Source organism: Rhinatrema bivittatum, chromosome 1 (assembly GCF_901001135.1).
Source record: "Rhinatrema bivittatum chromosome 1, aRhiBiv1.1, whole genome shotgun sequence".
Taxonomy (NCBI): Eukaryota; Metazoa; Chordata; class Amphibia; order Gymnophiona; family Rhinatrematidae; genus Rhinatrema; species Rhinatrema bivittatum.
The window spans coordinates 103,506,888-103,578,976 of NC_042615.1; positions in this window are offsets into that span (position 1 = coordinate 103,506,888).

Genomic DNA, 72,089 nt, shown 5'->3' on the forward strand with positions numbered 1-72,089 from the left:
TTCAGAGAAACTAAGGGTTTTCAGTGGTTCTGTACCCAACATGGCTCATATAATATGACAACACAAACAACAAAGAACACTCCTGTGATCCTGTGTTTCAGCTATGAGCAACAAAAAAGGAACCGCTGCTAAAGATTTTAAAGACAAATGGTATCCCATCAAAAGTATGAAATATATTTGATCATTGGTATATGCCGCATCAGAAAGCCAGGCGACTTGTTCTTTGCACTGAAGAACCATCTGGTCTACTAATCATTTGTGGCATATACAGCTGTAACGCTTGATGATAGTTTTTTTAAACAAAGTAGATTTTTAGCAATGTCCCGACTTAGAGTAGTTAAACCTATCGGTTAAATACATTACACCCTGCTGGACTCAATACATCGTTAGATTTTCATGTTTTTCAGTAATTCTGCTGCTTTTGTTTACTGCTACCTAGGCAGATGCGGGCTATTTAAATTCATGAACTGGTTTGATGCGGTCTCTGTCCTGCCCTCGGATATCTTCTGTGAGACTCAGTATCCACACATAAGAGGTCGTCTTCCCATCAAAAAAGCTAAGTTGCAATTACTTTATAAATATATTTGATGTCTGATTATATGTTTTGATTACTGTTACAGATATTTTAGAAACAAGTGAAATATCTTTACCTACCCCTGAGGAAGCTACATCCCGTAGCGAAACACCGGACGCTTTCGGGTTTTGAATGTTGATCTTCTTTGGGTTTAACTACTCTAAGTTGGGACATTGCTAAAAATCTACTTTGTTTAAAAAAAATATCATCAAGCGTTACAGTTGTATATGCCGCAAATGATTAGTAGACCAGACGGTTCTTCAGTGCAAAGAACACGTCACCTAGCTTTCTGATGCGGCATATACCAATATTTAAATGATCAAATATATTTCATACTTTTGATGGGATACCATTTGTCTTTAAATTCTTTAGCAGCAGTTCGTTTTTTGTTGCTCATAGTCATAATTTCATGACATATCTGCCTAACTGGAAAGCAAATCAAATGCTCAATTCTAAAAATAAACATGTCAAACACCGAGAATTGATTCTAGCCTTACATAAGTTAATGCAAGAAAAAGACATGACAGTCTACTGGAAAAAGGCAAAAGATCATTCTAAAGTCACAGGTACCGACAAGGCAGGCAGTGACCTTGCAGACCAATTTGAAAAGGAGGGTCAGATAGGCTCTGGCAAATGAAGGAATCTCCCATTGTAGAAGTGAAAACAGTTACCAGGAATCAAGCTAAACAGGCTGCTATTCCCACCCCCCAATGGTGTAGCAAAATGTCCACCTTTGACCTAGTGAATGCCCAGAAAGAAGATCCTACCCTGGAAGCGTTCTATGCCTTCATTCTGGCTCCTGATGCAAATCCCCTCACTGAAGCAGACTGTTAGACAGAGGAGAAGTTATGACTCCTCTATGCTTCCATAAATCAGTTTCATATAGTAAAAGATGACAAAAAGAGAAATGACCTTATCTAGGCATTTGATTTACAAGACGCAGGATGCTAATTTAGCTCGTGTGACATCTGCACATGACTAGGTTACCCATCTGTGGAAACATTTGCAAATCACTTTTGCCCTTGCCCAAAAGAATTTGGAGACAAATGTCAGACGTAGAAAAGCCTATTATGCTTTAGAAGCTACCTCTAAATTGTATAAAATTGGAGTCAAGGTCTTTTACTATAATTAAAGTAAAGACAAAGCCAAAGAGAGCCAATTTTTGCCTTGCTGAAAAGGACCTTTTGTCATTGTAGATAAAGTCTCAGCTGTCATGTATTTTGTTCGATTTAAGACACATCCTGATGGTGAAGCTGTCTTTAAATGGGTCCACATTAACCAGCTCAGACTTTGTCACCTTCGTAAATTTGTGGATCAAAGTACTGCATCCAGTGACACTGACATTAACAAGAAAGCAGGGGATCCAAGATGGCACCGTAGAGCAGTCTGTGGGAGTCTCGGCATTTTTTGTTTCTTGACTAACCTGTTTTGAATGCCGCATATAGCCTGAAAGCATCTGGCGAAGGAGAGGGCTGACCCCACAGTCCCTTTGGGAACCCCTATTTCGGGCCCTATGGACACCCAAATTCAGCGAGTGAGATCGGAGGCGTTGTCCTTGGGGGAAGCGGCAGGAGGAGAGGTACCGGTCTCTCCCCCAGACCTATCAACATCACTATCCCTGATCTTTAGGGCTACACAGGCAAATCTGGCAGCCTTCAGAGCCCGGGGTGAGCCGACGGTGGGGGCGATAGCTGAAGATGCAGATGCCCCTCGATTCCATGTGAGGCTGGAACACCATGTAATGCCTGGAGGAAAGGCTGGAGATGGCCCTTTGTGGGTAGTGCTGGCTCATCGATGGAAGGAGGAAATCAGAAACATCCTAAACAAGTAAATCTATGGATTTGAACCCACTAAGTAAGAATGTCATGCTACTGCCTACTCTGTTAAGACCAAGTTTAATTACTTTGGACATGATCTGGGAAGCTACTGTGAATTTGGGAACCTCCATGGCATTGCCATTGCAGTTTAATCAATAGTGGATAAAATTAATAATATTGAAGATAGAGTTGTCATGTTGGAGAACTCAAAAATTTCCCTCTTAAAAGAAACTGGGGATTTAAAACAAGATATAACACAATTGAAACCTATCCAGGATATCCTTATAAAGGAGAATCAACAGCTTTATGCTAAAATTGAAAATCTGAAGAATATAATACAAGGGAAGAATCTTCGTTTTATCAATTTTCCTAAACTCCCACACATACCGACAAAGGATATTTATTTATTTATTTATTTATTTATTTATTTATTTCTTCTTAAAGTTCCAGAGGCGGCTATAACACCATTATCTAAGTCATATTACTTGCCTCCATTCAAGAAGCAAGAAACTCAAGAGAAGCAAGATGGAGTTCAGGAGATGGATTACTTAATTCCTAATCTGGATATATCCCAGTTACTGGAAACATCTGACAATGAACTGGTGCAGGCAGCCACTATGGTGGTTACCTTTGCACTAGAAACTGATCATGACTGGGTTTTGAGGCTATTTTTTAAACATTGTACTGAAGTATTTTTCCACTTAAATGTTAGAGTTTACCCAGCTGTTACTAAACAAATGCAAAAGAGGAGACAACAATTAATTCTACTGAGACCTAGAGTTTTGCAGATAGGGGCCTCATTCGTTTTGAAATATCCTTGCAAATGTAATGTAAAATATAAAGGACTTTCATATGTCTTTTTCTCATCTCCTCAACAAACTTTTTTCCTAAGTGACAAATTAATTGTGCAAAGTAGTGGGAATTGATACTAGGGGTGTGCATTTGCTCCCTAGTCCTCCTATTATCTGAAAGGGTAAATAACTGATTAGAGGTGTGCATCCGTTTTCCACGTATTTTTCAATCCGCAACGTATTTTGTCCTATCTGTTAAATACATGGGGAGGCGAAACGCATCGCGACTCCCCACGTATTTAACAGATTTCTGTTTTATTCGGCCTCCTAAATAAAAATTTAAACCCCCCACCCTCCTGACCCCCTCAAGACTTACCAAAACTCCCTGGTGGTCCAGCGGGGAATCCAGAAGCCATTCCTGCATTCTCACATCCTCGTTTGCCAGTTTCATCACGATGCCGATAGCCTGTGTCACAGAGGCTACCGGTGCCATTGGTCAGCCCCTGTCTCATGGTCACCGGCGCCATCTTGTGCTCCTACCATGTGACCAATGGTACCGGTAGCCCCTGTGACATAGTATGGGCAAAGGCTATCGGCGTCATTTTGAGTCCTGGCATCGGACGGCCGGCGTGCAGGAGGTCACTCCGGGACCCCCGTTGGATCCACAGGGATTTTGGCCAGCTTGGGGGGGCCTCCTGACCCCCACAAAACTTGCCAAAAGTCCAGCGTGGGTCCAGGAGCGACCTCCTGCACGCCGGCCGTCCGATGCCAATACTCAAAATGGCGCCGATCGCCTTTGCCCTCACTATGTGTGACATAGTGAGGGCAAAGGCGATCGGCGCCATTTTGAGACGCGATCACTTTGCGTCTCAAGACGCGATCAGTTTTCGTCTCAAAATGGCGCCGATCGCCTTTGCTTCTCAAAATGGTGCCGATCGCCTTTGCCCTCACTATGTGTGACATAGTGAGGGCAAAGGTGATCGGTGCCATTTTGAATATTGGCAATATGGCCCGCATGCAGGAGTTCGCTCCCGGACCCCCGCTGGACTTTTGCCAAGTCTTGTGGGGGTCAGGAGGCCCCCCCCAAGCTGGCCAAAAGTCCCTGGGGGTCCAGCGGGGGTCTGGGAGCGATCTCCTGCACTCGTGATGTCGGGTGACAGGAACCAAAATGGCGCCGGCGTTATCTTTGCCCTGTCATATGGTAAGGGCAAAGGGCCACCGGCGCCATTTCTATTAATGCAGCCATGGCCCAAGAGCGGGAGATCGCGCCGGGACCCCCCCCCCCCACTGGACCCCAGGTAATTTAAAACATTTTGGGGTGCTTCGGGAGGGTGGGGGAGGGTTTAAGGGTTGTTTTGGTGTGCCGGTTTTCCCGCCTTCCCCCGATTTACAATTTTTTATGATTTTTTACCAAAAAAAAAATGACGATCAGATTTCCCTCCCCCCCCAGCCAAAATCGATCGTTAAGATGATCGATCACATGATTCACATCCCTAGTGTGTATGTAGGTGCTCTTTTCAGCCTTTCTGCCTAACTTTGCAGGCAACCAACACAGTAAATTAACACAGAGGGTCACAATTATCAATACTCCCTGATTTACTTATAGTTATATTACACAACAGAGTGATCACACATTCACAGTGTATATAAATATTTATTGAACATCATAACACACTCACCTATGTAGACACTTTAAAAACTAAACTAGCACACTCATACAATCATTCATAACCATTACTTATTTAAAAACATCTTGCACATGAATTTAAACAGTATACATAGATTACAAATCATTTATTACCAAAAACTAAGATTGCACATTCCAAAAGATCAATCCAGAACATAAATTTCTTGACATAAATCTAAATATTCAATTCAATTCAACAAATGAATCCAAAATCCGGGTGTTTAACTACTTCTCAACAGAAGCCCATTAGACTACCTCTCAACATGGGTCCTCTCAACATCAGGACCCATGTTGAGAAGTAGTTTAATGGGATTCTGTTGAGAAGTAGTTAAACACCCGGATTTTGGATTCATTTGTTGAATTGAATTGAATATTTAGATTTATGTCAAGAAATTTATGATCTGGATTGATCTTTTGGGAATGTGCAATCTTAGTTTTTGGTAGGGATGTGAATTGTTTTTTGACGATTTAAAATATCGTCCGATATATTTTAAATCGTCAAAAATCGTTAGGGCCACGATACAATACCAATTCCCCCGATTTATCGTTAAAAAAATCGTAAATCGGGGGAAGGGAGAGGGCAGGAAAACCGGCACACTAAAACCCCCTAAAACCCACCCCCGACCCTTTAAATTAAATCCCCCCCCCTCCCGAACCCCCCCCCCCCAAATGCTTTAAATAACCTGGGGATCCAGCGGTGGTCCAGAACGGCGGGGGTCCGGAACGGCCCCCTCAATTGAATCCTGTTGTCTTCAGCCGGCGCCATTTTGCAAAATGGCCGCCGCAAAATGGCGGCGGCCATACACAAAAACGATTCGACGCAGGAGGTCGTTCCGGACCCCCGCTGGACTTTTGGCAAGCTTGTGGGGGTCAGGAGGCCCCCCCAAGCTGGCCAAAAGTTCCTGGGAGTCCAGCGGGGTTCAGGAAGTGATTTCTTGCCGCAAATCGTTTTCCGTACGGAAAATGGCGCCGGCAGGAGATCGACTGCAGGAGGTCGTTCAGCGGGGGTTCCGGACCGCCGCTGAACGACTTCCTGCAGTCGATCTCCTGACCCCCACAAGCTTGCCAAAAGTCCAGCGGGGGTTCCGGACCGCCGCTGAACGACCTCCTGCAGTCGATCTCCTGCCGGCGCCATTTACCGTACGGAAAACGATTTGCGGCAAGAAATCGCTTCCTGAACCCCGCTGGACTCCCAGGAACTTTTGGCCAGCTTGGGGGGGCCTCCTGACCCCCACAAGACTTGCCAAAAGTCCAGCGGGGGTCCGGAACAACCTCCTGCGTCGAATCGTTTTTGTCTATGGCCGCCGCCATTTTGCGGCGGCCATTTTGCAAAATGGCGCCGGCTGAAGACAACAGGATTCAATTGAGGGGGCCGTTCCGGACCCCCGCCGTTCTGGACCACTGCTGGATCTCCAGGTTATTTAAAGCATTTGGGGGGGGGGTTTGGGAGGGTGGGGGATTTAATTTAAAGGGTTGGGGTGGGTTTTAGGGGGTTTTAGTGTGTCGGCTCACGATTTTAACGATTTTCACGATAGTTTACACACCCAAACGGCAACAATACGATTCCCTCCCCCTCCCAGCCGAAATCGATCGTTAAGACGATCGAGGACACGATTCACATCTCTAGTTTTTGGTAATAAATGATTTGTAATCTATGTATACTGTTTAAATTCATGTGCAAGATGTTTTTAAATAAGTAATGGGTATGAATGATTGTATGAGTGTGCTAGTTTAATTTTTAAAGTGTCTACATAGGTGAGTGTGGTATGATGTTCAATAAATATTTATATACACTGTGAATGTGTGATCTCTCTGTTGTGTGATATAACTTTGCAGGCAGGCAGGTAATTTGTACCCATGGGTCTGTAAGCTGCTTTTAAAAAGGGAAATTCTCCAGCGAGTTTTTTTTTTTAACTCTTTTCCCGATGGGGCCCATAGATATGTAAGTAGCTTTAGATTTTGTAGGAGAAAACTATCCACTGAGAATTATGCATGGGCAGTTAAAAATAAAATCCTTTGTTGTACTTTGTTGGGTTGGCCCTGGCCCTGTCTCAGCCATGCTCTCAGGGCCTCCCCTTTTTTTCCATGGGGAAAAGTACATATGTTCTGGATAGCGTGCATAATTATCCCCACATCCCCACACTTGAGGTGGGGGAGGGGAGGCAGCTTCTATTTTCAAAGAGCTTTTATTTTCCAGGGGTAAACACACATTTGCACATGGAAAATTGCTCCTTAAGGATAGATGAGGTGGAGGCCAAGAAGTTAATTCCTTTATGTATGGTCAATAATGTTGCATTCCTGGATTCCTCTGAGACTTCACTATGTACTTAGTATTTTTCTCACCAAGTCTAATGGGCTAGACCGGCTATAAATATAAGTAAATCTATGGTAGTTTTTTTAAATTGCAGAACAACTTAAGAACAATTGATTTCTTAACAAGAAAAAAAATTGTAGATGCTTAAAGGTTAAGTATATCAAGGATTACAGTACTTTTACATTTCATTGCAGCAAAGTATATCAGTTTAATGAGGAACTCTCTGTCAGAATTAAATAGTACACTAAGATATACAAACTTCACAGATACCTTTTTTTAACACCCTCCCCCCATTCTCTCCTTGGGATGTGTATTTGTTTTCTTTACTTTATACACATAAATTTTGTATCCATGTAAAATGATATTTATAGGCATAAAATTGATTATATTCACATATGTGAACTCATGCTCAAATGCATTGCATGTAAAAAAGCAAAACAAAAAGAAATTTCAAAACTGCAAAAAAAAAAAAAAAGAAAACTGAAACAAAATGAATACAATTTTTCCTGTCCACACACCTATCCTTGTTGTGCATGCTTCTCTTTCCATGCCTTTCTTTTCTAATACTTTGATGTTAAATTTAAATTTCTTTCTTGTGCACTGTATGACATTAAAGTTAAAATTAAACTCCCTGTAGAGATTAATATTAGGGATGTGTAATCATTTTTCCTGAATTAGGCAATGTCAACAAAATTGTCTAATTCGGAATGGTTTCGGGGGAACCGAAAAATGATAGATTTTTTCCAAAATGTCAGAAAAAAATAATTTTTGAGTTAGTGCGCGCTAACTCCCGTTAGTGTGTGCTAACTCTGCCAGGTTAGTGCACACTATCGGGAGTTAATGCGCACTAACCCGAAAATCGGGGTCCCCGAAAAAAAAACCCCAAACCATGGGAAAAACGAAATTCCTGCGGGGGGCCACGAAACGAAGCCTGATGCAAATTTTTTACCCAAAGCTCATCTCTAATTAATACCTGCTTTTTCACTAGCAGAACACCCCTTCTCCCTTGTAACTATTTGCTTATGCTTAGTAGGTCTGCATAACATCTTGATTTTTTTTAAGCTTTATGGGCTAATTTTGAATAGATCAAAACACAAAAGAATCCAAAGGGAAACCCACTGAACATAAAGAACCAAAAACTAGAAGGGACCCAATGAAATTTTTGAAATAAGTCTTTGGTCAGCAGAAATAAAGTGTATATCTCTATAAACAGGTGTCAGCAAGCATGATGGTGTGACCTGCTGTAATAAGCTAGGACCACCCAGACAGTTCAATCATCCACCTGTAGTTCAGAACATTTTTTAAGCACTTTTTAAAGCATATAAAGCTACTAACCACAACAGTCCCAGTTAGTCAGTGATAAATAATAAGCCCAACATGGTTAGTTTTGGTGAAGACAAATTTCTCAGTGGTAAAATAACATTTATAATCCTACGAAAAGACTGTTGTCATTCGAAGCATGACACAGTCTCAGTGAAATGTCTCTAGCTGAGACTGCATTGTACAAATCAACTCCAATTGTACCTTTCATCAATTTAAATAATAGAAATTCCTCAATGTTATAAAATTTGCAATTTATTCCTCTGAATGTGTATGCAACATCCCCCCAAACCTTCCCTTTGCTGAATGTGCCCATCTACAGGGCGACTTATATGTAGAGTCCTAGTCAAGCTGATAAAGTGTTTTTTCTCTCTCTCTCTCTGGTACCGCTATAATTTGCCGAACCATCCATTTTTATCACTGTTGCTATTTCTGCTATATTTATAGCATTTTGATGAATCTAGTTCTGCAACAGAGTAGACACACCTGAATGAGTATAGAAAATGAGAAACAATCTAAGGGGGTCATTTATCAAAGTGCTTTATGGTGTTTTTGCATGCGAAAAATGCTTTTAATGCATGTGAAAATGCCATAATGCATGCTATGATGCAAATTTGGAAAAAGGGAGGAATTTGGGGCAGGATTTCTGGCCAAGTGGGGTCTCTACCTGGGTAACATCAAGCTAGGTTGCTAGAACATTGTACAAATCTTATCTTTGGGTGAGTTTCCTCACTCCAAAGGACATCAAATCTTCACAAGATTGTACTGTTCCATTCATACATCTCACTCTGAATGTCAAAATGGCCCTAACCCCAACACTACTACCTAAACCTCACCTCGAGTAACTAGGTGGGCCTCATATAGAGGTATAAATACCTAAATACTATAAGGGCCTTAGAGCTAGTAAGTCTCTCTCTCTCTCTCTCTCCCCTCAGTGGTTGTAGGTAGGAATTGCAGCAATTGTGGTACTTAGTCTAAAAAAGTGTTGCAACTGTCGCTGCCCGATGTCTCCACCCTACTTACCTCTTTGGCAACTCCCTCCTGGGTTGATGGACATTTGGCTGCCGCAGCGTCATCTTGCCAACCTCCTCCTGCGTTCCCGGACCGGCTAGACGCTGCCTTCCACCATGATCTCCTGAGGCCTAAGGACACGCGTGCGGCGCGGCCCCGACTCAAGTACCAGCAGTGCTGCGGATGGGATTCACTCTCCGCATACCTTGCTACTCTGCCTCCTCGGACTTTACCATGGATACCCGCTCCTCGGGGGCCTCACTCTCTCTTTTACTTTTCAGGTCACAGTCTGGAACTGGTACTCGCTCCTCGAGGGCCCACGTTCCCGGACCTGCTACTGAATATAACTTCTGCCAGGAAGTCACCGCTGCCTACACACCAGTGAGTTACCATCTCTCTCTCAGAGCTTTCCCTGGAACCAGGTACTCGCTCCTCGAGGGCCTACTTCATTCCAGCTCCTGGGCTATTCTAAGAGACTACAGTGTGAGTGTTATCATCAAGGTTCCTGAACTCTGCATACTCTGCCTACTCACTATCTTAGTTTCTCTACAGCTCAGCCTTCCTGGGATCGCTGCTCCAATGCCTGAGGGACTACAGCCCAGCCGGGCTATTCCAGCTCACTATTGCCACCTCTGGCGGTTCTCAAAATTTGTTTAATAAAAGAACTTGTGTGTGTCTGTCTCCCAACTCTGAGCCTGACCGGTGGTCCCTCTCGGGATCTTCCCCCGAGGGTGTGGTCAGCTGCCACCGGCCCAAGGATCCACCCACAACCATCACAAATAATAACAAAAAGTTATCACATTCTATAGTAATATCTATGCAAAGCACACTTTGCAATAAATAGGCTATTACCATAAAACACACATCATTTCCTATTGCATGTGATATTTAGTGCATTTTGATAAAAGGCCTAAGAAAGCTTGAGGAGTAGTCAAAAGTTTGGCATCTTTGTCTACATCTAATGAAAGTAAGATCCTAAATTTACAGATTTAGCCCTTGTAAAGTTTCAGAAGGGCCAATTTAGTAGCCTAATTCCAAAAGTTAGGAGCCAAAACTCTTTGAAAAATTGTCCCAATGTTTTTAAATTATATAGTCTTGTAGGGCTGCCATTACCAACTGGATAGGGTGAATCCAGTCTGGGTTTTCTCCACTACATGCAGGGTCTTGTAGTCTTGTATTTGTACTTTATTTAAATTTATAAATTGCCCATACTAAATTCCTGGCAGTATACAATAAAACATATACAATTAAAATATCTCACAAAAAAAGAAAAAAGACAGTTGCAAACAAGCATAATACTACTACAACAAAGTTTACACATTTCATCGGACTACTTCAGCCAAATCATGATGGAAACTCCGTCCAAAAAAATGGATTTTCAGTAGTAGCCTGAAAGTTTTTGTACAGTCATACAAATTTCATAAGGCAAGGAGTTTATTTATTTATTTATTTATAGCTTTTATATACCGGCATTCGTAAAACACATCATGTCGGTTTACAGGTAACTGAGAAAGGAAATTACAATGAACAATGATAGAAGGAGTTCTACAAGACAAGGGTAGCAACTGTTCAGGCATGCTCTCTCATCTCAGTGAAATGAGCCTGACACACTGCCGGTACTTCCATTTAGTATCTTTGGGAAGAACATAATGCAAAAGTTGGATTATAATGCTGGAATAGGGCATTAACTCAGGGTCATGATACACATATTAAGAGTTTATGTACAGTGATTACCATCAAACTATGAACTAGACTGGAAACTATCTGAACTCTCAAAGTATTGGTGAGATGTGTTTGTGCATTGATTTTCCTGATATCAGCCTTGCTGCTGCATTGTGCAAAAGTTGTAAATAATTCACAAATCTAATTTGGAAGCTATCTAAGGAGTGATTTTTCAGCCAGATGATCTTGTCCAGAGTTGCAGAGATTGATAGTGTCACAAAGACAGCTAAATATTTATTGTACAGTAACTGTCCCATTTCTTAGCGTCCAGTCAGATGAATCCAGAACAAGTGGGTTATGCACCTCTACCGGCAGATGGAGTCAGAGAAAACTAATATACAGTATATATTTATCCATGCAGTGACATCAGTCTGCCAGTACTCTCCATCTCCAGCAGATGGTGGACTTGCATCTCCCTACTGGGGATTGCTTCATTTTGTAAAAACAGAATCAATGATATAATTTATTTATTTATTTATAGATCTTATATACCGCAAAATCCAAAAATATATTTTTCAATGCGGTCTATTACATTGCCTTGCTATCCTGCGGTGATACCAAAATGTCCCTCCCTCAGGAGAAAATTCCTCAGGTGATTTCTATGGTCTCTAATATGATGCCTTGGTCTAGTAGCTGTTTTTTTTTCAGCTGGCATGGACTTAGCTGTTTAAGCGGCTGAAAGGCAGCAGGTGCAGGAAGCTGAGCATGGTGGTAATGGCATATGCCCTCTCCCTCCGCAGCTATAGGCCATTTCTGTACTCAGCCAGGTAAAGCTGAGCACAGGTAAGTTTAAAAAAAAATAAATAATAAAATATATTTACAGAGATGTAAAAGGAGGCTTTGTAGTATAGGGCTTCCTCTTTTCTTCCCGATCTCTGTCCTCTACGTGCTGTTCCGACATTCTCCATTCTCTGTGGGAGGTCAAGGGATGTGGACAGCCTGGCAGGTTGAGCAGACTCTATAGGCTATGCCCCACTGTGAGGCTTTTTTGCTGCATGCCACATGGTAGGCCACAATGGAATTTCATGCGCTTTTCTTAGGATACTCATGATTGAAAGATTGAGACAATCTTTAAGCAAGCATTTGATGCAGTGGCAATGTCCTTGCAGATCGCTTCTTGTTGTTCCCTGGTGGCTTGATCTTGTTTACTTCTCTCCCAGGAGGTCGATGACTCTGGGGTGAACTCCAGAGCAGTTATGGGGCCAGATGCTGCCTTTTTGGCAGATGCAGGCTTTGATTTGATCTGCTCTTCAGCCAGAGGAGTAGCTTCTATTGTAATGGCCAAGCATTGGTTATGGCTGAGAAACTGGTCAGCTGATGCGAGTTCCAATGCTAACCTTACCAAATTGCCATTTAAAGGCTCGCTTTTATTTGGGAGTGAGTTGGAAAAATTGGCCAGTAAGAGGGGTGAATCCCTGGTTTCTCATTTCTCAGAGGATAAGAAGCAGATGCCATGATCTTTTAACATAAGAGATCATACAAGAGGATCCAGGCATTTTTGTCCCTATAGAGGAATGACCCTTCAGAGGATTTGACCTTTTGGTAGGTCTCAGTCCTTTCATCCCCGACAGCCAAGAATGGGTGCAGGTTTGGGTAGTGGAACCTCTCAACCCTCCCAATGAAAGTTTGCTGACCCACCCCAGGGAACAGGAAATAGGAGACACCTCTCTCTCTTTAATCAGAGGTGGGTCAAGATCACATTGGATCAATGAGTCCTGGAGGTGATACAAGAAGGATATGCACTGCAGTTTCTCAGTGTTCCTTGGGATGTGTTCATGGTGTCTCCCTGCCACTCTCCACAGAAGAAGCAAGCAGTAAAAGCTACATTGGCAAAACACCTCAGTCTGTGGGCTGTGGTTTCGGTGCCCGAGTCTCAAGAAAATTTCGGTCATTATTCCATGTATTTCATTGTGCCCAAGAAGGAGAGCTCCTTTCATCCCATCCTAGATCTCAAAGGTGTCAACTGTCATCTGTGGGTGATACATTTTTGCATGGAAACATTGCACTCAGTAATAATGGTTATGCAGTCAGGGGAGTTTCTGACCTCCTTTAATCTGTCTGAGGTATACCTTCATATTCCCATCTGACTAAAGCATCAACATTTTCTATGGTTTGCTGTTCTGGGAAGCCATTATCAATTTTGGGCCCTGCCCTTTGGTCTGTCCACTGCCCCAAGGACCTTTTCCAAAGTAATGGTGGTAGTGGTGGCAGAATTGAGAAAACATGGGATCCTTGTACACCCATATTTGGACGACTGGCTGATTCGAGCCAACTCACTGGAAGAGAGCTGCAGAGTGACCCATAAGTTGATCTCCCTTTTTCAAGAGCTTGGCTGACCAAGAGCAATCTTCAGCCTGCTCAGTCATTGGACTACCTCATGGTTCAATTTGACAAGTGTTGGCAAAGTTTTACTGCCAGAAGCACACATTCAGAAGTTGATGACACAGCTCCATCTGTTATTGAGCAGTTTGCTCCCAACCATATGGCCCTACCTGCAAGTATTTGACTTAATGGCAGCAACTCTGGAAGTGGTCGCATAGGAGACGCAAATGCGTCCTTTTCAGTGCTCCTTCCTGTCTCAGTGGAACCCTCAGTCTCAGGACTATTTGGTTTGGCTCCTCCTACTGATGAAAGTCTACTACCAACTGCAGTGGTGGCTACAGGCCTATCATTTAAAGAAGGGACTTTCTCTAGTACTTCTGTATTGGCTAGTCCTGACAACAGATGTGAGCCTCCTTGGTTGGGGAGCTTACTGTCAGGAGTTGATGGCACAAGAGTGCTGGAATATAGAGGAGTCTCTCTGGAGCATCAATCATCTAGAAAACAGGAATGTCTGGTTGGCATGTTTGCAGTTCAGTGACAGGCTGCAGGGTCGATCAATCTGCATAATGTTGGACAATGGAACCCCGGTGGCTAACATCCATTGGCAGGGAGGAACCAAGAGCCAGCGAGTGTCGCAGGAAATAGATCAGCTTAAGGAATGGGTAGAAGTGCATCTGCAGATGATTTCAGCCTCACAAAAGGCAGGAAAAGACAATGTAATAACAGACTTTCTCAGCAGGGAGAGCCTGGACCCAGGAGAGTGGGCCTTTTCAGATGAGGCATTTTAGCTGAGTCTAAATTGCTGGGATCCCCCATTCCTAGAACTTCTGGTGACTTCTCACAATGTAAAAGTTCAGTGATTCTTCAGTCACAGGAGAGATCCAAAGTTATTGGGGATCTATGCCCTAGTGCAGGATTGGCCAAAATACAAGTTGTTGTTTGCCTTTCCTCCATGGCCTATGTTGTACAGATTGATCTGAAAGATCAAGTGCCACAGAGGGATTATGCTCTTGTTGCTCCAGATTGGCCCAAGAGGCTGTGGTATGTGGATTTGTGGTGGCTCCTAAGGGAGCTCCTTTTTTACTTCCAGCTGACAGGAACCTGCTAAGTTAGGGTATGATTTTTCATGAACATAAGAACATGCCATACTGGGTCAGACCAAGGGTCCATCAAGCCCAGCTTCCTGTTTCCAACAGTGGCCAATCCAGGCCATAAGTACCTGGCAAGTACCCAAAAACTAAGCCTATCCCATGCTACTGATGCTAGCAATAGCAGTGGCTATTTTCTAAGGCTTTGTCTTATGGTATGGCCTTTGAAAGGACTCGATTGTGGAAGTATGGATGCTAGGTAGCAGTGATTTTCACTTTGCTTAAGGCTAGAAAGTTTTCTACTTCCTTGGCCTATGTGTGAGTTTGGCGAGTGTTTGTGGCCTGGTGTGAGGATTGAGATTCTCTTCTTCATTCAGCCACATTCCCACTCATTTTGGAATTTTTGCAGAATAGCTTGAATAAAGGTTTGGCCCTTAATTCCTTAAAGGTACAAGTAGCAGCTCTCACCTATTTCAGGGGTCAGGTGAATGGTGGTTCCTTGTCAGCTCATCATAATGTAGCCCATTTCCTGAATGGAGTGAAACATCTTCATCTGTGGTTTCCAGTACCCTTATGGAGTCTAAATTTGGTCTTCTTAGCGGGTCCTATGTTTATTCCGATGCATAGTCTGTCCATTCACTTACTGAACTTGAAAACAATGCTTTTTTGGCAATTTTTTCTGTGCAGAGTTTCCAAGCTGCAGGCCTTGTCTTGCCAGGAGCCTTTCCTCCAGGGGACTCTAGGAGCGATACAGTTGTGTACTGTTCTTTCCTTTTTATCGAAGGTGGGCACTGAATTTCACTTGAATCAGGCCATCTCCCTGCCATCTCTGGACAGAGAGAGAGATGTACAGGAGTATCATCTGTTGCGACCCTTGGATATCAATAGATATATCATCCTGTATCTGGAGGTTACTGAGTCTTTATGGAAAACGGATCGTTGGTTTGTTCTTCATGGCGGTACTAAACAAGGAGAACTGGCCTCACGGGCTACAATAGCCTGCTGGATTAAGGAGGTAGTCATGGCAGTATACATTGATGATAGTCAGGTTAAGGCTCATTCCACTAGGGCTCAGGCAGTGTCATGGGTAGTAGGTTGCTATCTTCCATTCACATATGTTGGGCGGTGATATGGTCCTCCATATATACCTTTTCCAGGATTTATCATCTGAATGTGCAGGCCCAGGATGATGCAGCCTTTGCACTTGCAGTTTTGACTGGTGTGTGGGCAGCCTCCCACCCTATTCAGGAGTAGCTTGGGTATATCCCACTTGTTCTGCATTCATCTGGCTGGACACTAAGAAATGAGAATTTACTACTTAACTGATAATTTTCTTTTCTTTCGAACAGTCAGATGAATCCGGCTTCCCTCCCTTGCCTGCCGAATGTTTATAGTATGGTCCTCCTCTGTGAGTACATATTACAGGGATTACTGGTAAGTGTTAGTCCAGTTCCTAGACTAACGTTATTACATTCTTATCTGAGCTCAGTGTTGCCTGTTGGCCGAATATTAAATTGGTTATCTATTTTTAATCAAGTTTTTTCCAGTCAGTTCACAGTTGCTTTTGAAGAGAATACTGGCAGGCTGATGTCACTGCAGGGGTATATATACTGTGATGTCAGTTTGTTCCATCTCCATCTGCTGGTAGAGGTGCATAACCCACTTGTTCCGGACTCATCTGACTGTCCTAAAGAAAATGAAATTATCAGGCAAGTAGTAATTTCTCATTACCTGACCATCTCGGGATCTGGCTTATGTTGGCTAATGGGTAAAGTCATATCTGGGCTTAGACTAATATCTATATAATAAATGATAGCTACCAGAGGTTGCATCCATGAGAGGTAATGGCAGCTCAACGTGCTGATTAGTACATGACCGATGAATAAGTAAGAGGATGCAGGTGAGAGAGAGACTCTGAGGATGGTGGTCACAAAGCAGCTCATGTTGGTGAGCTCCAGAACATCATCTCACCAAAATGGTTAACTGGGCCAATCAGATAATAGATTAGTTATTGTAATTATTACTGTTTATTTTGGAAGAAAAACCTAATAATTAGTAAAATGTGCTTACCTCTGCTCCTGTAAAGATTTTCTGAAACTTGTATTTCCAGAAGGACATATGAATAATTGGGCAGCTTGATCAGTAAGAGAGCATGTATACCACTAAGAAACACTGGGGCCAATGCAAAACAATGCACTGAAAGAGTGTGCTGAGTGTTCAGTACCCGCTTTCCTAATGTGCCCTCAGTCACATCTCCTGGGGGCACCATGCAATATTTTAATTAGGGGTCATGCTGTCAAGGAGGCACTAGGATCAATTGCACATCCCTATCACCTCCTTGACAGCCGGTGCCTGGGAGTGGTCAGCTGTCAGCGGCTGTCCACTGGTTAAGAAAATGGACACTGAATTTATGCACAGCCACGGGTTCGGAAAATGGACGCTGGTTACTAAGCGTCCATTTCCCAAAACCTAACCACTGGCACTTTAAAAAAAATTGTTTGGTCCTCTGAATTAATATTTCCATGAAATAAAGTTGGAGGATGTTCAGGAAAGCAGTATTTTCTGCTTTGCTGAACATGTTTTCCTGTACAATGTTTTGGGGTGCTCAGAAATGAACACCTCCTCCAGGCAGGCATAATTTCTGAGCATAAAAATGTGCGTATTGGACGCACATTTTTTTTTTTTTGCACATGGAGTGAATAACTAATAGCCTCAACGACATGCATTTGCATGTGATGAATGCTATTAATTTCCAGGAGCATTGGATTCATATCTTGGAGGTGCTAATCCGCTTATAGCACAAGGAGCTGTGGATGTGCTTACACAACCCGTGTCCAACTGCAAGTTAAACAGTGAGCTTGGCTGAGCACACTGTATTGCATCGGCTCCACTGTGTGGAAACATCAAAGTTCTTTCTGCTTAACAGCTAAAATATTTTATTTGTTTTTCACTGTTGTATACCTTTCAACTGAACAAATGTTGTTAAATATTCATTTTCTTTCCAGTGGTTCCTTAGCTTCTTGTAAGTTGTTAATTCTAAAGAAAGCAAAAATGATTAACCAGGAAAAGCATTTAACATCAGTTTGGGGAAAGGCAGCTAAAGTTGGCACAGGAGAAGTACCTTCATTACACACATGAAATGTTTATAATGCACCTCTCTCTTCTGTGCTGTAAAATGGGTTGAGCCTGTAGCTCTCTGAGCTCTCTAGCTGAAAGCTTCACAGTGTGTAAGGTGCACATACTGTATATCCAGTTGGACAGTGGGCAAGCACCAACAGCTCCCCCTTTCCTGGTTCAGACGTTGTCGGCAGTTAATTCTGTATGTCCATTAAAGACCTGCAGAGAATGATGTCCCTTGTACTCTGCCTATATACTGTGAAGGATTAAAATCAGTGTCTTGATAGGATCCAGCAAGTCCAGCCATCTGATTTTCAATATGTTTTCTGTGTTAAAGACGTTAGAGGAAAGGCAAGAAGGAGGGGATATGATACAGGGATTCAAATACTTTAAGGGAATAAATAATGCACAAGAAGCAAAATCTTTTTCAGTGGAAGGTAATTTCTAGAATGTAATGTTTTGGGTACTTGCCAGGTACTTGTAGCCTGGATTGGCCATTGATAGAAACAGGATGCTGGGCTTGATGGACCTTCGGAAAATTCTTATGTTCTTATCTAAAGGTAGTGGCCGGCTACCCCAAAAATAGCACACAACAGTAATCCAATGTGGGTAACACAAATACCTGTACAACTGCACAGAAATCTGCCATGCTCAATAAGGGTCTTAAACCAAGCAAGACTCACAATTTCTAAACAGGACTAAATGACAGAATCAATAAATACCAGGGAGATATTCCATGTATATGTATAAATGTGTGTGCATTTCTGTTTCTATTTCTACACTGTTGCATTTTATACATCATCTGTATCTTTGGGGTTTCCAGTTTAGTTTTTGTCTGCATCTTTCTATGCTTCTTCTGTCAGACCCTAAATTCTACTCAACCAACTTTCTCTACAGCACTGCTACCATATGTCTTTCCTTCTCCGTACCTATTTCCAAACCCTTGCCTATGCCCACTTCATTATTCTCACTGAATTTTCCTTTTTACAGGCATGCCACTTTCTATAAAATTATCCCAATTAATAAGAAGTACATGTGAGTATAACAAGTGCCACTTACTGCTACAAAAAGCAGCTTAGTATATGACCGTACTTACTTCTCCTCAGCATTTCTCTATTAAAAAATGAATTCTATCTCATCAAACTCATTCTATAATCCCAAAACTGCACTCTATACTCAGATTCTAATTCTGATTTTTCTTTACTGTTTTTTTAAGGTGAGTAGGGAAAGAATTTAGATGGAATAGGATTCAAAAAAATAAAGATCTAAGGAAGTTTGAACAAATGAAAACAAAGAAGTCCCAAGTGCTTCTATACTTACCAGGGGCACACTTTAAATAGGCATTACGATGTTTGCTTTTAACTCCATTTTAATTTCTATTTTCTAATGTTGTTTGTCCCCAAATCACAAAACTCATATCCTATTTATCTACCACTGTGTTTCTTGCAGAACACCATGTGCATCACATGGGCAACATAACATTGCAAAACAATTTGATCATTTCAGTACAAAATAGCAGAGGAAAAAATTGTTAGAAATAAAAACAGGGGAAATACTATTTAAAAGTCTTGCAAACTATTATGTGGTTTATGTTGAGACCTTTAAAATAGTCTCATCAACGCATTTATTGACCTTAAAATTAATATCCTAAAGTCATATAAACACTCAAGCTGAGTAGATTTCAAAAAGCTCAAATTAATTACAATTAGTCTAAAGCTGTAATGTTAAATTGCAAGGGAAGGCATGATAAAAAGTGCAAAGTATGAAGTTACTTTGCTCTGTTTTAATGGTTGAATATTAGCATTTACTTTGTATTCTTAGAATTCTTTCATGTTACCCTGGACTCAATTTTTCAGAATTAATCATCAGTACTCTACTATGTGGACTGAAGATTATTTAGCAGGTATTTTAAAATGGTTGATTATTGAAACTGCTACTTTTGACTGAAGGTCACAGAATATCGTTGATGATGGAAACGGGATTTCTGCTCCCTACTTTATTAATACACAAAGCCTTGCTAGAAAGGTCATAACGACATTGAGTTTTTTTCATTGCACTCACCATCATTTGAGAAAAATATTTTAAACATGGAAAATTGGACCAAATCTAGATTACTTTTGTGAAATGTATAATGCAGCAATTTTCAGTAGCTTACATTTTGCAATGTATATGGGTCATTTGAACCCACATACTATATAGGAAAAATGTTTTCATACTTTGCATCTGCTTTTTGTGTAGGTGGCATAAATGAAGCAATATACTACACGTACATTTGGAAATTCAGTTTTGCATATATTGCTTACCTCTTTCCCTTCCCTACCCCGATAAGCTAAATGCATCTTTAGGAATTATCACTTTTTAATCTGAAAGGAATATATGTTACAAAATTGTGCATGTACTTTTAGCAGCTTAGCGGGTACAATTTTCAATCAGTGTAGTCTAGACAGGTAATTTGGTAGTTACCATACTGAGGGGGTCATTTTCAAAACCCTTTTCGCGTGCGATCACTAAATGGGGGTAGAGTCGGGGTGGAGTCGGCCCCGGAAGAGGAGGAATCAGGGTGGCACCGGGGCCAACGCTGTGCAGCCATCAATGGCGGCGAAAGGTAAGGACCTTTATCGCCTCCAGTTTTACACCGAATAACTACACCTTTTATGGTATAGTTATTTGCAGGCCTGCCTCCGGCTTCGCGCCCCCCCCCCCCCACCCCCCAATACAGCCGGATTTTCTAAGGTCTGCGACCTTAGAAAATCCAGCTCTAAATATCTTTGAAAATTATTTTCTATATGGTACTTGGAGTGTGTGAAACAGTTTAATTGGAACTCAAACCATATATATATTTCCTACTTGTTTGAATTTGATGAAGTCCACAGATTTCCAGGCATCCATGTAAAATATCCACTAAATATTTTACTGTGCAGCCCTAGTAATCCTTGGTGGTCAAAATGGGATCCTTGGAGAATAGCAACTGTTTTTTAGCGGGTCTACTGACAGATTTCCATGGATCTATGGCAAATCTTTCCCAAACCTGTCCCATTTATAAAACAAAGGTTTGAATTTCAATAGGTTAGACAATTTTTTTAGCTTTGTATATTACTATATAGATTTCTATTTCAATAGGCCCTGTTAACTACTTTTGTAGAGTATAATTATATCTATTTTCCATCTTTAAATGTTAATCATGAAATTATAATTTAAAGTAATTTAAGAATATTTCTAAGCGACAAGATAATGTATTTTGTGTTGCATTTCATGGTTTCGTCTATTTTTGTTTTTCTGCAACAAGCCAGAGGTCGTCTAAAACAAAGTCAGTGAAAAATAATAGTAAGATATTGGAGGATTTGTTTTTCATTGTTCTTTAGGACAATTTGCCAGGAGGTTCTAAAGGGGAGAGTTCAATATCTAACATGAAACTGGATATCTCAAAGGACTGTAGCTATAATGACTTTAAAAGCCTCAAAGTAATGATTGTAGTTACAGAATGCATTCTTATATGACCACATTCTATAATATTATATTTTTTGACCTGACAGCTTTTTCCTGCTTTATTGACTTCCAGCTCAATCAGAATAGACATTTACAGGAGCTACAGCACCATGGACTGTCAGATGCAACTACACTAGATTTTCCCCCTGTTCCCCCCACCAAATCTAGCCAGGCTTTCAAAGTCCTTTGCCTGGAACCACAGAATACATCTCCTTTCAGAACTCAGCTTACATGTACCCTGATATGTAGTGGTTGAGACTACTTCCCTCTAGGGTCTGTGAACATAATATCTGAAGCATTCATAGCCTCAATTAGCCCAAGGAGTAGCAGCCAGGTTCTTTAACTGAACTCAGATATTTAGCATAGTAGCACTTAGAATCAACACTGAATCAACAGAGCAGCTTCCAAAATAATTATTTAGCATTGTATCTCAATTATGTCTAGAAATGACATCATCACATAGAAGCATATAGACCAGTGATGAAATCATCATGTTTTATTTGGTTTACCAGTGGTATCAACATTCTGAAGATCTATCTAATGCATGTAAGAGGAGGACTTATCTCTATCCAGATTTGGAAATTCAGCCTTCTGAAATTACATGTTTGGGATATGCAATCTTTTGAAATGAAGTAGACAATTGCAACAAAATTGCCTATTTCATCTCTTTTTTTTTTTTGGGGGGGGGCCCTGCAAAATCAAACTAAAATTGCCAAAATTTTGTCAATATTGTTATTACATGTACCATGCAGTTCCTGAAATTATCGCACAGTAACTAGAGATATTGCACAGTTATGAGAGTTACCGCACAGAAACAGAAAATATTAAAAAGTGTCATTTTAGGGAACATTCCCATTGGCTGTCTCTTAGTTACATGTTTGCATTGCCAAGGTTGCAAGGTATTGTGTGTGTGTGTGTGTGTGGGGGGGGGGGGGGGGGGATGGTGTGCTATTTGCCACCATGCCTGGTAAGAAGGGTAAACAATTAAGTATATTTATATTGCAGTATTAAGATCAAGAAGTCAGCAGCAGCGAAAATAAAAACAAGAAATGTTTTTCAAGTACATATTTTGAATTTGCCAATCCCTGAGTATTTTAGAAAAGGGACAGTGCATTTTAAGATATGTATACTTTGGATTCCATAATCTTGCTTCAATTTTAAGAGGTACATGGTGATTGGTACCTTAGCCAATTAAGGGGGTCATTTATCAAAATGCGCTAAGGCATTTTCACAAGCGTTATGGGCTTATTGCATGTGAAAAGCCCCATTAACGCATGCGATAGCACCATATCGTATGGTGCAATGCAAATCTGAAAAAGAGGAGGAGTTAGGGGTGGGCTGGGTTTACCAGTTTGTAAAGTCCTATTGCATGGACTTAATACTGATTTTAACTACACCTTTTTCAGTAGTGTTAAGCTGTGTGATAGCTAGTGGTTAAGGTGTTACTGCATTTTATGATGTCTCCTGAAGGGCCTGTTTTAGTAGGTTTGAAGCACCAGAGGGGGGAGGGGGGAGAGGGATACAAATATCTATCTAGGGAGAGAACATTATGGCTGGATGCTCTCTCTCTCTCTATCTCTCACTCTCACTCCCTCTACCTCTACCTCTCTCCCCCAGTGGTTGTATGCAGGAAATACAACAGGTCTGGTAGTTATCACAAAGTCTGAAAATGTTATCACAATTTCACTAACTTAGCTCTTTGCATAGGTAATTAGTACAAATTGCAATAAACTGTCTATTAGCATAAACCACATCCCTTTTGCTATCACATGAGATACTTATCACATTTTGATAAATCCAGGCCTAAGTGTTTTCTTTCCCCCACCTAAATTGACTCAGTAGCAATGTAATAGCTTTTATAATAAGGGGTGATTTCTTTTTTTTTTTTTGCTTCCTTCCTTTGTGGAATTTGAGGCGACAACATTTCTTTGATCATTTAAGTGTTTTTCTTGAGGTAACAAATTGCTCTTCAGTAATTGTTACCTACAGCAGGTGAACTGTTTGATGTTGATGGACTTAGTGTTAGTCTTGAGAGGAAGATAAAGCTAGTGCTACTACAGTCACAGCCAGTAGTATCCCAGTAGTCAGCCAGCACCTGTAAGGTAGGGGCCACTCTGTGCCACTGCCTAACTGTTTATAGGCTGAGGGTTTGTGCTAATGCTAATGCTTAACTTATGCTACATAGTAGAGACACTACTGCTTTATAATCTGTCTAAAGTTTCACTGGCTGCTTTGGCCTTAGTGTGAGATTGTTTGTCAATCACTGTGTGTCTCTGTTGTCTGGCTTCTTTCCACTAGTCCACTGACCTCAGTATCAATACATTTTTAAAATCATTAAACATCTATTTAATAATTGCATTCCTTGTACATCCTACAATACACACACAATGACTGCAGCGCTAGCAATCAGTGTGTGCCAATGTAGAAGCAAGCAACACTGTCCTTAGTGTCTCTGTGCAGTGCAGAGCAGTGTGGCCTACTGGCCTCAGTGAGTTAATGGTAATGCTGACTGAGTTACACTAATATCTTAGTCAGTTCATTTTGTGCTGCATTGCTGGAAGTAGATTGGATTCACAAAGCTAGTCATTCACTACAGCCAGTTGATTTCTATAAATACATGTAAGAGCACTAGAGTAGCAGATCTCCTTGTGCAATGTGCATAGGTAGATAGATATCAAAGCAAACAACAGTAGCAATGCTGCACTTAGTTGTTACAGACAGGCACACAGCCTTATCTATTAGCCACTGCCAGTTAGGGCAATACACTAAGGGGCCGATGCAATACAGTGCGCTCGGAATTGGATTAAATAGTTGCTAATCCACCCCCTAATGCAAAAGGGGGATTAGCACCTATTTAACATTCGTCCGACGCAGAGTTAATGCGATAGAGCTCATCACATGCAAATGCATGTGAATGAGACTATTGCTCATTCACTCCACATTCAAAAAATAAAGTGTGTGTCTTAGACGCACATTTAGTTCTCAGATATTAACGTCTGCCTGGAGCTGGCAGACCGCCAAGTTATGAAGACTGACGCTGGTAAACTCGGCATCAGTTTTCATAACTGGCCATCTGCCAAAAATGAAAATGGATGCCGAGTTTACCGGCGTCAGTTTTCATAACCAGCACCCGCGGTGGGGTCGCGTTAGCAAGGAAGCACTAAGTGACCCTAGTGCCTCCTTGCTAGTGCGAGCCCCTAATATGTTTATAGCATGGCACCCCCCTTGCAGGCGCCATGCGTGGGTTAAGAAAGTGGGCGCTGAAAAGACAGCACCCGCTTTCCACGTTCAATATAGCATCGGCCCCTCTGTGTGTCTGTATTGTATGTGTATTGCCCTTACTGTCAGTGTCACTCTGTGTGCTCTTTGTTGACCAGTGTGCTAGTGCTTGCCCAGTGCAAACTAAATTGCTATTTTCTTGCTATCATTCATTGATGTACTGGAGGAATTTCATGACACTATGGGGGTCATTTTCTAAAGCTTATCGCGTGCGATAAGCCGCTATTGCATGGAAAAAGTCCCTTTTCGCGTGCGATAGCTTACTGGGGCGGAGTTGTGATGGTGAGGGGAGGAGTCGGGGTGGCATCAGGACGGACTCCACGATGTCTTCACTGGCAGCGATAAGGTAAGCCATTTTATCGTCACCAGTAGCGTGCCCAATAGCACCAACTTTCACGGTTGCACTATTAGCTGTGAAAGCCGGCAGCGATAAAACCACTGTGATGCAATGGCTGCCGGATTTTGCAGTCCCGCCCCCCCCCCACCCCCTGTTTTCGCTGCATTCACCATTCTGTGTCAGAGGATTGCGTGCTGGCTGGCTGCCGGCACATGCAATCTGTGCCTGCCTCCAGGCAGGCGCAAAAGGTTTGGTAAATTTTTAGGGGAGGTTAGAGTAGGGCTGGGGGGGAAAGGTTAGGGGAAGGGGTGGGAAGGTTAGGTTAGGGGGAAGGGAACGAGGGAAGCCCGTGGGTGTCAGTGCGTGCAAGGTGCACTCGTGTGCCCCCTTGCATGCGCCGACCCCCGATTTTATAACTTGCGCACGCAAGTTATAAACTTGGGCGTACATATGTGCGCGCTGAGTAGCGTGCGTACCTGTACACCCGCGCACAGGTCTTAAAATCTACTCCTATGTGTTGTAGCATTGGTGGTGGATTGATGATTATTTTAATAGTTATTAAACATAGCTTAGCACTGATTGCAGCAGTAGCATATAGGATAGCACAAAGGAGAGCCATTGAGTTAAGAATTCTGTTATTCTGTTGGTAATGAAAGAGTCATTTTATTTTCATTCAGTCAGACCTTTTGGCTCTGAGGCTGCTGCTGAGCTGAGTGTAGACTCAGCAAGAGTTTCTTTGTATGAGACATTCTTTGGGTTTCTTTATGCTTTTAGGTTTTTATTTGTGTACATTTTCCCCCACTTTTCTGTGTTTTTCCTCCCAGTCATGAAGCATATAGACTTACTACTCTCAGTGAACTTGCTGTATTGCTCATTGAACGCTCAGATTCTTTATTAGTGTAAAATATGATTTCCTAATATTTTGTCTGTATTTTCCGACTCCTGCAACATTTGCCTTTAAAAATACTAAGTAATGAGCATAAGAAACTAACTGTAATAGTAATATTAAAATTATAATCAATCAATCATGCCATTGCCATTCAGAAGAAAACATAGTGCTGTCTGGCAGGTGTTAAAATATGGTAGCAACAAGAGTACTGGTACTGGTATGAACGGGGGATGCCCATGGGCTTCGGCACATGCAAGGTGCACTAGTGTGCATCCCCTAAGGCGCGCGCAAGTTATAAAACTGGGCATACATCTGGGCGTGTCGGGTAGTGCGCAAATGTACGCCCGCAAGCTGGTTTGAAAATCTACCCCTAAGTCTATTAGAAAGGGTTACAGAAAAGAAAACCTGTTTCCAGTCTAAGTGGAAAGGCCCTTACCAAGTTCTATTGGTCAGTTACTCAACCTTAAAATTACAGGGACTTGATCATTGGGTGCATGCTGTAAAAATACTTATAAACCAGAGCCACAAATCTTAGTATACCAACCAGAGACTGTTTCTATTCAGCCCATTGGATTTGCTCTTATGTAGTCCAGTGGAGCCACTGAGAACATTATTGATGACAGTGAGGCATGCTCAGCCCTGCAGATATCTGAATAGGTCAGTGCATTGTCTAGTCCTCACTTGTACCCTGACACAGCCAGATATCCCCTGGAGTCAGGTGTTGCCTCATTTGAGCCTCAGGAAGCTGAGTCATCTTCTAGATTTGATTCATCATTTGATTACCACTTTGAAGTGTCTCCCAACTCATCCCCTGACCACATGGATCTTCCAGATAGTGACTAGATCTTCCCATCTGGTCCATAAGTTAATCCTTTGGACAGCTCTGCTGTGTCATCTTGCTATAAGATCAAGGTCCATGTTCAAGATGCTATCTATACTCCTGTTCTTGTTTGTTTTGCTTGCTGAGACCTCTTATCTTCATCTTTACTAACGTCATAATTAATCCATCCATTCCATTAGCTCTGTTCTAAATCTAATTCAAAGCTAGCTTTGGGCCAACATACCAGTGACTGTAACTGACTTTGTCAACATGTTCCTTGCTCTCCCTGTTAATATTAACCTTGCAGACTAGGGAGGGAGGGGGGAATTTCTGTAACATGTCAGACATCTGTCAAGAGAAGGAGCCATCCGTAATGACCTGCATACTTCAATCACTCTGTTAAATGTCCATGAGCCTTCTGACTGTTGCTTAAAACTGTGGCCCAGTGATTCAATGACTCCTAATTGAAATATAAACAGTTCAGAAGACTATTCCCTATGCTATAACATTCTTTATAACCTCCCTGATGGAAGAGTCACTCTTGATGACACCTGGATGAAACTTACTACCTACTTGATATGGTTTCCTCAGAGTCCTGCCTTTGGTCTCTATGTGAGCTGGTTCTCTTTCACCCGCATTGATATTCATGTAAAAAAATATGGACAGTACTCAGTTTGAGTAAATACTTTTTGCAATTATACTATTCACTACCATACTTTTATGATTTCAGACCCCTATTTATTCTTGCCAAATGACTTCCATGACTACAAATTATACTTTACCAGAAAAGGCCTCTTTATATCCCCTTTCCATGTTCCTCAGCTTGTGCTCCCATATGGATGACCCACATGTAAAGATGGACAATGATATCAAAAATAAGACAAAGATGACTCTCTACCCCCGAGGTCAAAGGAGATACATAACTTTTTGGCAATGTCAAGGTCTCTACTTCACCACTGGGAACAGGGCCTTTAAATGATTATATGTTAACATGACTACCGTTTCACTATGGGCTATGTGGTTCCTCATTTCTCTGTCATCACTATAATGATAGTGATGCATGAGGCACTTTCTGGCATTTAATTTTTTCCTCCCTTAATGAAACATTGTTCCCTGTTTAGGTGCTGGTACAGATTTTTGTTTCTAACCTCATTTACATACAGAATGAAATTACTGAAGATGTTTCTTGTAGAAACATCAATATTGTATGGCCTCCTCCATGAGGGTACCCAATGGATGTCTGGTGGCCCCTTTCACCATTCTGTCTTCCCTTGCTTACCTAACTCCTACAAGGGGAGAGGGGAGTTATATTGTTTTTGAGTATTGTAAAGAAATATAGTACTTGCAAAGTCCATAATTTAGGAAAAGGCCTTTGGATTGCATCACTGCAACTAAATGCCCCGGAGACATTTATCTCTTTATCACCACAATACTCATCATGATCACTGAGTCAAGAGGAAAATGCATACTTCCCTAAAATAAGATGGCTGGAGAAATCGTGTCCATACTTTTTTTTTTTACCTGAACCTGGATTTCATTGAACATGAGAAACTCATCCTTAACTCTCCCCTCATCAATGAAAGTATAATCAGCCACACTGGAACTGCCATTAGTGTCTTGCAACAAGAAATCTCATCCATATTTGATATGGCTTTGGACAATCGTATGGTCCTGGACATATTATTATCTAAACCAGGAGGTGTTTGCCAGGTTATAAATACCTCCTGCTTTGTTTATATTGACAAACAAGGATTATCAAAAAATCTGTCCTTACCTTGCATGAATGGACAAACCAGGCCTATGACTTAATTGGGGGAATGAAAACTGATGATGACTGGGATATCTTTGTTTGGGAGTTTGGGAAAGAAAATTGATTATTTCATACTTCTGATTAGGTTGATAATGTATGTGTTTTCTTCTGCAATTTGTCATCTTCTTATAGAGATGTGTATCGTGTGAGCGATCGTCTTAACGATCGATTTCAGCTGAGGGGGGAGGGAATCGGATTGTCGTGGTTTTGTGTTTGTAAATATCGTGTAAATCGTAAATCGGGGGAGGGCGGGAAAACCGGCACACTAAAACATCCCTAAAACCCACCCCGACCCTTTAAAATAAATCCCCCACCCTCCCGAACCCCCCAAAATGTCTTAAATTACCTGGGGTCCAGTGGGGGGGTCTTGTTGTGATCTTCCACTCTTGGGCGTCGGGCGCGTTGATAGAAAATGGCGCCGGCGCTACCTTTGCCCTCTCATATGACAGGGCAAAGGTAGCGCCGGCGCCATTTTGGTTCCTGTTCCCCGACGTCACAAGCGTAGGAGATCGCTCCCGGACCCCCGCTGGACCCCCAGGGACTTTTGGCCAGCTTGGGGGGGGCCTTCTGACCCCCACAAGACTTGCCAAAAGTTCAGCGGGGGTCCGGGAACGACCTCCTGCACTCGAATCGTGTTGCCGTACGGCCGGCGCCATATTGCTGTACGGCAACACGATTCGAGTGCAGGAGGTCGTTCACGGACTCCCGCTGGACTTTTGGCAAGTCTTGTGGGGGTCAGGAGGCCCCCCCAAGCTTGCCAAAAGTCCATGGGGGTCCAGCGGGGGTCCGGGAGCGATCTCCTACGCTCGTGACTTTGGGGAACAGAAACCAAAATGGCGCCGGCGCCATTTTCTATCAACGTGCCCGACGCCCGAGAGTGGAAGATCACAATGGGACCCCCCCCCCACTGGACCCCAGGTAATTTAAGACATTTTGGGGAGGTTCGGGAGGGTGGTGGATTTATTTTAAAGGGTCGGGGTGGGTTTTAGGGATGTTTTAGTGTGCCGGTTTTCCCGCCCTCCCCCTTCCCCTCCCCCTTCCCCCGATTTACGATTTTTGACAATAAATCGGGGGAATTTCTATTAAATATCGCCTCTTATGATTTTTGACGATTTAAAATATATCGGACGATATTTTAAATCATCAAAAAACGATTCACATCCCTATCTTCTTCTGCAGGAAGAATCCTACTGCTGAGGCTTTCATCAACCCTGTGGCAGTGCATACCCATCCAGTGCCTTTACTACCTTTGGAAATTCCAGAAATGTCCTCCCTCAGGTAGTCATATAGATTTGAATTGTTGCTTGAGTGGATACAGGGGAATTGAACCGGGATTTTGCTTGTAGCTTGTAGCTTATGTTAGGATTAAGACAGATGATAGCATAAAAGGAAGAGGTTGCCATAAATATCTGGAATCCAGGCTTGGATTCCTTTGTTAGATTTGATGATATCTATTTTAAAGATCTGAGACTGTGTTGTAGAATTTGATTAATATGGCTGCTGAAAACTGATAAAGTCCAGAGAACCAGAGATGACATATTGCTATGGCATGATAGGGTTTAATTAAATATATATTTCTGTAAAGGCTAAAGTTTTACCTTATATAGAAGTAAGTAACTTGTTAACTGGTTGTCCATTAAAACACGTAGACAAAATATAAGCTTATAAATAAGTATTTGTTACAAGAGTTAAGAATGAATTCTAGGAATCTAATGAATATTGAAATATTTGGTTGCTGATTGATTGGAAGCTTGTTATCAATATTTCTGGATCATATCTAAAGTGATAATTTGATCTGTGCCACTCAGAACTGTCTGGGTTTGGTCAATGACTGTAACCTGTTTATTTCTTTGCATGAAATTGATAAGATCAAAAAAAGAGGACCTTAAACTGGCCTCAGCTGATTGCATGCTACTACAAACTTTTCTTTTAAGTTTTTAACCTAGACTTCAGCTGAATTATGTAAAGCCAATTTAGAGGCCTCGGGGAAATACCATGAGGGTCTTTCCCTCTGGATTTTCCACAGCAATCAGGCAATTTATTTATTTATTTTATTTTACAGTTTTTTATACCGACCTTCATAGTAAATAACCATATCGGATCGGTTTACAATATAACAAGGGAATAACTGGAGTAGCAATTCAAGTGAAATGACAGATAACAATGGTAGGAATAAGTCAAAGTTACAATCAACAGGGAGAGAGAACTTGGAAGCTTACAACAAGCTGGAAGGAAGAAAGGCCGGTAATAAATAAGTAGTGTTACCATAGAACGTACGAGTTAACAGCTTAAACGGTGCTTTGACCTGAAATGTCAAAGCACCGATGAAATGTCAAAGCAATGTTGAGATCCAGGGAATGGTCAGTGCAGGTGGAACTTAGGCAACATTGAGATATAGGCATTGATCAGTTCACAAAAAACAATCCAAGGGATAAGGAAGGAAGGCAAGAACAGGAACAAGACAGGTACAAGACTGGGACTGACAAGGCAAGGTCAGGATAGAGACAGGCAAGACATTGAGCAGGGCTCGAGCAACAAGTCACATAGCAGGACAGGTAGCGACAATGTCTGGAGTGGGTCTGGAAGAGACAAGGCATGGAGCAAGATTAGTAACATGCTTTGCAGTTGACAGTAGGCATAGTAGGGGATATGTTAATGAGGCAGTATCTGTATGCTCAGCTGGTGTTAAAATAGGCTAGCAAGCCTGATGTCATCTAGGAGCACCGCAAAGGGATTCCCACTGTGGGTCTACTTAGGCCACACAAGCATTTGGGTGCTGTGGCGGTCATGCCTCATGGAGGAGTTGATCACATCTCAGGGGTGAGTGAGGCAGGCCATGGAATAAAGCCATGGTAGGCCAAATATTACACAGCCACAGTCTCTGTATTGACAGAAAAATAACAATATCCCTTTTTAATGTCATCTCACATCCACTACAATGATCAGGTCTTTTGGAAAGATACTACTTCCATCCAGGGCCCCCACATTAGATGATATTAGCTTTAGTCATGAAATCTTATGTCAAGTTCACAATCCTTATAGTCTAGGGGTACTTGAAGCAGAATCAGACTTCAATGAAATTGTCTAATTCAGAATTTTTTGGAAGAACCAAAAAACAATTTAATTTTTTCCAAAATTTCAGGAAAGATTCATTTTTGGGTTATTTATTTATTTGTTGAGTTTTATATACTAGGGATGTGAATCGTGTCCTCGATCGTCTTAATGATCGATTTCGGCTGGGAGGGGGAGGGAATCGTATTGTTGCCGTTTGGGGGGGTAAAATATCGTGAAAAATCGTTAAAAATCGTGAAAAATCGAAAAAATCGAAAAACCGGCACATTAAAACCCCCTAAAACCCACCCCCGACCCTTTAAGTTAAATCCCCCACCCTCCCGAACCCCCCCCCAAATAACTTAAATAACCTGCGGGGCCAGCGGCGGTCCGGAACGGCAGCGGTCCGGAACGGGCTCCTGCTCTGAATCTTGTCGTCTTCAGCCGGCGCCATTTTCCAAAATGGCGCCGAAAAATGGCGGCGGCCATAGACGAAAAAGATTGGACGGCAGGAGGTCCTTCCGGACCCCCGCTGGACTTTTGGCAAGTCTCGTGGGGGTCAGGAGGCCCCCCACAAGCTGGCCAAAAGTTCCTGGAGGTCCAGCGGGGGTCAGGGAGCGATTTCCCGCCGCGAATCGTTTTCGTACGGAAAATGGCGCCGGCAGGAGATCGACTGCAGGAGGTCGTTCAGCGAGGCGCCGGAACCCTCGCTGAACGACCTCCTGCAGTCGATCTCCTGCCGGCGCCATTTTCCGTATGGAAAATGGCGCCGGCCATACGCGTATGGCCGGCGCCATTTTCCGTACGAAAACGATTCGCGGCGGGAAATCGCTCCCTGACCCCCGCTGGACCTCCAGGAACTTTTGGCCAGCTTGTGGGGGGCCTCCTGACCCCCACGAGACTTGCCAAAAGTCCAGCGGGGGTCCGGAAGGACCTCCTGCCGTCCAATCTTTTTCGTCTATGGCCGCCGCCATTTTTCGGCGCCATTTTGGAAAATGGCGCCGGCTGAAGACGACAAGATTCAGAGCAGGAGCCCGTTCCGGACCGCTGCCGTTCCGGCCCGCCGCTGGACCCGCAGGTTATTTAAGTTATTTGGGGGGGGGTTCGGGAGGGTGGGGGATTTAATTTAAAGGGTCGGGGGTGGGTTTTAGGGGGTTTTAGTGTGCCGGCTCACGATTCTAACGATTTATAACGATAAATCGTTAGAATCTGTATTGTATTGTGTTCCATAACGGTTTAAGACGATATTAAAATTATCGGACGATAATTTTAATCGTCCTAAAACGATTCACATCCCTACTATATACCATTATTTGGTTGAGCCATCATAACGGTTTACAAAAGTATACATTTATCTAGTAACTGAGCAGTAATATGAACGTTAAACATATTCTTAGCAGTTGGGTAGCAGTAAAAAACCATTTAAACCATTTAAACAATAACAGAGATATGGATATCAAGTCCAGAGTGAATTATTAGGTTAGAAGGGGAGGGCATGCAGGTACAGGGAGAAGGGGTAAATTAAGCTGTAAACAATTGAGAGTTCAGTTGAGAGTTGGGATGATTAGATGACTCAAAGTCAGTTAGGAATTTGCGGAACATTAGTGTTTTAAAGTCCTTTTCGAATGTTTTTAGGTCATGTTGGATTCGTATGAATTTAGGTAGGGTGTTCCACATTTTGGGTGAGGCAATTGAGATTGAGAAGGCTCTTTCTCTTGTGGTTGCCAGATGCGCATCTTTGACAGGGGGAATGTTTAGGTAACTCCCTGTTAGTGCGCACTAACCCACAAATCGGGGCCCCTGAAAAAAAAAAACCCACGGGAAAAACAAAATTTCCGCGGGGGAGGGGGCCCGAAACGAAGCCCAACACGATATATCAACCCGAAGCACATCTCTACTCTATGGGGTAGATTTTCAAAAAGCGCGAATAGGCCTACTTTTGCTTGCGCATCAGACTCAAGCAAAAGTACGCCTGATTTTAGTAGATACGCGCGGAGCCGCGCGTATCCACTAAAATCCCTGGATCAGCGCGCGCAAGGCTATTGATTTTGTATAGCCAGCGCGCGCCGAGCCGCGCTGCCTACCCCGTTCCCTCCAAGGTCGCTCCGAAATCGGAGCGGCCTCGGAGGGAACTTTCCTTTGCCCTCCCCTCACCTTCCCCTCCCTTCCCCTACCTAACCCACCCGCCCGGCCCTGTCTAAACCCCCCCCTTACCTTTGTCGGGGGATTTACGCCTCCCGGAGGGAGACGTAAATCCCCGCGCGCCAGCGGGCCTCCTGCGCGCCGGGCCGCGACCTGGGGGCGGGTACGGAGGGCGCGGCCACGCCCCCGGACCGCCCCGGGCCGTAGCCACGCCCCCGTACCCGCCCCCAAAACGCTGCCGACACGCCCCTGAAACGCCGCGACGACCGGGCCCGCCCCCCGACACGCCCCCGACACGCCCCCCTCCGAAAACCCCGGGACTTACGCGAGTCCCGGGGCTCTGCGCGCGCCGGTAGGCCTATGTAAAATAGGCTTCCCGGCGCGCAGGGCCCTGCTCGCGTAAATCTGCCCGGTTTTGGGCGGATTTACGCGAGCAGGGCTCTGAAAATCCGCCCCTATATTTCCTAGTTACTCCAAATATGTTTCAGTAATCCACGGTACAAAACCAGTATGTTCCTGTTATCACCCAGTATAACCCAGTGTATCCCAGGTACATTTCCTCCCACTCCCTAACCTGCTTCTGTGTCCACTCTCCTGGAGAAGCTCACCCCCAAAATGTCAATCCAAAAATCAAAATGAAAGTTGGCATAAATGAGCAGTAGTAAATGAACTTGTGTAACTTGATTGACATTCACATATAAGTTGCTTTTAAAATACCTCAATACATGCTAAGTACACCTTGACACACCCCTACAATGCCACTTTTTTGCAAGTGTACTTTTTCTTGCAAGCTCATTTATACATGTGTAAGTGGCCCTTTTAAAAAAAAATATGCATTACATGTGATCGGGCCGAATAACCACTTATATGGCCTTTTTTATATGCGATTTAAGCCTTTGAAAATTCAGCTTTTAATGCAGAGATAATTCATAATATTTCAAATTCCACTTGTTATTTCCCTCCAATAAAACCACAGTATAATGTTAGAATGGTAATGAGCTGATTTAAATGAAAATTCATACAAATTAGCTTCTTATTAGGCAACAGTGAGGTCCATATTCAGAAGCATTTAGATGGATAACTCACAAGTAATCTGACTAAATGAATATTTAGATGAACTAAGCCATAATGTTCTTTCACAGGAGGGATTCTACTGTCATGGGGAAGGGGATGTTGCCGTAAGAGTGGGGCCCCTCCCCACAAAAAAGCAATGACATTGTATGGCATGTTCTTTTGTCTTATGCCCACTGTCTTATGGGAGCTCCGCACCCAAAAGCAAGGCCTGAGACGGAAAGAAAAGGAATGGAGGAAGAACCCCAACCCTCACTCCCTAACCCTATACAAAGCTGCTCTCCACCAATACAGAACTGCAACGCTACGAACAAAAAGAGATTTCTACGCCCACCGTATACATGATATGATCTTCGACTCGAAGGCACTCTTCTCGTATGTATCGGAACTCACCAAGACTGCCCCCCCTACAATCCCCGATGACCTAGCCCAATCGAAAGCCAACGATCTGGCCTTATTCTTCCAAAACAAAATCTCCAATACCCTGGCTAGATTACCTACTAACCCTAACATGCTATCTCCAGATCCCCCCTTCCCCCGAACCTAGATGTTGGTTTGGAATCCTTTGATCCCACCTACGCTATAGAGGTGGAAACCCTGATAAAAAGAATGAAACCCTCCTCTCACCCTCTAGACCAAATCCCATCCAAACTCCTGATTCTCATACCAGAATCCTTCTCTAAACATCTAGCAGATATTATCAACTGCTCCCTCTCACAAGGAATCTTCCCGGACGCTCTCAAATTGGCCACCCTTAAACCCATTCTCAAAAAACCGAACCTGGACCCGGATGATCCCAACAACTACCGCCCCATATAAAATCTGCCATTTGTAGCCAAGATCATGGAGAAAATCATAAATAACCAACTTTCAAATTACCTGGAGGAACATAATATTCTACACTCTTCACAATATGGATTCCGAAAAGAACACAACACTGAAACTCTCCTCATCTCGCTCCTAGATCAGCTATACACTGGCATTGACAAAGGACAGTCTTTCCTCTTAGCTCTTCTTGACATCTCAGCGGCTTTTGACACCATAAATCATACTACCCTTATAAACCGGATATCAGACATAGGAGTCGCAGGACCCGCCCTCAGATGGTTCGACTCTTTCCTTAGCAACAGAGGCTACAAGGTTAAAATCAATAACAAAGAATCCACTTGCACTAACTCCCCATTCGGAGTCCCCCAAGGATCCTCATTATCGCCCACTCTGTTCAATATCTACCTACTCCCTCTCTGCCATTTACTCTCAAAATTAAATCTGAAGTTCTACATATATGCAGACGATGTTCAAATTTTAATCCCCATATCTAATTCACTGGATTCAGCTCTCAAAACAAGGGATTCTCACTTGCAAACGATCAACCTCTACCTTTCAAGCCTCAACCTGGTGCTTAACACTAACAAGACAGAACTCCTGCTCATCAACCCAGAAGGTAGTCCCTTCCATCAAAAGCTACACACCAACAAACAAATTTCCCATGCAAGAGACCTTGGAGTCATAATAGATAGTCACCTGAGCCTAAAGAAATTTATAAACCACACTACAAAGGAGTGCTTCTACAAGCTACAGGTACTCAAAAAACTCAAGCCGCTTCTCTTCCATCATGATTTCAGATCTGTCCTCCAAGCCATCCTGTTCTCTAAGGTCGATTACTGCAACTCCATCTTGCAAGGTCTTCCTGCTACTACAATAAAACACCTCCAGCTGCTTCAAAACGCGGCGGCGAGAATCCTGACGAATACTAATCGGAGAGAGCACATATCTCCCATATTAAAAGATCTTCATTGGCTCCCAGTAAACTTTAGGATTCTACATAAATCACTTACAATCATTCACAAAAACATTCACCATCAGACGCCTCTTGACCTGCTACACCCTCTCAAACTTCACTCTACAGCCAGACCCTTAAGGGAAGCCTACAAAGGATCCTTACGTTCTTCTAATCAAAGCGGTGCACCACTCAAATATCAGAGACAGGGCATTCTCAACAATAGGTCCCTCCATCTGGAACGCCATGCCCCCAGACCTCAGGTAGGAATCCTGTCTCCTAACTTTTAAAAAGAAACTCAAGACATGGCTTTTCGGTCGAGCCTTTCCCTGTTCTTAGTCCAATAGCTTGACTCAGAACTGTTCCCATTTCCACTGTAAATAAACAAGCACTAAGACACACTAATACATCATAACAACATTGGCTCATTTGCCTACCTCCCACACCCTCACCTGTATATAGTATACCATCTCTGTTCTCCCCCCTTTATTTCCTATCCCCAGTTTTTGCTCCCTTGTTATAATGTAACTTTATGCTTCATGAAATGTTGTCTTTTGTTAACTGGTTATGGTTAACTGCTTAGTTCGATGTAAACCGAGTTGATTTGATTTGTATCAAGAAAGTCGGTATATAAAAGCCTTAAATAAATAAATAAATAAATAAATAAATAAATACCACTGGAAAAAAGAACATGGTGAGAGGCTGTATAATGCAATGGCAGTACCAATCTCATGGGACCTCCATTGCCTTAAAGGGACATTCCTCAAAAAAAAAAAAGTCACGTGCAAATGGGGAGGTGGAGCATGGGTCAGAGGTGACCCCCATCTCAACCTGGGGCCGCCGGTCAAGGCGGCCCTGACTCCCCCAAAATGTGAATAAAAAAAAAGAACCATGCAGTGACAGCCTCAACTCTCCCTTTCCCCTTCTCAAATCTGAAACAGAAAATGCAGCCCTAGTCCAGAAAATGCTTCCATACCCCCCACTCCCATCCCTAAGGGACAGATATCCCCCTGCTTCAATACCCTCATATTCTCAAGTGACAGCAATTACCTTCTTCCCCACACTCCAAGTGACAGTGACTCCCCCCATGCTCCAAGTGATAGTGACCTCCACTTCCCCATTCCTCAAGTGATTGCCTTACCCACCCCTACCCCACAAGTGATCGTGATGGCCATCACCCCACTCTCCAAATGACAGCGATGGGCCCTGCCCATCTTCCCAGTGACAGAATGTTCCAATTCCATACTCCCTTCCCATGCCCAAAAGTGACAGAGATCCCCACCTACCACCCCAAGTGAAAGCGATGGCACTCAATTGTGCAAACAAAAAAAAAGCGTGCAATCCAATTTTAGGTATAAGGGAGTGTGGGAAATGTGTCGGGGTGGGGGGAGAGTGGGAGGGGCAGAAGGGAGCTGGGACACTATTTTATTTCCTTGGGAGTGGGGTGGGGCCTGGGACCTTTTCTTTTTGCTATCAAGGGGGCCATCTCTATCACTTGGAGAGGTAGGGGATCTCTGTAATTTGGGAGGGTGTGGGTAGGGGGTGTAGCATCAGGGGATCCCTGTCACTGGAAGGATGGGGGGAGGGGGCCATCACTGTCACTTGGGGGGTGGAGGGAGGTAACCATCACTGTCACATGGAGGTTGGTGGCTATCACTGTCTCTTGGGGGGTGGGAGATGGCATCGAGGGGGATCTCTTCCACTTGGATGGATGGGGAGGGGGCTGTCACTGTCACTTGGGGGTGGAGGCTCTCTCTGTAACTTGGGAGATAGCATCACTGTCCCTTGAGGGGCAGGATATGGGGGCCATCACTGTCACTTGGGGAAGTGGGGTTGCGGGTACGGCATTCGTGGGGCTTCTCTGTCACTTGGAGAGTGGGGGTATGAAATTGGAGGGATCTCTGTCACTTGGAGGCTGAGGGGAGGAGGCCATCACTTTCACTTGCGGTCTGGTGGCCATTACTGTCACTTGGAAGTGGGAGGAATGGCAGTGGCAGGGCCAGGTCCACATTTTCTGTTTTAGCTTTGAGGAGGGTAGAAGGGGTGCCAGGGCCATTGTTACATAATTCTTTTATTTTTTATTAATATTTTGGGGGAGTCAGAGCTGCCTCAACTGGCAGCTCCCGGTTGAGACACAGGTCAGCACTTACCCCTGTGCTACCTTCCCATTTGCAAGCAACTTTTTTGGGGGGCCAGTGACCCTTTAAGGCAATGGTGGTCCCATGAGTGCCTAAATGGTCTTGATAGAATCCTTGTCTTACTCCTGCCCACACCTTGCTGCCTCTTGACGTAACCAAAAAAAAAAAAATTACTGTCCCTGAGCACCTACCTAACAAACCCTTTCCAGTATTTGCCCTAGCCCACCTCTATGATTTCTCTGGCACTTATCTAGCTAGCCCTGGTAATCCAGCGGGGCCAGGATAACTCCTTAAGGCTCCATACTTAGCTTGCCATGCGGTATTGGAAGCAAGGCACAGTGGCAGAAAGATCCCAGAGGTATAGAGTCTGAGCATGCAGCAAAGCTGAGTGGTACAACGACCCACAAGGTATAGAATGAGTGGTATAACAGCAAGGCTGAGTGGAATGGAAGGTTCCAGTGATTCTTTTTAAGCACATTTGCCAATTGTCAGATTTAGTACATGGAAATGAATTGTGATAAGTATCATTTTCTTTAAATATGCCTTTATTACATTTCTTGTTTGAAATTGATCTAACTGCTGGATTGAATTTAGATTTTCTTGTGAAATGGGCTATCTGAATGAACCTGTTATCTTATTCAATCAGAGATGGATTTAAGAGTTTTCCACCCCTAGCCACTGTTGCTGCGGTTGTGCGCTCCTCCACACCCCCCCCCCCCCCCCCCCCCAGTTATGGTCAGACAACAGTTAGTAGGAAATGTAAGGCAAAGTCCCATTGTTTGCTGCAGCAGCTCAGGCATAGATAGTGTGACAAAAGCTGGAGCACACTGGCAAACATTTCCATCTTTCATATTAAAAGTTAAGTAATTTTCTAACCTTGTTCGTGTATGTATAATTTTATTATTTTATTGTGTGAGGAAAAGGGATTAGGAGTCATTGAATCACTGGGCCACAGTTTTAAGCACCAGTCAGAAGGCTCATGGACATTTCACAGAGTGATTGAAGTATGCAGGTTGTAAGGAATATGGAATACTCCTTAATGTGGTAAAATTTTTGGGAATACAATGGTCAGAGGGAAAACGAGAAAGTTTGCCGAAAGCTAAAGCTAAAGTGTTGTTATTTACCCCGCCACACACTCAGAAAGAAGCACAGACATTTATTTGGCTATTTGGATTTTGGAGACAACATATTCCACACTTGGGGCAGATATTAGCTCCCTTGTTTTGAGTTACGAGGAAAAAGGAGAAACTTGAATGGGGAAAAGAACAACAGGATGCATTTGAACATGCAAAAGTTGCTATTCAGACTGCACTAGATTTATGGCCTCTGAAGGAGGGCCCAGTGGAACTGCAAGTGTCATTTAACTCCTGTTATGCTGATTGGAGTCTATGGCAAAAACAGGATGGGAAAAGAGTACCGTTAGGGTTCTGGAACAAAAAGTTGCCAGATGCAGCTTGGCAGTACTCCACCTTTGAAAAGCAGTTGTTAGCATGCTATTGGGCTCTAATTGACACTGACCAATTAACACAGGGTCATGATGTGTTAATGCGTCCCCTGATTCCCATAATGCAATAGGTGCAGAGTAATCCCCATACACATAGAACTGGATATGCACAAGAAGCTTCTGTTATCAAATAGAAATGGTATATTCAGGATAGAGCAAAAAATGGGCCAATGGGCCACTCAATGTTACATGAACAAATTGCAGATATTCCCAACGAGGGAGAGGGAAATGGTTTAGATAAACTAACCCTACCTTCATCTCATGCAAAGCTAGGAGTTCCATTTGACCAATTATCGCCAGAATCTAGACAGTATGCATGGTTCACAGATGGATCAGCTACAATGAAAGGTAGTGAGAGGATGTGGAAAGCGGCTATTTTTAACCCTCACACTAACGAAGTATATAATGAGGAAGGGAAAGGGAAATCTAGCCAGTTTGCAGAACTATATGCCATATGGATGGCCCTACATTGTGCAGGCACTCAATGTCACGTATACACTGACAGCTGGGCAGTAATGAAGGGACTGACACTATGGATGTCAAAATGGAAACAGGATGATTAGAAAATATATCACAGCCCGTGTGGGGAGCAGACTTATGGCAAAAGATCTGGCAGATATGCCATGATAAAGAAGTAACGGTTTTTCACGTTGATGCACATGTCAAATATAGTTCATTATCTAACTTGTACAACTCTGTTGCAGATAAGCATGCAAAAAATCTGAATTGCAGAGATTACTGACGAATGTGGCGGAGAAAAAGGTTTATGGCAATGGGCGCACAGCAAAAGTGGTCATCTGGAGGCGGAGGCTACTTACAGGTGGGCTCAAGCCAGAGGGATACCAGGGTCCCTCTCAGACTTCTAAAATGTGATTAAACAATGTGAATACTGTCAAATGACCCATCCTAGATCCCCGCAAGTAATAGAGAAAGGGCACATACATCTGGTCTAACACCCGCCACGATTTGGCAAATAGATTTTATTGGTCCACTCAGAAAAAGTGGTGGTGATTCCTACATATGCACTGCAGTAGACACGTGCAGTGGAGTACTAATGGCGGTCCCAGCCCCAGACGCCAATCAAAAAGCAACCCTTAAATTGCTCTGTGAAATGAGTCAGTATTATGGGTTACCAAAACAGATACAGAGTGACAGGGGTTCCCATTTCACCGGACATCAAGTCCAACAATATGCCCAAGATAATTTCCTAGAATGGATATTCCATATAGCTATTATCTACAGACGGCTGGCTTGATTGAGAGAATGAACGGGTTGTTAAAGAATATGCTCCGCACGCTGACAAAGACAGGCTGTTTCAAAGGGTGCAAAGACGTACTCCCCATGGCCTTCCAGTTACTTAACAGTCGGCCGTTAAAGGGAGATGGCAAAACACCCTTTCAAAGAATGTACCAAGGTGACACACAACAGCTTTCTCAAATCCAAAATATAGTCTGTTGGGCGACTGCAGAAGGGAAAGCTGAACTCCCCCAACATAATAGTTTTGAAGCAGCAGGATATGATTTAACAAACCCTACAGCTGTAATTTTTCCCCCGAACAAATCCTTTCTATATGATTTACAAATAGGATGCAGTATCCCCACTGGACATTTTGGTTGGTTGCAAATTAAATCCAGCTGGGCCAAACAAGGCATTATAATACTTGGGGGCATTATTGATTCTGATTACCGAGGATCGATATATGTATTGTTCCACAATCTGACAAACAAGGAGCTATATGTTCCCGAACAGACCAAAATGACACAATTAATAATCATTCCACATGTATCCACCCCTATGGGATGGGAAATTCCGAGCAAAATTCCTAGAGGGACCGGCATCTTCAGGAGCACCTCCTTAACGGAAGTACTCTCCAAATTTCATCCAGGAAACAAAATCTGGATATTTTTTCATAACAAAGGTCCAGAAAAAGGTGAAATCCTTGCAGTTGGAAAGGATGCAGTGCTCACAGTACTTCCTGAAGGAGCTGATCATTGGATACAAGTGCCGAGTATCCTTTGTAAACTCAGAGAGTAATACCATAAAATGTTTGTGCTACACAGGTTCCGAAGCTGCTAGCCCTCCTAGTCATATGGGCTCTGGCCGTTGGAAACACACCCTCTTCGGTGCAAGGTGGATTCCACAAACTGTTATCAATGATCCAGGCATCAAATCAGATGACGTGGAAGTTATTCCGCAATGCAACCTATGATAACTGTAATCTATGGAACTTTATTATAGAGAACATTACTCAGTACACTATATCTCTTAACAATATCAACTAGGGATGTGAATCATTTTTTGATTTAAAAAAATTGTCAGATATTTTTTAAATCGTCAAAAATCGTTAAGAGTCGCGATACAATAGAAATTCCCCCAATTTATCGTGAAAAATCGTAAATCGGGGGAGGGGGGAAGGCGGGAAACCCGGCACACCAAAACAACCCCTAAACCCACCCCGACCCTATAAAACTAATCCCTTACCTTCCCCCACCCTCCCGAACCCCCCCCAAACGTTTTACGAGTACCTGGCGGTCCACTGGAGGCACGGGGACCGATCTCCCACTTTTGGACCATCAGCGCCATTTTGGCTGCCACTCAAAAATGGTGTCGATGGCCCGATAAAAAAAAAAACCCACCCGAACATTTAAAAATGACCCCTTAGCTTCCCCCACCCTCCCAAGACCCCCAAAACATTTTAAAATTACCTGGTGGTCTAGTGGTGGTCCTGGGAGCAATCTCCCATTCTCGGGCCCTTGTCTGCCACTCATAAAGATGGCGCCGATGGCCCTTTGCCCTTACCATGTGACAGGGTATCCGTACCATTGGCTGGCTCCTGTCACATGGTAGGAGCACTGGATGGCCAGCGCCATCTTTATGAGTGGCAGCCGATGGCCTGAGAACGGGAGATCGCTCCCGGTACCACCACTAGACCACCAGGTAATTTTAAAATGTTTTGGGGGGCTTGGGAGGGTGGGGGAAGGTAAGGGGTCAATTTTAAAGGGTCGGGCCTCACTAAAAAAATTTAACGATGTGAATCGGAACCGATTCCGATTCACATCACCACCGATCAGATTTATTTCTCCCTCTAGCCGAACCCGATCGTTAAGACGATCGGGCACACGATTCACATCCCTAATATCAACCAGTATGTTTGGTTGTACCAACATAATACAAATGCGACTTTAGAGCTTAGTAACACTACAGAATATGTTTGTAAAAATGTTGATTATGTTCGTTTTATGGGCACTCAGCATGCACTACGATACCAATGTGACAATGTTTCTGTTTCATTACCTACCATTAATGTTTCCAAACCGACCTGGATACTTGGCTGCATGGAATCCAAGACAAATAGTACATCTGAAATGTTTACATACTATTGGATCATGAGGCAGGTGTCCCAGCCCCGATTCCGGGAACAATCATTAATTCGCCTACCAGAAACCTGTGCTACAGTAGTATTTTATAAAACCGTTCATAAATTGTATTTTAATATATCTTTTCCCCCCATACCCCGGACTGGAAGGCGAAGGCGAGAATGGTATGATACTCTTTTAGGAAGTGCTGGCCTAGGTGTTGGAGTTCTTAACAGTATAGATGTTGAAGTACTAGCGGGTAGGGATGTGCAGAGCAAAAGTTTAAGTTCATATGTCCATATCTCCAAAGGGGGTCCCATTTGCGGTCAATATGGACATAAACAGAATTCAATGAGTTGGGTATATGTCCATATGTCGCCCATTAAAGTCAATGGGGGAAGGATTTCCAGCCTATTTTTGGCTGCAGAATTGGGGTTTTCTTATCAATTGGCCCAGGAGAGAGTTCCCTTTCCTTTGTGCAGGGAAGGACTCCCTGGAAATGGTCCACCCCTAGAGTTGAGTGTACCCGGTGTTTACATTGGCGTCCAGTGAATATCGTTGGCGTCTAGTAAATTCTGTTGGTGTCTAGTGAATTCCGACTGTACTTACGCACTTCAGCTGATGACAAAGGAATTGGAGGATCTCTCAGAAATAAGAATACGTGTGGGAACACAAGGTCTGGATGAACAGGCACATCATTCGAGGACAGAGGTCAATCCCAGCTAGGGACACAAGGCCTGCATGAACAGGCACAGGAACTAGGTTAAAACACTGGTAGCTCGCCAGCATCTTTCTGATGCATGCTAGAATATTGGCAGCGGTATGGGCATGGTCCATCAGGTGGGTGTGCAGTAAAGCCCACCTCCACCCTCATGCTTGTTCAGGGAAGGACTCCCTGGAACGGGTCCACCCCTAGAGTTGTGTGTACCCGGTGTTTACATTGGCGTCCAGTGAATATCGTTGGCGTCTAGTGAATTCCGTTGGCGTCTAGTGAATTCCGACTGTACTTACGCACTTCAGCTGATGACAAAGGAATTGGAGCCTAGGATCTCTCACAAATAAGAATACGTGTGGGAACACAAGGCCTGGATGAACAGGCACATCATTCGAGGACAGAGGTCAATCCCAGCTAGGGACACAAGGCCTGCATGAACAGGCACAGGAACTAGGTTAAAACACTGGTAGCTCGCCAGCATCTTTCTGATGCATGCTAGAATATTGGCAGCGGTATGGGAATGGTCCGTCAGGTGGGTGTGCAGTAAAGCCCACCTCCACCCTGATGCTTGTTCAGTAATAGAGCTGCTGGCTGCCCCTGCCTCTGCCATGTCCCACCAGTGTGCTGTCAGAGAGAGGTAAGAGTGTGCAGCATTCATGGCGGTCCAGATATCGCAGGTGAAATGCACTATTCCGTCTGCCTTACCTAGCAGTGCTTGCAAGCGACTGAGACAGTGCTTGTACAGGCTGGAGATGACCTTTCTACTAAATGTGGTTCTGGAGGGGACTTTGTAATTTGGAAGTACGACCTTCAAAAAACGTTTGAAACCCACATTCTCCACTAACTGCAGGGGCTGGTCATCAAGGGCAATCATTTCCCCAATGCACCTGGTTGCAACTTTTGCGGCTGCCTGCCTCCTACCCCGGGATAGTGTTACCGCACTCCACCCCATTTCCTCCATGGTGCATTGTCGCTTCTGCCACGTGTCAGTGGGTTGCTGGCCTGCCGCCTGACTGCTAGAAGGGTATGAGGGCGTGGGCTGACTCTGCTGCTTTCCTACCACTGCACCCTGGTTGGAAGGGGAAGGGGTCCCCCGACGGAAACTGCCACCATCCCCAGATGGCAGTAATCTTGTTGGGTGTTGCCTCTTAATATGATGCTCCATGCCAAAATTTGATAGATGTCCCAGTTGCTTGCCTCTGCTAATATCCCTGGCACAGTAATTACACCGAGCATAACGCCGGTCTTCTGCACTTTAAAATGTGCCCAGATCGCAGATTTCTTTTGTGATCCTCCTCTCTTTCCCACCCTGGGGGTGGATGGTGGCACTGGAGTTGAGGTACTACTGGGTGTGGGTGGTGCACCCACTGCACTCGGCGAAGCAATGCCAGCGGGGGCAACAGTCACCCTCTGTCTCCCTTCTGACAGCTCTTCCTCCTCCTCGATATCAGTGGAATGTCTCCCCTGCCGCAGAGTTCTGGAGGTGGAGGCTAAAACAGGAGTAACTGACAATTCTACCAAAGATTCCTCAGGTATTACATCTTCCATTTCTGATGAGAATTCCATCCAAGAAGATTCTTCTTCTGAATCAGAAGCTAACAGTGCCAGCGCTACCTTGTCACCGCGAAGTTTAGCTGGACACTTCTGTCCCCTGGCTGCTCTTGGGTGTGCAACTTTTGTCTGGCTAGACTGTGCCTCATCTTCACTCTCCTCCAAAACTACAGGGCCAGAAACACGTGGTGGCGATTGCAAAGTTTCATGGTCTGATTTCTTTTTTTTTGCCATGGAACTGCCATCCCCTACAAAGACGTTTGATTGCGACAGTTGCCTTTTTAGCTCTACTGGTGGTGTTGCACTGGTGTCTTTTGCGGTGCATCCGCTGCCATTCCCACTAAGTCGCTTGCATCTCTCTTTCCCTGACATTATGGATTTAATGTCAATGAGTACTAGTGGTAACACTGCCTACTGTCCCACAATAATAATGTTCGGTCTGTTTAAAATAACAAACTGAATAGACCCACTCAAGATGAATGCTCAGTCTCTTTAAAATAACAAAATTTAACAGACCCACTCAAGAAGAATGCTCAGTCTGTTTAAAATAAGAAAATGAACGGACCAACTCTGAAGGACAATGCTCAGTCTGTTTAAAATAAGAAAATTAACAGACCCACTCAAGAAGAATGCTCAGTCTGTTTAAAATAACAAAATGAACGGACCCACTCAAGGGCAATGCTTTTAAGTCTGTTTAAAAATAGCAAATTGAACAGACTCGCTGAAGGCAAATGTTCACTCTGTTTATGCCCACTACCTGCCTGGCAATGCACGGAATTTGTGTGTGTGTGTGCAGTGAGTCCACACAGGACTAGCTTCCTTTTAAGTAGATATGAGGCAGAGTACTGCCAGTGTCACCCCTGGCACTGCCCACCCAGCACTGAACCACTCAAGGACAATGCTTTTAAGTCTGTTTAAAAATAACAAATTGAACAGACTCGCTGAAGACAAATGTTCACTCTGTTTATGCCCACTGCCTGCCTGGCAATGCACGGAATTTCTCTGTGTGTGTGCAGTGAGTCCACACAGGACTAGCTTCCTTTTAAGTAGATATGAGGCAGAGTACTGCCAGTGCCACCCCTGGCACTGCCCACCCAGCACTGAACCAGTCAAGGACAATGCTTTTAAGTCTGTTTAAAAATAGCAAATTGAACAGACTCGCTGAAGGCAAATGTTCACTCTGTTTATGCCCACTGCCTGCCTGGCAATGCACGGAATTTGTCTGTGTGTGTGCAGTGAGTCCACACAGGACTAGCTTCCTTTTAAGTAGATATGAGGCAGAGTACTGCCAGCCCTGCCTGGCACTGCCCAGGATAAAATGAACAGACTCACTCAATAACAATGTTTTTGTTTTTTTTTTCCCTAACAAAGAATCTGTTCTGTGTTGTCTATCAAATGTGGTTCTGTTCTGTGTTGTGTCTATCAAATCTGGTTCTGCTTTCTTGTCTGCCTCAGCCTGCCTGAACCTGCACCCAGCCCGATCCCGAGCCCACCTCCCCACACAATCGCTGAAAATGTCCGTGATTCCTCGTGCTGCTGCTGCTTTTATAGTGCTGGCTCGTCAGGAAATCCTCAGAGAAGCACTGAATGACAGCGCGATTCGCTGCATTCAGTGCTTCTCTGAAAACGTGAATGCAGATTCGCTGCGTTCCGGTATCCATGCCGACCTGTGCCACCCTTTCCTGTGAGTCACTGCGACTCACAGGACAGGATCAGACAGGTTGGCATGGTTACCGCAGGGGCGCCGCCATTTTCAGGTAATCCGGGGCTCCGAGCTCGCAGCTAATGGCGGCGAGAAAGCGCATGCATGGCGGTTCGCCGTATCCAACATAGGTATGTTGAATATGTTGGAAATTCGCTCGTATACGCCCCATCACTTTTTTAAGTTAAAAAAAAAAAAGTAGCGTTTAACATATGCGGTCAATACGAATGCACACCCCTACTAGCGGGTAAGGTCTCTCGGGCTGGCACAGACATGAATACCGCTATTAACTTTATGGCCGACTGAATACCGGATAATGTGAATCTTTTTCACCAAACATTGAACTATTTGCAAGCACAGTCTGATACTCATCATTCATGGTGGGATATCTTCACTGGTCATTCCCCCACTGCCCGACAAATGCTTAATTGGCTATTCCACCCTATTCTAGTGCTTTGTGTTGTTTGCATTTTATGCACTCTCAGTACTTGTTACCTGGCTTTTCATGTCCGCAAAATGTGAAATCAACAAACCCTCGTTCGTGTGGTTCGGGCCCGCTACGGACTGGAGTGCTTGCTAGAGACTCGTGATTAAAGGGTGGATTGAAGGGGAAATTCAAAGCATTGTGCAGGAAAACTACGTGCTGGGCAGGGGCAGTTTTGACAAGAATGGCCTCCTTGTGCAATCCTGCTGATGTAGCCAGCTCGAGTTTCCAGTAACAATGCTATCACTCCCCTAAGGGATTAGTAATCACGAGCCTCTTCGCAAACACACCTGGTTAAATTCAGAGAGCAGCCTGGGCAAAGTCAGAAGCAGATCCTGCAACGTAGACGTACGTTCGGGAGTTCCCGCAGTTGACCGCTCCTGATGGCAGCCCCCGCTTCTCGGCTTGAGGAAATAGGACAGTAAGGTCTTGAACAAGTACTGCTGGTGTATAGTCTATTACATTGCTTTGTAATATGATGATTGTGTGTGGATGTCGATTCAATCCTTTATAAACATAAGGTCCTGAAACAAGTACTGCTGGTAAAGCATCTGGTCTAATACATTGCTTTGTGATATGATGATTGTGTGTGTGTATGTCAATTCAATACTTTATAAATAAATTCTTGTTTTATATATCCTGACTGCATTCTTTTTGGGACCTTGTAAATAAGTGGTCCCAGACAAGGAGTATTCCATATTCCTTACACAGGTCATTACGGATGGCTCCTTCTCTTGACATATGTCTGGCATGTTACAGAAATTCACCCCTCCCTCTCAAGTCTGCAAGATTAAGATTAACAGGTAGAGCAAGGAACATGTTGACAAAGTCAGTTACAGCCACTGGTATGTTGGAAGAAAACTAGCAACTATTGTTTTAAAGCTCCATCTTTAATAGTCCACTGTTAAAGGAGAGGACTAATAGAGGACTTATATGATAGTTATCTTTGTTTATGTTCAGAACCGGTTCTGTTAGTTCATTGAGATATTAAAAATAAGAAAAGAGCTCATATTAGTTAACATGTATATAAACATCTGTTATCCTGCTTTGTTGTTAAGATATTATTCATGGTAGATACAACATTGATAGTTCTTGCTTGCAAATAAAATTAATCAGTTTTGAAGTATCTTGACTGCTCTTAGGGTTTCCGTCTGGTTACATTTACATTTTGCATTTCTAATTTGGGTTCTGCCTGCCCCCTCTACCCCTGAGGGATGTGCTGGGTGGGTTTTAGACCCTTTTTGTTTCCCATTTTAAGGAAGACAGTGGAAGGAGAATTCCTTTTCCTGCCCTCAACTTCTTGGTTTCCTTCATATTGGTGACTCCTCTAATAACATCTTAAACCCCATTTTCATTATCACACTCAGTCACTGTAGTGAAAGGGGGGGGGGGGTGTCACCATATTATGCCTAAAGAATGGGGGGTTAGATCATAGAGTATGAAAAAGTGCAAAATTATTGGGTGTTTTACATTTTGGCAAAGCTAGGACTGGGGCCTACCTATTTGGGCTCAGCCAAGCCCATCTGACACCTCCCTGATACCCATGACCCCCCCCCCCCTTCCATTCCCCAGAAATCAACCAAGATTGGGAACCTCTCTGGCCCACATTTATTCTTCTAAGGAAATTTTGTCAGTACAAAAGGGTAGAGATAACCTTCATTCACTCTTACCCCACTGTGGCTATTTAAAAATGACACACAGCCCCTGATTGATCAAATCAGGGGAAGGGGGAAGAGTTAAGATGGTGAACATTTCTTAGTTCTTTTCATTTATATTTCTCTACTTTCTCTATCTGCTAAATGGGGGAAAGGAAGGGAAATAGAATACTAAAGCTTACTCTTTGTTGGCTTTGAGTCAATCCCCATCTAGCCCCAAAGATTCCCTTGTCCATCAGTCAGAACTGCAGATGCTGATGGTTAGCTCTCACGATAATTTGGAAATGGAGGCTTCTTTCATTGTCTCCCCTGATGTATATTTTTCTCTGGAGCTGTGTGAACCACCTTGGCAGTCTGGGCAACCCCTGGAGAGAGGCAGCAACCTGTTGCAGACTTTTATATATATTTCTCCCAAGGAAATGTTGGAGCTCTCTCAGTCATTGGATTGAGTGGTATACTATCAGGAGACGACTTCCCTGTCATTCCCTGATCAATTTCAATGTCTATAAATACCTGCTGGAGATGGTTTGAATTCAGCTGAGGTAAGCCAATATACTTTGCCAGTGACTTTAAACCCCTCACTACTTGGCCTGAAGTAGTTACTTTAGAAGGAAAATGGGCAACAATAGCTGCTTTGTCAACTGAGATGGCTCTGCTTTTTCCCATTTTCAGACTTTAACTATGGAAGTTCGAAGTAATGAGAAGGAACTATTTCTTGTTAAGCAGAAGGTTGACATTTTAGAAGTAAAAGTTTCAGTTGTACAGGATATGGATAATTTATTGGTGAAATGACTTTTACACTTAGGGGTAGATTTTAAAAGCCCTGCGCGCATAAATCCTGCCGGATTTATGCGTGCAGGGCACTCATGCATTGGCGCGCCTATTTTGCATAGGCCGCCGGCACGCGCAAAGCCCAAAGCCCCGGGACACTCGTATGTCTCGGGGCTTCGTAAAAGGTGTGGGAGGGGGCATGTCCGGGGGCGTGTCGGCAGGCCAGGGGAGTGTCCGGGGGCATGTCCGAGGGCGGGCCAGGAGGGCTGTCCCGAGTCCCCTGGCACTGTGGCCTGTGCCGGGGGATGCAGAGGCGGCGCACGCAAGTTATGCCTGCCTCAAGTAGGCGTAACTTGCACAACAAAGGTAGGGGGGGGATTTAGGTAGGGCTGGGGGGTGGGTTAGATAGGGGAAGGGAGGGGAAGGTGGGGGAACGCGGAAGGAAAGTTCCCTCTGAGGCCGCTCCGATTTTGGAGTGGCCTCGGAGGGAACGGAGGAAGGCTGCACGGCTCGACATGCACAGGCTGCCGATTTTGTGCAGCCTTGCGCGCGCCGACCCCGGATTTTATAAGATACGTGCATAGCCGCGAGTATCTTATAAAATCCGGCATACTTTTGTTTGCGCCAGTTGCGCGAACCAAAATAAGTGCACGTGTACTTTTTTAATATCTACCTCTTAGAGAATAATTTAGAAACAATTGCAAATTTTGGGCCTCATTTTCTAAAGTATCGCAGTCGACCCCGGTGACGCCCCGACTCCTCCTCTTCTGGGGCCGACTCCGCCCCCATCTTTGTATCACACGCGATAAGGGCCCTTTCGTGTGCGAAACGTCCCTTATCGCGTGCGATCCGTCTGGAAAATAAGGCCCTTTGTTAGGTGGAAAAAAATCAAGATTATACAATGTTGAAAACAGAAATTGATGTCCCCGATGGATTTACTTAAAAAATATTTAGCAGAGGATCCTAATATTCCTGAGAATGTATTTTCACCTATCTCAGTATGTCACCTATCTCTATATGTCACCTTATAGAAAGTTAGATGGGAAAGAAATGCCTGAACACTCTTTACTTGAATTTCTAACTTGACTACTATTTTGAAGAAATAAGGAAATGAATAAACTGGGGTGTCCATATACAGCAACATTTAGATGGATAACTAAAAAAGTTATTCTTCTAAATGGAAAATGTGGCATATTCAGCCTCTTATCTGGCTACAGTTTATCCAGATAAGTGCTTACCTGGCTATGATTTAGCCAGATAAAAAAGGGGCATTCTGGGGAAGGGTGGCGATATCCGTCTAACTCAGCCAAATATCAGGTATATCCTATTTACATTTACATTTTCCTTTGAAAAGTACCCCATGTATGTACTATAAAATAACTATACACCTTCTGATGTGGGCTACACTGACATAGTTATATTATACTTTAGGGGACAAAAAGATTGTTGACTATGTAAATCATTTCACTCTACAACAGCTAAAGATGCACATTTTTAATTTGTTTCTTGTTCAGGGAATGAACTAGAAAACCAAATTGGTTTCCAATTTCTGATAGATTCTTCTGAACATATTTTGAACTTTCTTTTTCTCTCATAAAAGAAGATGTAACAATTCTGGAGTGCTATTTAAAGTACAGAACAGAATACTGGCATTATATTTGATTTGATTTTCAGAATACAACATTATTTCAATCTATGAATATGTTGCTATTCATATGCTTGGAAAGATGAATGAATCCATTTGGATATTTCAGTTTTCTAGCCACTGCTTTATCTTGCACACTCCCTGGAGCACAGATGCTTCCTCCTTTCATTCTAATAGGCTTTTGTAAATTGGTGAGCTCCCAATCTCATCTGCTCATTCCTTTACTGTCAGAGCAATCCCATTTTATGTTGAAAATTGGTCTTCTCTGAGGCTTAAATATTGTTTTATACTCTTTATGGGTTCTATATTCCAAATGAAAAGCAAGATTTATGGTGCCCTGGAGGTGTCATTTCCTCGCAGTCCTTCAGAGAGAAATGTTAACATTTAAGGCAGTATTGGTATGCCCACAATTTCTAAAGAATTTATTAGGAAATACAAACTGCACTAGACAAGCGATATAGCAGAGGGCATGGCATAGCACCTTTACTTTACGTTGTTTTATATTTCAATATGGGCTCATGAATATTTTGTTCATAACTAAACTTTAAATATGTCATTAATCAAATCGAACAGCAGTAGCATTCTCGAAGGCTGCCAAAGCTAGCAGTTTCATTCATGCTAAGCTTTCAAAAGATTGTTTGGTATGGTATTATAACCTTTCTAGCACTTGTGCTGCCTAGTAATCACATTTTAAGTTTTATCACATATAGTTTAGAATCATTCCCAATGATGGTGAATATATATGACTTGTATCATTATCTTTAGTGAAATGGATCTGTAGAAGGTACTGCATGCCTCTGTTCCTAAAACAGATTGCTGTTATATGGGTAAACCCTCACCTATGGAAGAGGCCAAATAAATAACTCTACTTCTCAGCTCTATGATTTAGAATGGGCCCACATATATAAAGTTTCTCCCAAGAATGGGGAGGAGAGGCTGGAGAAGCAAATACAAAATAACTTAAATAAACACACATTGTTATTATTGCAAGTAATATAAACAGTCAGTGCATGCACATTTACAATATGCATTATTGAGAACATTTTCAAAGGTGGTATACATGGAAAGTTAGCATAAACTCAAGTAGGTATCCTACATTTGTGTTCCTTCTATTATATAAACAGAATCAGAGAGAACAGCATGTATTTTTAGCTTCACACATCCACTTTTCTAAAGTAAAAAAGGAACAGTCTGAGGTATTACATGGAGGGTTAAAGAGGTATGCATGGACGTTGCTATTTTATAAGAGGTATTCATGTATAAATTGTGTAACTTATTTGCTCACTTGTTCACCTAGCTCAATTGAAATTGGACTTGTCTGTTGTCTGCAATTTTTGGTTGAGGAAGACAGGGTGCACTGGTGGGGGGGGGGGGAGTGTCAGGATGAAGTGCTAGAGAGTGTAGATGAACTGGAGATGAACTTTGTGAAATGGTAGAGGTACTAGCAAACTGGTGATTTCAAATATGCATGCAAGAAGCCAGTGACAATGGAAGTGTGTCCAGCCGCCCTAGCTGGTGATGTTGTCACTTGATATCTCTCTCTATCTCTGCACATGTCAAAGGACCCCAGCTCCTCAATGAAATACATACCCCAAAACGTAAAACACCTTCCAGCTCTGTGCTTCACCTGTGCCACTTCTCATCTTATCCATCCTTTCAAAACTGCTGCCTTTACTGGCTACTCTGCTGCCCCACCCACTTCCAGCACCCAAGGCCACCACCCACCCTGCTTAATGCTTCCACTAGCCCTGCAAGAAAGTTTTATACCCAGATATATTATGAAATACCTGATTTCATGCATATATGTTACATTTTTTTATTCAAAGGTACAAACATAAATCTGAGTTTACAAATAAAACCTATTAACATTCATAGTTGTAACTACTTATAGGATTTCATGCTGTTAACTAGATAAAACAAAGTTACTTTTTTCAATTTACATATCCAGAAGAGATTTAAAACATCACATATATCAATAATAAATATATACACCTTTGTAGAAATACAAAAATATACAACAATATTTCATAAACAGCAATAATTACAAAGAGCCATACTCACTATCACTCACAACTATTCATACTCAATATTAAAACAAATCCAACCTATGACTCTGCTAAACACCAAAGATATCTATATACATCTCATAGGTTATCTTTTTATACACCTACTGATTTCTTATTATATTCCATGAAAAAGTTTGGTTCATGAACCTGATGGTTACCCAACAGATACTACAGAGGCTCGCTTCAAGGCAGACCAGGGCAATCATCAAGATAACCTTTGACCTACTCAAAATATGATTATTTTTCCTGGCCAAATCTAAGAGATGCATTCTTTACAAGCTTAAGGTCTGTGAAATCTTTCTAGCCTGCTGCATGCTTCATAACATGGCAAAATGCAAATATCTGCCTCCTCCTGAGAGACTGGAAGAAAATCCAGATGAAGAAGAGGATGCAGAAGAAGAGCTGAATCAGGAGGACTTACAAGAGATATATCGGCAAAGACATTTTAATAGGTGAATGTGATTTTATTTACATTAGGTGCTCTATGTGATTACTACTATAATAAATATAGTTAGTACTTTCATGGCTGACCTTTTTCTGGGGTTGGGGAATCTCTGGAGCAATATATACTCCAGTTCTCACACTCCTCTACAGTGGTGTGCCGTCGCAGCTGACAATTGCCTCAGGTGGCACTTGACCTGGTAGGTGTGACACTTCTGAACTGGTAGAGGTGTCTGCATGGCTTTCAGTCCTATGAGAAGAAAGGCCAGCAGCTGTGGTTGGTCTTTCCTTCTGTACCTCCTGTTCTCTGGGAAAGGTGGTAGCATGTCAGACCTGGTAGACACAGTGGTGATGCTGCAGGCTGCATGTCTGGAAGTGCTGGTGGAGGTGGTTCTATAAGAGGAGGTGGTAGTACGATTGGTGCAGGTGGAAGCATAATTGAAAGAGCCACTCAAGCAAGTGGAATTCCAGATTAAAGAGGTTGCTCCAGAGGTTGCTCCAGAGATTAAACTTCTGATGCAGCATATGATATTGGTGGCTGCAGCCTGTGGGGCATTCCATAGTTGAGAACTGGTGGTGGCAATGGCTGCCAAGGGGGCATTATCTGAGGCATCTCCCTCCACACCGCAATCTGGTTATCAATAGCGTAATGGATGTCCTATGTCTCTTCCCCCACCATTTCCTGGAGGCCCTGCATTTCCTCCCTCATTAATTCTCACAGACCATGCACCTCTGTCCAGAGTTCAGCAAACTCCTCCATCAATTAGTTGTTAATGACCATTATGCTCCTCTCTGCAATATTGACCTCTTGCATCTCCTCTTCTGGAGGTGAGTTAACCTTCTCCTGTGAGGGCTGGCCCCCTCAAGTTGCCACCAACAAGTTACCTGTGATATGGTGTGTGGAGAGAGTAGCTGGATCTCCGCGTCCTCCTGCCTCATGCTCTCCTGTTGTGCCTCTGTAGCGCCTTCTCAGTTTAGTCTCACATGGTTGTTAAAAACTTTAGATGGACGTTCTGCAGTCCAGATGATTGATGAAGCAATTTCTCCAGATGGTCCATAATCAACTGCATTCATGGAGGAGTCTGCAAAATTTTATCACATTTTTAGTCTGAATAGATTCACAAAAAATCTCCTGAAAATAAATTTGCCTGCCACTAAATGGATATATGGGCTGTGCTAATGCTGTTCAGCTAACTTAAAAATAAACCAAATGAAAGATTATTTTTAAAAAAATCAATTTGCTTGCCCTAGCTACAAAATAGCAACCAACTATCTGTCTGAGTACATATTTATTTTTTTTAATTTACCTAAGAAACTTATATGCCATACTACTATTAGTGGATACATATTTTAATTAGATTAATAACTCAAGAAAGCTTCCAGATAACAATAACTGCCATTTTTTTGTTCAGCAGCAAGCTGGAAGCTGCACTTAAAGTTCTTACTTCATGATTACATCCCTGTATCTCTGCCTCTCTTTGCCTGTCTAAGACAAAGTATCCTTTTATGCAAAGGATACATATGAGGAGAGACTGAAGGATCTAAATATGTTTGTCTTGGAAGAGAGGAGGTGCAGCGGAGATATGATATAGACTTTTAGAAAGGAAACAGTAGAACTAGAGGTCATGAAATAAAACTCCAATGAGATAATTCAGAACCAATGTAAGCAAATATTTCTTCATGGAGAGGGTGGCAAATACTTAGAATGATCTTCTGGAGGAAGTAATGAAGAAGATAACAGTCAACAAATTTAAAGGTGCATGGGATAAACACTGTTGTTCTCTAAAGGCTAGAGGATAGAAATGAAGAGGGTGCATGAGGGTAACCTGCATGGAGTGGCATTTACTACCCTTAACAGAAAGCATGGGGATTACTTCCCTTAATCAATAACTTTTGTTCTTTTGCTGCAACTGTAACATCGCTCCCCACTTTGATGTTGAGGGGGGGGGGGGGTGCGGGGGAGGGAACTGGATACAGACAACAACCAACATGGTTCCTAAATTTTACAGACTGGGGTACTGATACGCAAGCATAAGGGAAAAAGCACAGGATGGCTTCAATGACTACGTCCCAAAGCAAAGAACCTCATGCAGCATTGTCAGAATATCAAGAAGACATAAGAAAAAGAACAGAATGGCTTCTACAGCCAAGTCCCAAAGTCTGAATTATCAAGAAGGATCCTTATTCAATAAAAAGTTGCTAGCAGTAATTTTGGGGTTTGACAGTAGCTTGGTTTTGGTTGATGGTAAATATTACTAGTCTTATCATCAGGCTTGGGAATGAATGCATGGAATGACAGTTACTACTCTTTAAGGAAACATGGGGTTATCCTGCATAGAGTAGAAGATACTACCTTAAGAAGCTTGCTGGACAGACGGGATGGGCCCTCTGGTCCTTTTCTGATGTAATTACTATGTTACTATATACTTGATTAAAAAGGGTTCATTAGTACTCTACTCAATCCTTTGTATTTTATTGGTGTGTAGGAATGAAAAAGTAATTTATCTCTTATTGAAAGTGATGCAAAGATATATCACTTGTGATTTCAGATATAATCAATACCTCATAGGCTGATTGAGAAAAGTTTATAACAATAAATTTTAATATTCCCTTTCCAGTAGTGTCCACGGTGTAAGTGTAGTCTAATAAATAAATAATACAGCACTGGCTTCCAGTCAAATCCTGTGCCACAGTTCCTGCTGTGACATGGCAATTTCCCAGGGACATCAAAAAGAAGGTAATAACAATCACAAGGAAGTATTAATGGCCCTAGTACTGGCTTAAAAAGGAATATTTGCTGTCTTACCATTGGGCATTTTCTGAGTTCAAAAGAAAGTGGCTGGGGTTAATTTCCTTTCCCTAGCCAGGCAGGTAAATGAACACTTAAGTATGCCACATGTGCATTTAGTTTAAATTAACAAGAACCTCACTCAATCACTTCAATCACCACCTCAATCAATACCCAGCTTGTATACCTGCATCATACTCAGTTGAGCCTATTACGTCCAACTGATGTCACACTATTGTAAATTATAAAAAATCACGAGATATCACCACGCGGTGAAACCATTAACACTAGATGACATAAATACCATGACAATACCCGACTGCATTAACACACACAGTTTGACGATTCATTTGTCTCTGGTTTTAACACCTCCCACAGTTACTTTCTAATCCTCATGTATGTTCTTATAAACCTATGTTCTCTTAATTGTTCTTCGGAGAGAAGGCCTATGCCACCTCCCACAGATATGAATGTAAACGTTGATATTTTTGTAAACTGATGTTATACCTGTTGTTCTTACACCTGTAAATTGTTGTTATACCTGTAAACCGGAGTGAAGGCCTTTTGCTAAACTTCGGTATATAAAAGTATACAAATAAATAAATAAATAAATAAAATAATACAGTATTTCTCCACAAGAATTAAAACAAGAATAGGTGGAACTTAGCAGCACCAAGACAAAGAGAAGGTTGGTGACAGACTGGCAATGCATGGAATATTTGTTAGAGATTCAGCTTTTATAAAGGGGTTCTAGTAGAATATTTCATTAAAGCAGCAGAGATCATTTTCAAACGGATTTATGCATATAAATGAGCTTTTGAAAACTGCTACATTTACGCATGCAAATCTTTTTAAAAATGTAATCCATAGGGCTGAATTCTCAAAAAGTTTTTTTGCACCTATGAACTTTGAAATGTGCTAGTATGTATGCTGTTTTTACATGTGTAATGCCTTTTACAATTACCTACGGTGTGTTTTGAGGAAAACCAGAAGGCATTACTGTATTTTTACCTCTGCATTACATTTTTTCTGTTGTAATTTTACATTTACAATTTGAAAGATACTGTTTCTAGTTTCTTCTCAATCAAGGACTAAGAAAACTCATTTCTCAGGTGCAAGTTTTGTACAATTATGCAATGTTTATTATTATCTTAAATGCACCAATATTTTACTAGAATTACAATGGACCAGATAGAATAATATAGTTTTAGTTAATGTTGTTCATACCCATTCATTTTTTATAGAAGTAATATTATTTTCCAGTACTGAATTACTGAAACATTTCTATGATATGGACAGTACACTATATAATGTTATGGACACTATATAATGATTTGAAATCAACCAATTTTATTTTGAGCCTAATTAATCAATGAGCACCACAATACTGGTTATTTAATTCTGCTTATTATTATTATTATTTTGCAATACTAAAGCAAATAGTCTCTTTTAGAACCTAAGAAGCAACAGTACCCAAACTAAAATAAAATCCAAACTCATATACAGCATCTTTTGTCCTCTCGATGTGTGCGGGGCAACACTCTGCATGTAAAGATTGCAAGCAGATTTCAATCCTAATTTTCAAGTTAGACTTATGTGCATAAGTCCACATTGAAAAATGGTGGGAATGTGTATACTTGCGCAGAATACATACACACATTTGTGATTGTTTGGGACCAGGTGCAAATATGCATGTATACATTTGCATGCATGCTTTTGAAATTCATAAGTATTCTTGTAAGCAATTTTGCTACCCCACTCTGCCCTTGAGAATGCCTTTATTTAAGTATGTATAAAACCATGTTTTATGCATGTAAATGCTTTTGAAAATTACCTCCACAATCTCAGATATACAAAAAGGACAAAGAGAGAAAATAAAAGCAAAGATTGAGCCTTATTACTATGACCCTTGACTAGGACAGGTTTTCCAGCTTTCTGGTTGAAAGTTGCTTGAGGCTAGACATTAAAGAAAAAAAAAAAACTGTACAGCTAGGTTCAAATCATTCTCTAGTTAGGAAGCAGCTTAGGCTTCATAAATTGCTGTTTGTTGCCTGAGAGAGGAAGAAGCACAGAAAGTAGGTTCCCTCCACCCTACAAGAGTTACTAACAGAGGCTAAGTGATTTGAAGAAGTGTTAGCTAACCCTGCAAATTTATCTGCACTGTTCCTTCCAAAGGAGAAAACCTTGTTTCCCTGAGGTACTGCACTCTGACTCCAAGGTTACTTTAGCTGACATTGGACTGCCTAGAGAGAAACTGAAGGGAATGCTGCAACTAGGCCTTCCAACCACCCATATAAAGGATGGCTACAGCATGTTTTTTTTCTCTTTGTTGCCCATTCTTTCTTGCTTTTTTTTTTTTTTTTTCATAGTGATGAAGAAAGCATTGGTTTTTTTTTTGTTCTGACCACAAGCAGTTTTATAATGTAAAAGATCATCTGTGACACTTTGTCTGGTAGATTGCTTGAATAAAGTTGCCATAACCTGAACCTGGCCTATGAGAGCCTTCTTCTCATCCCCTATAGACAGAAAGGAACATTTTTTAAAAGTTTAGGGGTAGATTTTATAAATGTACGTGCGGGCGTACTTTTGTTCGTGCACCAGGAGCGAACAAAAGCACGCTGGATTTTATAAGATACGCATGTAGCTGTGCGTATCTTATAAAATCTGGGGTCGGCGCGGGCAAGGGGGTGCACATTTGTGCAACCTGCGCGCGCCGAGCCCAGTGTGCGCTGCCTGTTCCCTCTGAGGCCGTTACCTCTGAGGCCGCTCCGAAATCGGAGTGGCCTCGGAGGGAACTTTCCTTCCGCCTCCCCTCACCTTCCCTTCCCTTCCCTTCCCTTCCCTTCCCTTCCCCTACCTAACCCCCCCCCCCCCCCCCCGGCCCTATCTAACCTTTGCGGAAAGCAGGTGTAAATCTGCGCGCCAGCGGGCTGCTGGTGAGCCATCACCCGACCTGGGGGCTGGTCCGGAGGCCTCGACCACGACCCCGGGCGAGCGCCACACCCCCGAGCCCGCCCCAAAATGCCACATCACTCGTGGCCCGCCCCCGAAACGCCATGTCACCTGATGCACCCCTCCAACACGTCCCCGACACGCCCCTCCATGCAAGCCCCGGGACTTACGCGTGTCCCGGGTCTTGCTTGCGCCACCGAGCCTATGCAAAATAGGCTCGGTGCGCGCAGGGGGGGTTTGGGGTAGGTTTTCGGGGGGTACGCGCGTACCCCTTTGAAAATCTACCCCTTAATGTAGATAAATACATGTTTTGTTCTAGCTTGATAGCAGCTAAATAGAGAGTGCATCAAGTTAGGTCGAGAGTACATTGTACAAATCTCATATACCTTTCATCACTCCAAATCACATAAAACCTTTACTGATGGTAACCTTGCAGTTTATACCTCTGACTGTGCATGTAAAACTGCCCCCAAAAACTAACCCACCACCAAACCTCACCTCGAGTTCAGAATGACCCCTCTTACAGTGGTATAAAAAGTTGACTAATATGAGTGCCTCCCCAGAGTGTCTCTCTCTCTTTCTCTCTCTTACTCTCCCCCCTTCTTGTCTGAAATGGAATTTACAATATTTATCACAAATCGTGTTTCAGGCATAACATCAGGAAAAAAGGTGTAGTTATTTCTGGCATTAAATCCCACGATAGTGTGTGTTATGCAAAGTTAGGCATTCCTTATTTTCATAAACTCCTCCAACTTGACTAAATTTTTAAAATGTGTGTATGCATCTTGTGATGCATTATTTATCACATGCATTATGGTGTTATATTGGGTGTTAGGGCCCTAATGCCTGCAATAAGGCCCTAATGCAATTTGATAAATGACCCTCATAGGGAGTCACAAAGGAAAGGTGGTGCCATTTTGAAAAATGCCTGATAACCAGGCCTGGAGCCTAGGGGTACTTCAAGCCCTTACAGGATAACCAGGGTAATTTTTTTTTAGTAAGGGGTTTCTGGGGAAGGGATTTGGGGGTTGGGAAGCTGTTTCAGGGACAGTGGGGGGATAATGATTGAAGAGGATTCTTGAGGGGGGTTGACTTGGTTGAAAGGGGAGGGGTTTTGGAAGAGTGCTGTGTGTTGTTGCACAACAATAATTTATTATTCTTTTTTAAAATGTTCCTCTAATTGGCCACTGTGACAGGTGGCGGGCAGGTGGGTAATGGGCTGGCCAGACCTCAGGGAGGGATTTGTCATGGTGGCCCTTTAATTTGCAGCATGGAGGAGTAGGGATATGCATGAGCATCCTGAAGGCCTCTGCAGAAAGTTATCTACAACTCAGGAGTTGTAGATAGCTTTTCAGAAAACAACACAGTTTGCATTATTTGAGGCAACCCACATTAATTTATTTGCATAGGATTATCTAATAATGAACTGCTTTGCATGTATGAGCAAGTTTTATTCATGTAAAACTGCTTATTTAAAAAAGAGTTGGTTTTGTGGGAAACATTCACCATCCACCTGGCCACAAAGGTAAGATGGACAGAGAAATGCTAAGAGAAAATAGGGAAGCTAACCAAACTGATAGTACAGTAATAATGGGAGATTTCAATTACGCTGATATTGAATGGGTAACTGAAATATCAGGGCATGCTAGAGAGATAAAGATCCTAGATGGATTAAAAGACAGTTTTATGGAGCAATTGGTTCAGGAACTGATGAGAGAGGGAACAATTTTAGATCTAATTCCCAGTGGAGGGCAGGATTTGCTGAGAGAGGTAATGGTGGTGGGGCTGCTTGGCAATAGTGATCATAATATGATCAAATTTGAATTAATGACTTGAAGGGGGACAGTATATAAGTCCATCGCTCTAGCATTAAACTTTCAAAAGGGAAATTTTGATAAAATGAGAAAAATAGTTAGAAAAAACTGAAAGGTGCAGCTACAAGGGTAAAAAGTGTGCAGCAGGCATGGACATTGTTTAGAAATAAGATCCTAAAAGCACAGATCAGATGTATTCCATGCATTAAGAAAAGTGGAAGGAAGGTAAAATGATTACTGGCATGGTTAAAAGGTGAGGAGAAAGAGACTATTTTAGCCAAAAGTTCTTCATTCTAAAATTGGAAGAAGGTTCTTTCTGAAGAAAATGGGATAAAGCATAAGCATTGGCAAGTTAAATGTAAGACATTGATAAGACAGGCATAGAGAAAACTTAAAAAGAAGTTGCCCATAGAGGCAAAATCTCACAATACAATTTTTATAAAATATATCGGAAGCAGAAAGTCTGAAAGGGAGTTGGTTGGACAATTCGATGATCAACGGGTTAAAGGAGCACTTAGAGAAGACAAGACCATCGTGGAAAGGTTAAAGAATGTCTTTGCTTCAGTGTTTACTGAAGACGATGTTGGAGAGATAACCATTGTGGAGAAGGTTTTCAAGGGTGATGATTTAGATCAACTGGACCAAATCATGGTGAACCTGGAAGATATGGTAGCCCTGATTGACAAACTGAAGAGTAGTAAATCACCTGGACCAGATGGTAGCACCCCAGGGTTCTGAAAAAAAAATAAAAAATTACATTTCACAACTATTAGTAAAAATGTGTAACCTCACTGGAAAACAAAGTTTTTGCTTCTGTTGTGTCCATTGGTCCTCGACGGCTTTGCCTCGTTTGCCTCACCTTATTCATGGCTCCTCCCGCTTACCTGGGAAAGATGGTTACCACAGCGTCGTCAAGCCTACCTCTCTGGCATCCCAGGAATGGCTATGGGCCTTGGGGGGGTCAGGGGAGCTTGCCAATAATCCCTGGGGGTCCATTGGGGGTCCGGGAGCGATTTCGTTGTCGGCTGCCAGAAATCAAAATGGCGCCGATAGCCTTTGCCAATACTATGTCACAGGGGCTACCGGCGCCATTGGTCGGTTCTCCTACCATGAGACTGGGGCTGACCAATGGTGCCGGTAGCCCATGTGACATTGTAGTTCAGAGGCTGTTCGGCACCATTTTGAGGAGCAAGGCTGACAATGGCGCACATGTGCACAGAGGAACAAATGGCACCCGGGACCCCTCTGGACCACCAGGGATGTTCGTAAGTCTTGGGGAGGGATCGGGATGGGGGGGGGGGGAGTTTGTATGTATGTACGAAAATGCTTTTAAATGCTTGGGGTGGGGGTTTTTTTAGCTTCGTATCCCGCTTCGTTTTTTGGCTCGGTTTCGGATTTCCTCGTTTCGTTTTTCAAAAAAACTAAACGAGAAAACCCGAATTTTACCACGAAGAATCCGAGTCAAAAACAACCCGGTAGAAAAAAACGAAGCACATCTCTAATTACAACCTGGACACTTTCCCACAGCCTATGCCAAGACTACCTACATTCTGTCATATCTAGATGGACGTGTGACATAGTAGGTCAAAGGCTATCGGCGCCATTTTGATAACTGGCAGCCGATGGCCCGAGTACAGGAGATCGCTCCCAGACCCCTGCTGGACCACCAGGGGCTTTTGGAAAGTTTTGGGGGACCTCCTGACCCCCCATAAGACTTGCCAAAAGTCCAGTGGAGGTCTGGCGACCTCCTGCACTCGGACCGTCGGCTGCCAGTATTCAAAATGGCACCGATAGCCTTTGCCCTCACTATGTCACACGGTAGGAGCACAAGATGGCGCCGGCCATCCATTGCTTCTACCATGTGATGGGGCTGACCAATGGCACCAGTAGCTCCTGTGACATAGTAGGTCAAAGGCTATCGGCGCCATTTTGAAACCTGCACTCGAGGGTGTGAGTGCAGGAGATGGCTCCTGAACCCCCCGCTGGACCACCAGGGAGTTTTGGTAAGTCTTGGGGGGTCAGGAGGGTGTGGGGGTTGTTTAAATTGGCTCCTTTAGATGGCCGAATAACTCAGCGAAGATTTGTTGTATTCGTGGGGATTCGCAATATGTTTTGCTTCCCCACAAATACAACGAATATGTCCCTATACGTTGCGAATTGCCAATTCTTAGGGAACAAATGTACACCCCTATAAACTGCTATGATGGTAATTAATAAGCAATAGTAGCTTGTGATCTATCTAATGTTTGGGTACTTGCCAAGTACTTGTGACTTGGATTGGCCACTGTTGGAAACAGGATACTAGGCTTGATGGACCCTTGGTCTGACCCAGCATGGTATTTCTTATGTTTTTATGTAATATTACTTTGATAAACATATAACATGTAGTAAACAGTGTTTTTCATGTGATAGATGAATTTTCAAAGGGATTAGGCATATAAATGTGACATACAATTTTCAAAAGAAATTTACGTGCCTTAAGGGCACTTAATACTGGTAAAATCTTTTGTAAATTCAATGGCTTATATTATAGCAATTTTCAAAAGCCTCCTTACATGGGTTAAGTGTATTTACACATGTAAAACACAGTTTTGAGTGTGTAAATATATCAGCTACAGATGGAAATATTCAAATAGCAGTTCAGTCCCTGGACTCAAAAACTTATGTTCTGAATCTTGGGGTGAATTTTGACTCAACTATGACTATGAAAACCAATACAACCATGGTTGTAAAAATTGCTTTTAATAATCTGAATGTTTTGAATCTTCTGTAACCTTATTTGCAACCTTCTGATTTAAAAACAATTCTCCATGCAGTGATTTGATCACAGATGGACTATTGTAACTCATTATATACTTTTTGCTTTGTTTAAAATTATTTCATTATTGACGTTTAAATGTATTAGACTAAGGAATTTTACTTCCTGCTTATTCTGTTTCATTGTAAACCGGTTTGATATGCATTTTATGCAGGAAAATCGGTATAAAAAAAACCTAAAAATAAATAAATAAATATACTGATTATCCTTATTGCATTGTTTTCAGCTGGTGCAAGATACTTCTGCACACATTACAGGGAACACACACAGAGAACATCTCTCTCCAATTCCATGCAAATTTCAATGAATTCTAATAACTTGCAAAGACACGTTTAGAATAATTTTTCTAGCTTTTAAGACTTTGAAGGGATGTGTTTTTCTTACATGCAGTCTTGTGTATTATTTTATTCATCATTTATGGTGTTATGATTAAAAACAATAAAAAGGCACATGTGTTCTTTCATTGTAGAAATGCCATTTGTCATTGTCATGCAACAGAGCATTTTCCTGTGCTGCTACAACACTGTGGAACCCCATGCTTTTAGAATTATGGTGTAGAGAAAGACTTTCTCGAGAATAGAAAGATGATAAAATTATAACTTTAAACAGGCTTTCAAATCTGAGCTGCCCATTTTTTGATCATTTCTTTCAGGAATATTTCCTTTTGGGGAGTCACTAAATCCAGGGGTAGGCAACTCTTGTCCTCAAGTGCATCAAGATAGCCAAGTTTTCAGGGTATCTGCACATAAAATGAATTTTCTTGCAGTGAAAGCAGTGCATGCAAATGAATCTCATACATATTCAAGTTGGATGCCTTGAAAAACCAACTGGTTTATGACACTCGAGGACTGGAGTTGTTTACCTCTGCACAAAACTATGAAATGACCCTTCTAGAAGTTTCCTTTGAATGTAGTATATATTTACATATTGCTTCTTCTGTGACTTAGCTTGTGATACTGAGATGTGAGACGAGCAATTTGAGAGAATGTAAATGTATATATATTTAGTGTGGTTTTGACCAAGCTAGATTTGCAGGATTTTATCAACCCATGATGTTCATGATTTTCTATTGAATTTTTAAAACATGTTTTGTGTTAACTCAGTATTAAGAATTTATATTTTTTATGCTGCAATTTGCTTTGGATAATTCAGAAGAGCAAAATAGAAAAAGGTATACTAAATAAATATATGCACACTGTTTCACAGCATGCATACCTTTGCCTCGAGGAAAAGAGGTATTTGTGGGGATAGAAGGTGATCAGGAGATTGAAGTGCACAGATGGATTTGATTTACATACCCTTGTGCATAGTTTTTCCTACTGACCTGACCAGACAAATAGCAGGTACAGAGTCCATGGGTAATTTTGGATTTTCAAAGGACAATTTCTGTAGAGAGAGCTCCTTTGAAAATGAGCTTGCAGATCCATAGTGCAAAGTAAATACAGAACTGAAACCTCAGAGAAACTGAATGTTGCCTCCAGAGGGGTCGATTTTAAAAGAAGCGTGTGCGTGTGCACGCAGTTCCCGGCGTGCACACATGAATGCGCCAATTTTATAACATGTGCGCGCTGATGTGCGCATGTTATAAAATCTGATTGCTGCATGCAAGTGTGCTGGATTTTAAAATCCGTGCGTGCAGGGAGGCAAATTTTCGATTAATACACACAGCCACTCAATGGGCCTCCCAGGTTCCCTCCCAGTCAGCTCCAATTAAAGAACGGACTGGGAGGGAATTTCCTTATCCCCCCCTACCTAAACTTCCTCCCTCTTCCTCTCTCCTCTCTCCTCCCAACCCCCTAAACCCTTCCTATCTACTTACTTTTTTTTTTGCTTTATTGCTTACTTCTCCTCTGGAGCAGAAGTAATCTGCACATGCCAGCCGGCTGCTGGTGCATGCTGCCCTGGGACAGTATAGAATGCTGCTGACCTGGCCTGCCCCCGCCCTTGGCCCACCCATTCGGAGAGGCCCGGCACTTGTGCACGTACCGGGATTTACTCGCGTGGCTGGGCCTGTTTTAAAATGTGCTCGGTGCATGCAAGGCCCAGTCACGCGCATAAACCCCAGGTTTTCCATGTGCTGGCCTTTCAAAATCCGGGTTATAGTGCAAAATCATGGTAGGATGGAAAGAAGGAAAATATGCCAAAACTATTGGCCTCATGTCTCCATTCTTCTTCTAGTATTTCCTTTTCTCAGCTTTTTAAACCTTTTATGAAACTACAGCCATTAAAACTCCAAAGGTCACATCTAGGAATGTGGCCTATGTGGTACTTAAAGTTCAACAACATCTTTGGTAAATATTTGTGTTCATCTTATAGATGGTTGAATTCAACAAATCACAAAGTTAGAGCTACAACAAAATATCACATCAAATCTAATATTTAAAAAAACTTGGTATTTGCCAATTCTTTTGTTACTTTTATAGAAGTTACCACAGCCTACAGGAATCCAGATTTTTCCACAACTAAAATGGCTACTGTGTACTACAAATATATCAAATGGCTATCCTTATAACAGAATCATGCATTTTAATCTCAAAATAGCTCGAACTTTATCTCTTTGGAAAGTGAAGATACAAATGCACATTCAGTCGTTTGTACACTGATCCAAATATTAAGCTCTTTTTTTCTTGATCCACTAGTTTCCTCTTGATTCTTTGAACTTTGAGTTCAGTTGGAACCAAGGCTTGAAAATAACTTCACTTGCAATTAGCTGGGAATTTTCTTTCCTATTTTATATCCATTCCCATCTTACTTTATCTCAGTCACTGTAACAACAGCTCTTGGCTGGGGATCATATACCAGGCTCCTTCTGTAACCCTGCAATCATAGGCCTTAATTCGGATCACTGAGTGTAACTGAAGCTCAATGACAAATACCCTCCCTGCCAGGAGCTGTGAATGCAGCCCATTTCATATCCCTAGCCCCTGCCGATCTGGGGTGATGAAAGGGCAAAGGTCCAGAACTGGGATACAAGCCCAAATCTTTCCACATGACAGCACATTGCACTGCCTGTGTGCTATCAGTCTAACCCTCAAACTATAATGTTCTATCAAAACTTGAAAAAAATCAAGCATTGTGAAGTTAGCATCGGGTGACTCTGTTTTCAAATATTTAAACACAGCTTAATATTACGAGGCAATATCAAATTTCAATGTAACATTACAATTAATTTTTTTGTTTATTTATTTTCCTTGCTATTGTCTTCTGATTCCAAGGCTTCCATGCTAATCAAAATCTGCTGTAACGTTGGTTTAAGCTAATAGAGACAGTAATTTTTAAAGGGGTGTGTAGGCACACATTAAATTGAGTACATTGGCACTCACCCAAGGATGTGACAATTTTATAACTTGCATGCATATATGCGCACACATTTATAAAATAGCCTGTGCGCATGCATATATGCACAAACTTTTAAGTATGTGCAAGCCAGCCTTGCATATCGGATTTCTGCCATATATATTGAGAAATTTTATAACGGACGCACATCTATGCCATGACCAGATTTACTAGTTCATCCAGCAGTTTCCCCAGTATAGAGCTAGCTCCTTCAAGTCCTCATGGTTTTATTTGGATACTGTTCATGGGCCCAACTGCGAGCAGCCTCTCACCTTCCAACGGCTGATGCTGAGCCTGTCTCTCCATGACAGGGCAGTCGCCACCATCGCTGCTCCTTCTGTGACCCAGGTGCTTCCGCGCCACTTCCTCTTCTGTGGCCCTAGTGCTGCTGCCGCTTTCAGGTCCTCTTCTCTTCATGGCAGGGGAGCCTCCGCCATTGCTGCTGTCCTCTATGCAGCAGGAACACCACCACTGTCCTCTCTTTCTTAGCCTGGAGGCCACTGACATTGCTGCTCTCTCTGTGGCCTGGATGCCGTTGATGCCATCATTCTCTTTGCGGCAGTAGTGCCACCTCTGGTCTCCTCTTTGTGGCTAGGACACCGCCACTGCTGTTCCCTAGGTGCGCGACTGCACCTTTCTTCTGTATTTAAAGGGCCCGTGGTGGGAAAAGCCCTGATGCCCTGATGGATGACATCACTCCATGTTGCTTCTGCAGCCCTGTAAAAGGGCTCTTTGCTAGCTCCTCATCACCTTCGCAAGGAGCCGCCTGCTCCTGGATCCCTTGTTCCAGCTCTTCATTCCAGGAGGCTTCTGAGGTCCATCTTTGCTTCTTCAAGTTCTTCTGTTCTTCGTGAGATCTCCCTTGTCTTCGTCCTGTGTTCCTGGTTTCTCGACGGTTCCTGCATTCTTGTCTATTTGGTTGTCCAGACGTTCCAGTCTCTTTGGTTCCTGCATCCAGTTGTTCCTGATTCTCCAGTTCCTGGCTTCGGGTTTTTCAGCCTTGCCTTTTTCTGCCAGATACAGTCTCCAAATGACCATCCATGAGTTAAGCCTGAATCCATATCTGATCCTGTGTCCTGTTTCCGGTCATTGGAACCCCTTTCTGGTTTGGATCATCTCTCAAGCACTGCCCAGATTCCTCTTTCTCCTCAAGCTTCAATCCTGAACTTGTCCCATTCTCCACATGGTCCACAACCAGCCTCTTCAGGTTGTGTAGGGCGCGCATTGGGACAGCGTGGTCTTTGACCAGCCCAAGGGGGGCTGTGTAGGGCGCATTGAGGGGCAATGACTTGTCTGATTCTTCATCCCCTTCATCTCATCTAAGTCTCCAAATGCCTTTATCTCATCCTTGTTCCAGAGTCATCATCTGACCTCAACCTCTGTCCATCCTGATGCACCTGCCATTCCCAAGCGGCAAGTCCAAAAGGCTATTGAGTGGCTGGAGGGCTACCCAAGAGATCAGCATTGCATTGCTAGGTCTCTTCTGGGTGCGTACAGGTTCTGAAGAAGTCTGAGTACTCCCAGTCTTCAGCCTATCCAGCCATGCTCGGATATGTTTTGCCTGTCTCAGTGCGTCTCCAGAGTCTCCTCTGGGGTTGTGCTGTGATGCAAGGGTACACACTCTTCTGAACAAGCAACCGTTCTCCCACACTCACAACAGGTTGTGAAGGCTATGTGCTCGGTGAGTGTGTTCCTGTGATGGGCCTATGTTTTATACTTTCAGAATTTTTGTCAAGACTCCTGTTTTATATTTTTCCTGTGGAATTTTGTGTATCCCTTGACCTGCTGGAGCTGCCATCTATTGTTCAGGATTTTTTCCAACCACCGAAGGTCCCTGTACTCAGCTCCTGGGTTTCAACGACCTCCAGGAGGTGTCCGCACCCAGGTTGCATAGTTCCTTTGTTGTGCTCGGGGGTGGACCCTTGTCCTGAAGCAGTGGAGAACGGCTCCCTGGTAGGGACCAGGAAGCAACTGCCCCCAGGTGGTGGAGCACTGGAGGAGACAGAGGCTAAGAGAAACTTCACCATCGGAAGCCCGCAGTCTCCCCGGGTGGAGCCCATAGGGACCCAAGCTGCTTGGACTTAGGTGGGCCTCGCAGGGTCTCCTGGAGAGGTGGTAGACAGGCGTGCCCACTAACAGCAAGGGAGCATGGTTGGACTTGAGACTGAGGTTCAGATGGAACAAGGAAGACCAGAACAGCATAGGCAATGACAAGGCAAGGGACAGAGTCAGAATCAGGAGACGTAGTCAATCAGGCAGGGTTCATCATCCTAGGATCAGTCCGAGGAGTAGTCAGGCAAGGCAGAGGTCAGGTTCCAGAGGTCATATGAGGTCACAAGGAGGGCAGAGGTCAGGATGCCGGCAGCAGACAGGAAGGTCGAGGAACTGGCTGAGGTCAGTACCAAAGAGACAGTCTGAGGGTACTACCTGGGGAGAAGAACAGAAGGACACTGGAACAAGGCTGGAACAGTAGGATCCTGGAACAAGGTTGGAACGAGACTGGAACAAGGCTTACAACGCAGTGACAATCTAGCACACAATACAATGCCGACCCGATTGCCAAGGCCAGGAAGTGCAGGCAGGGACTTCCTTAAGTAGTTCCTTCAATCAGGGCACACCGTAGAGCTAGGACCTGTTCCTGGCCATACAAGAGGCTGGGTGGTCTGCGCACATGCATGTTGGGGCATAGCCAATGCCACGGGAGATGCCGAACTCCTGCATGAGGCCTGATGCGCAGTGGAAGGCCCGGTGACTGCCGCCACGGGACGCTGAGGCCTGGAGGTGCTCGTAGCTGCTACTGGGGAGGCCGACCCAGGACCTGCAGAGGCGTCAGAGAGGTGAGCAGGCCCATGCGCGGGCTGGACACAGATGGAGCGCGCAACATCCTTGATGTGTCCAACGCCTTGGGGTTGTTTCCCTTGCTGCCTATGACCCACAGGAGGTGCCTGCATCTGCTTGAGACTGCCAACTACTTCTTCCAGGAAGCATCTGTATTTTGCCTGTGTTTATTTTTTTCAATGACCTGCAGGAGGCACCTGCATCCAGGTTTAATTGCTTCCACAGCTGCTTTTGGTTCCTTCATTTCTGTCTTTTTCAGTTTTGCTGGAGATGTCTATATTTTTCCCCCTGGATTTATTTTTTCAATGACATGCAGGAGGTGCCTGCACCCAGGTTGTCAACTTCTATTGCAGTTGAGATATTCATGTTCCTTGTCCTCAAGCATCATCATCCTGCAGGGGGCACCTCTATTCAGTGGTCCCCAATTTCTACAGTCATTCCAGGCCCCTTGCTTCTAACTACCTGCAGGACACACTCACATTATCTTCATTCAAGATCTTCAAATTGGTTCATGTATAGCATTGCTCCTAATCAGGTCTTGAGCCACCAGCTTGTTCTTTGTATCTCTTGTCATGGCATTTCCAAGTTTCAATCAGCTTCCATGCTTCAGTCCTGCCTTACTATTTCTCTGTTTTGTGCAAGCACCGATTTAACAGTTGTGCCTTCTTTCCTCAGCTTCTGGGTGAACATGATCTTGTCATGAACCCCTGGATGTTCCCTGGTCTCTATTTATTTATTTTTCTATTTATTTATTTATTTATACAACTTTTATATACTGTGTCTCAGAATACAAAATTCTATCTGTACGGTTTACATAATAATATACAAAAAATAATTAGAAACTGATATAAATACATTAAAATTTCAATAAAAATAAAATAATAAGATAGTTAAAATCTACTCATTAAAAAGCAAAGAAAATAAAAGATTCCTCAAATGACTTCTGTGTTAGCTAACACTCTTTAGGTTCAATTTCAAAAGCCTGCTGGAAACACCATGTTTTTAGATCTTTCTTAAATTTTTTCAAATTGTCCTGCACTCTAAGCTGAACTGGCAAACTGTTCCACAATTTTGGCCCTGCGATCGA